General features: G+C 36.8%; 1 long non-coding RNA gene across 1 annotated transcript; it reads left to right on the forward strand.

Moving 5' to 3' along the window:
* Positions 1–16557: 16557 nt before the first annotated feature.
* LOC138990424 (uncharacterized) lies at positions 16558–52496 on the forward strand. The gene is made up of 3 exons (XR_011466528.1): positions 16558–17152; positions 18098–18210; positions 49432–52496. It is a non-coding gene; the product is annotated as an uncharacterized lncRNA (long non-coding RNA).
* Positions 52497–72089: the final 19593 nt, after the last annotated feature.

Consider the following 72089-nt stretch of genomic DNA (forward strand, 5'->3'; position numbering starts at 1 on the left):
CATCTGCATATCTGAGGTTATTGATATTTCTCCCGGCAATCTTGATTCCAGCCTGTGCTTCTTCCAGCCCAGCGTTTCTCATGATGTACTCTGCATATAAGTTAAATAAGCAGGGTGACAATATACAGCCTTGACATACTCCTTTTCCTATTTGGAACCAGTCTGTTATTCCATATCCAGTTCTAACTGTTGCTTCCTGACCTGCATATAGGTTTCTCAAGAGGCAGGTCAGGTGCTCTGGTATTTCCATCTTTTTCAGAATTTTCCACAGTTTATTGTGATCCACACAGTCAAAGGCTTTGGCATAGTCAATAAAGCAGAAAAAGATGTTTTTCTGGAACTCTCTTGCTTTTTCAATGATCCAGCGTATGTTGGCAATTTGATCTCTGGTTCCTCTGCCTTTCCTAAAATCAGCTTGAACATCTGGAATTTCATGGTTAATGTATAGCTAAAGTCTGGCTTGGAGAATTTTGAGCATTACTGTACTAGCGTGTGAGATGAGTGCAATTGTGTGGTAGTTTGAGCATTCTTTGGCATTGCCTTTCTTTGGGATTGGAATGAAAACTGACCTTTTCCAGTCCTGTGGCCACTGCTGAGTTTTCCAAATGTGCTGGCATATTGAGTGCAGCCCTTTCACAGCATCATCTTTCAGGATTTGAAATAGCTCCACTGGAATTCCATCACCTCCACTAGCTTTTTACTAGTGATGCTTTCTAAGGCCCACTTGACCTCACATTCTGAATATATGCACTGAAAAAAAGGGTAGAATTCATTTATTCATGTTAAAATTTACACCCATAAAAGGATATTTGCCTGTACTGAAGTCTGCTTTTTTCTATATACTATGTTTTACAGGTCAGTGAAAAATAACCTATTTTTCCCCTGTGGAAAGGTCAATGAAGCCATCTTAATTTGTTTTATTAATGCCACTGGTTTACTCTTATAGATTATATTATTTTACATTTTATACATGAAAATGTGAAATATACCTTTTAAAAATACATATAAGATAATTTTTAGGTTTATTTCAAGAGTTATGTTGTATAATTTGTAAGCTGAATCATCAGTGCCTGGCTAGTTCTTGTCTTTTAAATCTAAGATTATCTTAAATTAAGCATTTGACTCACAACTTTCTCTGCTCCAAGTTTTGCCATCTCCTTGGCTAACATTCGAGTCCATGTGGATGACCCATCTGGCTTTTGCTCAGGTCCTTGATTTCCACATCTTCAGTGACCTTTACTTCCACAGCACTGCAGCCAACCATTCCCTCAACCACATCCAGGACCTTTTCAATCACTCAATTACTTCCCCTTTAAAATGCTAAAATCAAACAACCAGGTCTCAACCTCATGTATTTATAGCTCACTCGTTCTCAGCCCAGACTATATATTAGAGAAACCTGAAAGATCCTGATGCCCAGGTGAGGCCATATCCCAGATTAATTCAATCAGAATTTCTGGACTTTCTGGAGGTGTAATAGAAAAAGCTGCTGCTGCTGCTAAGTCGCGTCAGTCGTGTCCGACTCTGTGAGACCCCATAGACAGTAGCCCACCAGGTTCTCCTGTCCCTGGGATTCTCCAGGCAAGAACACTGGAGTGGGTTGCCATTTCCTTCTCCAAATAGAAAAAGCAGTAGATCTTAAAGTTCCTCAGGTTACTAATATACCTCCAAGATTGAGAACCACAGTTTTAACACTTCCATTTTGTTGCTCACTATACCTGTTTGTGAAACATTGGTCCCGCAGCTGTTGCCAATCCACATTTCTCTTGTTTTTGCTCCTCTGCCTTTGTTTCATTCCCCAGCAGGCTGTCAATCCTGGACCAACCTGATAGTCTCCTGCCTGGACATGTAGGTGGACGGCTGAGCACTGGTGGAAAAGAATCAAGTCATGTCACAGGACAGGGTCTTTCTTTTCAGTTGCCCCTAGGATCTCAGTCTGAGAAGGCAATGGCACCCCACTCCAGTACTCTTGCCTGGAAAATCCCATGGGTGGAGGAGCATGGTAGGCTGCAGTCCATGAGGTCACTAGGAGTTGGACACGACTGAGCAACTTCACTTTCACTTTTTACTTTCATGCATTGGAGAAGGAAATGGCTGCCCACTCCAGTGTTCTTGCCTGGAGGATCCCAGGGATGGGGGAGCCTGGTGGGCTGCCGTCTATGGGGTCACACAGAGTCAGACACGACTGAAGTGACTTTGCAGCAGCAGCAGCAGCAGGATCTCAATGATGCCAGACGAGCCTCATTTTGCCAGTTATTTTATGCTCCCTTTCTCCACAATATGTAAAATATGTCTCACTTTTCTTAAACTACAAACTATATGGAATTATGAGTTCAAACTAACTTCATTTCTCCTGAAATATCAAGCATTCTCATTTTTTCCCCTTCATCTTTCTTGTTTATTGTTTTGTATCTCACAAATGGTATTTTCATTTAATTGGCAGAAATACAAACATCTCCGGGGAATCCTTCTTGTTTCTCTCCCTCCTTATATCAAAATCCCCCAATCATGTGGCTTACATATTTTAAAATTTGTTCTGTTTCTCAGTATTGCTACTGTTATAACCTTACACTGGGTAAGCATGTACGGTTTTCTTGGATGCTGAAACAGACTCAAATCTGGTCTCTTTCCAAGCAGTTGTCTAGTGTGAGATGCCTAAATGTCTAGCAGTTCATCGGTCTTACCGTTAGAATATATTCCACATTTCAGAACTTAAAGGCCTTCCCAAATCTGTCCTTCATCTTTCTCTGCTGCCTCATATCATACATTTTACAAAATCCTATTGCTTATAAAACTTAAACATTTATCCAGTTTTCAGTGCTGTTCCCTCTGCTTGGAACGTTTTTTCTTCTTCTCTTTCACTGGCTCAGCTTGACATTATTTACCCTGGGAAGTTTTCTCTCACTCTGTCTGGGACTAGTGGCCTCTCTACTTTGTTTCATTCTTCCTTAATCTTTTACCTCTATCATAGCTCTTATGCATTGCTTTGAAACTAGTTTTTCCCTTTATGTTCATTTCCCAAGAAACTGTAAGGACAGGGACCATAATAGATTTTAATATAATGTAACATAAAATAATATAATATAGGTTTTCATCATCATAATAAATAATTGGCCAAATTCAAGGGAATATTCAAATACTTTTAATGATATATAAAAAGCCTGGCTAGAACTCCACAGAATTTCATAGTATAATAAAACACTCAATAGAGGACTATAAATAATAATAATGAAAATCCTGGAACTCAAGTGAAAATTACTTTGGTGGTGGTTTAGCCACCAAGTCCTATCTGACTCTTGCAACCCCTTGGACTATAGCCTGCCAGGCTCCTCTGTCCATGGGAAGAATACTAGAGTGGGTTGCCATTTCCTTCTCCAGGGCATCTTTCCAACCCAGGAATTGAACTCGGGTCTCCTGCACTACAGGCAGATTCTTTACCAACTGAGCTACAAGGGAAGCCTGAAAATTAGTTTAGTGATCTCACATTCATGTTTAGTTTTGAGATCTTTTTCCATATTTAATCTACAGAGCATGATCTGCAACTCACCCAGATGATCACTAGACAGAGAGAGAGAAGACAGCAAAGTTTATTTGAGATCTGAAAATCACCTGAAAAAATCCTCTGGGTCAAACCACGTCCTTATTTGCTAAATGTAAGCAATAAAGAGTTTGGAGCTAGATAAACCTGTATGTGAAACTTGGATCCACTATCAACCAATTGGATGAATTACTTAAATCTTAGTTTTTTCATCTGTAAGATAATTAAGCTTGCATTACGGGGATGTCATGAAGGTTAAATTAAAAAAAAAAAATATATATATATATATAAATGCCCAATATAGTACCTGCTAAAGCAGATACTTGCTCCATGCTTTTATTTTTACAACGGTGCCTCAAATACTATATTATTTTGGATTAAAGGATTATATCTCTAGGAATTCCCAGTTAAATGTAAATATAGGATATGAGGTAAACATTTTAGCTTCAATTAATGTATGTGTGTGTGTGTACTTACATATTCACCTCTGAGGTGGTAGGATACTGAGAATTAAACACTAAAGAAATGGATAGAGTACTTTATGGGCTTCTGACATGTATGAGGGATGATGTGATAAGTATGAAATGTAGGACACTGATTCAGGGAAGGTTTAAACATATTTTAGTCTTGCTGCTGCCAAGTCCCTTCAGTCGTGTCCGACTCCATGCGACCTCATGGACTGCAGCCTACAAGGCTTCTCTGTCCATGGGATTATTCAGGCAAGAACACTGGAGTGGGTTGCCATTTCCTTCTCCAATTTTAGTCCTAGCCCCATAGAAAACTTTGGTTTCTTAGAAAGAAGCAAAATAAAGACTCAGTGCTGAGGCTTAGGAGCAATGCTGTTGGACAGGGAAGAGTATATCTAGATAATCCTCAACCTCCTTACATTAATTTTATTAATTTTTATTGAGGTATAGTTGATCCACAATGTGTTACTTCAAGTGTATAGCAAAGTGAATCTGTTACATACCTGTATCTATTTATCTGTGTATCTACCCAATCTTTTTTAGAGTCTTTTCCCATATAGGCTATTACACAGAACTGTATTGTATTGAGTAAAATTCTCTGTGCTATACAGTAGGTCTGTACTGGTTGTTGATTCTATATCCATTGTAGTTGTTCAGTTGCTACGTCGTGTCTGACTCTTTGCAACCCCATGGACTGTAGCACACCAGGCTCCTCTGGCCTCCATTATTTCCTGGAGTTTGCTCAAATTCATGTCCACTGAGTCGGTGATGCTATTTAACCATCTCAGGCACTGCTGCCCCTTCTCCTTTTGTCTTTGATCTTTCCCAGCATCAGAGTTTTTCCAGTGAGTCAGCTTTTCACATCAGGGGGCCAAAGTATTGGAGCTTCAGCATCAGTTCTTCCAATGAATATTCATGATTGATTTCCATTAGGATTGACTGGTTTGATCTTCTTGTAGTCAAAGAGACCCTCAAGAGTTTTCTCCAACACCATGATTTGAAAGCATCAATTCTTCAGCACTCAGCCTTCCTTAGGGTCCAACTTTCATATCCATACCTGACTACTGGAGAAACCATAGCTTTGACTATATGACGTTTGTCGGCAAAGTGATGTCTCTGTTTTTTAGCATGCTGTCTTGGTTTGTCATAGCTTTGCTTCCAAGGAGCAAGCATCTTTCAATTTTGTGACTCCTATCACTGTCACAAGCAGTGATCTGGAGCCCAAGAAAATAAAATCTGTCACTGCTTCCACTTTTTTCCCTTCTGTTTGCCATGAAGTGATGGGACTAGATGCCAGGACTTTTGTTTTTCTGATGTTGAGTTTTAAGCCAGCCTTTTCACTCTCTTCTTTCACTCTTGTCAAGAGTTTAGTTCCTCTTTACTTTCTGCCTTTAGAGTGGTATCCCTGGCAGTTTTGATTCCAGTTTATGATTCATCCAGCCTGGCATTTCACATGATGTGCATACACGTGTGTGTGTGCGCAAACGTGTGTGTGTGTTAGTAGCTTCGGTTGTGTCCAACTCTTTGCAATCCTATGGACTGTAGCCCAGCAGACTCCTCTGTCCATGGGATTCTCGAGGCAAGAATACTGGAGTGGGTTCCCATGTCCTCCTCCAGGGTATCTTCCTGACCCAGGGATCGAATCTGCATCTCTTAAGTCTCCTGCATTGGCAGATGGGTTCTTTCCACTAGTGCCATCTGGGAAGCCCATGATGTACTCTGCATAAAAGGTAAATATGCAAGGTGACAATATACAGCCTTGTCGTATTCCTTTCCCAATTTTGAACCAGGCCATTGTTCCATGTCCAGTTCTGACTGTTGCTTCTTGACCCACATACAGGTTTTCAGGAGACAGGTAAGGAGGTCTGGTACTCCCATCTCTTTAAGAATTTTCCAGTTTGTTGTGATCCACACAGTCAAAGGCTTTAGCATACTCAATGAAGCAGAAGCAGATGTTTTTCTGGAACTCCCTTGCTTTCTCCACAGTAGTGTGTATATGTTAACTTCCTTAAATTTTTTTTTTTTTTACACTTTACAAATTGTATTAGTTTTGCCAAATATCAAAATGAATCTGCCACAGGTATACATGTGTTCCCCATCCTGAACCCTCCTCCCTCCTCCCTCCCCATACCATCCCTCTGGGTCGTCCTAGTGCACCAGCCCCAAGCATCCAGTATTGTGTATCGAACCTGGACTGGCAACTCGTTTCATACATGATATTATACATGTTTCAATGCCATTCTCCCAAATCTTCCCACCCTCTCCCACTCCCACAGAGTCCATGAGACTGATCTATACATCAGTGTCTCTTTTGCTGTCTCGTACACAGGGTTATTGTTAGCATCTTTCTAAATTCCATATATATGCGTTAGTATACTGTATTGGTGTTTTTCTTTCTGGCTTACTTCACTCTGTATAATAGGCTCCAGTTTCATCCACCTCATTAGAACTGATTCAAATATATTCTTTTTAATGGCTGAGTAATACTCCATTGTGTATATGTACCACAGCTTTCTTATCCATTCATCTGCTGACGGGCATCTAGGTTGCTTCCATGTCCTGGCTATTATAAACAGTGCTGTGATGAACATTGGGGTACACGTGTCTCTTTCCCTTCTGGTTTCCTCAGTGTGTATGCCCAGCAGTGGGATTACTGGATCATAAGGCAGTTCTATTTCCAGTTTTTTAAGGAATCTCCACACTGTTCTCCATAGTGGCTGTACTAGTTTGCATTCCCACCAACAGTGTAAGAGGGTTCCCTTTTCTCCACACCCTCTCCAGCATTTATTGCTTGTAGACTTTTGGATCGCACCCACCTCCCAGAATACTGGAAATAAAAGCAAAAATAAAAAAATGGGACCTAATTAAACTTAAAAGCTTCTGCACATCAAAGGAAACTATTAGCAAGGTGAAAAGACAGCCTTCAGAATGGGAGAAAATAATAGCAAATGAAGCAACTGACAAGCAACTAATCTCAAAAATATATAAGCAACTCCTACAGCTCAACTCCAGAAAAATAAATGACCCAATCAAAAAATGGGCCAACGAACTAAATAGACATTTCTCCAAAGAAGACATACAGATGGCTAACAAACACATGAAAAGATGCTCAACATCACTCATTATCAGAGAAATGCAAATCAAAACCACTATGAGGTACCATTTCACACCAGTCAGAATGGCTGCGATCCAAAAGTCTACAAACTTCCTTAAATTTTAACTTAGATGGTTTTAGCTGGTTTGTCTCAGTTGGCCTTTGAGAACCTGAAAGGAAACAGATTGAAGCTGCAGGTCTCTGTATCGTGGAACACTTCTGTGAGTCTGGGCCCTTTGATAGTTTTGTGACAATGATCTTTTCTCCTGCCCCCTTTCTTTGGGGATATCAAAGTACATATATCTGTGGAAATGACTCACTAAAAATGTGGGCCTTGGCTACAGGTCATTTCTAGTTAAATCCATCTGAAGAATTGTGTTGCCTCCTTTTTATCTTGCACCCTTATATCAAGAAATTTAGATATTTAAAAATATGCATCTTGAAAGGAAAAAGAGGAAACACAAAAGTAAATTTTTGATATTTTTATTGCTACAATGAGTTTGTCTTTCAATGAATTCTTTTTAGATGTGTAGGTATTGATATTACATGAGTTCTAAGAAATAGTTATAATCTAGCTAGGTTTGGGAAATTTCATTAAAATCCTGTTGACAATAAGGACCTACTATATAGCACAGAGAACTACATTTGATATCTAAATAACCTATAATGGAAAATAATTTGAAAAGAGAATATGTGTATATATATATATATATATATATATATGTACACACACACACACATACACACACACACACACATGTATAGGGCTTCCTTGGTGGCTCAGCTGGTAAAGAACCTACCTGCCAATGCAGGAGACACAAGAGAAGCAGGTTTGATCCCTGGGTTGGGAAGATCCCTTGGAGGAGGGTATGGAAACCCACTCCAGTATTGTTGCCTAGGAAATCTCATGGATAGAGGAGCCTGGCAGGCTACAGTCCGTGGGATCACAGAGTTGGACACCACTGAACTCACATGCATGCATACATATACATGTATAACTGAATCACTTTGCTCTATATCTGAAATTAAAACAACACTGTAAATCAACTATAAGTTTTTTTTTTTTTTAATTCCTGTTGAAACTCCTATGTAACATTTACATTTCATTTATCTGTCACCAGAGGGAGTAAGAACTCTGCTAAATGTTACATATTTTCAAATTTTTCCAAGAACAGTTGTATGAAAAGTATCCCCTTGAGTTATGATAAAATGATTTCTCTTTTCCCTAATCCATCTAGGAACTCCTTTATTAGGTGTGATTTTGAACTGATATATCTGAATTATATAAGCTAATTCATAAAAATATTAGAATCTATAAAAGATAATTTTGTAAACAGTCTGAAAAGGTCTGAATGCAATTTTTATACTATTTGACTAATATGCCTAAGTTAGTCATCATGTTTGCAACATTTAAGAAATTGTAAACAAAGCTGTGACTTATTAATAGTGGTGCAATATAATAATGAAATATATTGCAAAAGTGAAAAATAATATTGAGGAAAATCTGAACTTTCTTTCCTAGAATGTCTGTAACCTATGACAATTTTCTGTTTTCTCATCTGTTTTCATTGCTTTTAAAAAAATGCTGTGTACTAAGACTCTTGAGAGTCCCTTGGACTGCAAGGAGATCCAACCAGTCCATTCCGAAGGAGATCAGCCCTGGGATTTCTTTGGAGGGAATGATACTGAAGCTGAAACTCCAGTACTTTGGCCACCTCATGAGAAGAGTTGACTCATTGGAAAAGACTCTGATGCTGGGAGGGATGGGGGGCAGGAGGAGAAGGGGACGACAGAAGATGAAATGGCTGGATGGCATCACTGACTCCATGGATGTGAGTCTGAGTGAACTTGGGAGTTGGTGATGGACAGGGAGGCCTGGCGTGCTGCGATTCATGGGGTCGCGAAGAGTTGGACACGACTGAGCGACTGAACTGAACTGAACTGAATGTACACTCAGTCATTTCATGTACCTTGATACTCCACAGATTATTAGGTAGTTTTTGGAGTAAAAGCTTAAAACGTCTCCCATGAATAGTGCAACATTGCTGAACTTGAAAAAGTTTTTAACAAAATAAAAGTTTGCACAGTCTCCTTTTCAGAGTTTAGGTTTTAAAAAAAGTCACATGGATGTTTGTCTTATGTTCTTTGATAGAATGAATATAATTTCCCTTGAAATTATTGCTTCTTCTTGCTTAGGTATAAAGTAAAAATACCTAAGTATCTAGTAGCTATTTAAGGAAAGATCTCCCAAACTTAATATTGAATGAGTCATATATATGCTCTGTTTTATGAGTATAGGATATAAATTATGAAAAAGTGATGCTACCTTTTTTTTAGGTTTATTATAAACTATAGATTTCCCCCCACTCAACTAGAAATTCTTAAGAGGCTAACACATGGAGAGTAAAATATAGTGTGTTAGTCTCTCAGTCATCTCTGACTCTGTGATCCCAAGGGGTAGAGCTCACCAGGCTCCTCTGTCCATGGGGTTTTCCCAGCAAGAATACAGGAGAGTGTTGCCACTGCTTTCCCTAGGGGATCTTCTCCACCCAGGGACCTAACATGGGTCTCCTGGACCATCTGAGTCAACGGGGCATCTAGGATAACACATAGAGAGCAAGATATTCACTAATATGAAATAAATTATGTGGCATAATATATTAATCCTTTCTTATTTTTTTGATTAAATATACAGACATTAAATGGCCTAGAAATTTTGTTTGTTGGAATATGTGTAAAAATTATTCAGTAAAAATGCAAGCCTTGGCTACAAGTCATTTCTTGTAAATCCATCTGAAAATTTTGCTGCTTATGTTTTATCTTTAAACTTTAGTTTTGCAGCAGGAACTATGATCTTCAAAAGAAGCACTTGTTATTGTTTGTAATGCCTTAGCTATGACACATGTCAGCGAACTCAGTGCAAACTTCTGGGAATCCTGAGAAACACAGTGCTTCCCCACTCCACCCACTACTCCTGGTTTCCCACAGTTTTTTTTTTTTTTTCTTTCTTTCCCCTCATGTGGCTTAAATTGATGAGAGTGTGAATACTAAGGATCATTTGTAATAAAAACTCAAAAGGAATGACTTTAAACATATAACCTCAGAGCAGTTAGATCACACTTATTTTACATGGAAAAATACAAGTATACTTTTATCTTAATAGCACAATTCTAAAGCCTCATGTTACTTAGTGAGTTACTGATGTACTAAAATCATCTTCTGGAGAGGATTTCATTACTTATACTATGTTATAAATGTAGGATAGAATACCTATATAGAGAGAGTAGCTATAGCACTTAGACTTTGTTATGTCTATAATTTTTGTTATTAAACTTGTAAATAACAAAGTTTGAGGTTAAAGAATATATGAGAATTTACCTCATGCAAGGCAAGAAAATTTTACAAAGAAAAGTATAAATGTAAATTCAATTTAATTTGAATTCAACAATTTATCCCATTTTTCAATTGTCAAAGAGGCATATTTGAACACCTACCTTTGCTTAATCATTTTAACCCAGTTTATTTAAGAGAAATTCAAGCTGATTTACATAAATATAAGTAATAGAAGAGAAAATCATTTGAAGTTAGTAGAAGAGAAGAAGCAAGGAAGCAAAAATAAGATGGAAAAATGAATTGAATATTTTATAGAAAATAAATGTCCTGGCATTTTATACAGTTGTTATTAGAGATTATAAATTGCTTTTTCATTTTCTAATAGCCAATGAGAAAGAAAGAAACAAAACAGAAAATTTTATTCCTTTAAGATAGAAATAACCCAATTTCTCTAGAAAAGCACAACTATTTATGATATTGAGAGCAAACAGTATTTCTCCTTTGGGTTCTCACCTTGTAAATTAATTAAATAAAACCCCCCAACAACATGTTTACAGTGAATTTCTACTCTCTTGCAGTCTCATACTAAGCACTAGGGATTCAAAGATGATTTGACTCAGTTCATGCTCTCAAGGGACTTGTGATCTAGCTAAGGGGATAGACACATAAATATATAATTAAAATACAACACGGTAAGTTTTATGATACAGGTAAAAGTATTGCCAGAGAAAATATCTTCAATGAAGAATGAAATTTTTTTGTTCTTATTCAATAATATACAATGAGAAAAAGCTTTTTCTTCCCATGTGTAATATTTAATTCTACAGCTACATGCCCTCATTGCTTTATTCTTGAACTAGTATCATAGTCTGCTGACCTTGCCACCTTCAAACTATTTCCTGTATTGCTTCTAGATATTCACTGGACTAAAGCTCATAAATGATTTGTGATTTAAAATTTGTTGCCAAATAAATTTCAAACTTTTACCTTGTTAATTCTTTATATGATCAGACCACAAATAATACCCCCATAAAGTATTAACTTTGTTGAGAGTATTCAGTTCAGTTCAGTTCAGTCGCTCAGTCGTATCCGACTCTGCGACCCCATGAATCGCAGCACGCCAGGCCTCCCTGTCCATCACCAACTCCTGGAGTTCACTCAGACTCACATCCATTGAGTCAGTGATGCTATCCAGCCATCTCATTCTCTGTTGTCCCCTTCTCCTCCTGCCCCCAATCCCTCCCAGCATCAGGGTCTTTTCCAATGAGCAACTCTTCGCATGACGTGGCCAAAGTATTGGAGTTTCAGATTCAGCATCAGTCCTTCCAATGAACACCCAGGGCTGATCTCCTTCAGAATGGACTGGTTGGATCTCCTTGCAGTCCAACGGACTCTCAAGAGTCTTCTCCAACACCACAGTTCAAAAGCATCAATTCTTCGGCGCTCAGCCTTCTTCACAGTCCAATTCTCACATCCATACATGACCACTGGAAAAACCATAGCTTTGACTAGATGGACCTTTTTTGGCAAAGTAATGTCTCTGCTTTTGAATATGCTATCTAGGTTGGTCATAACTCTCCTTCCAATGAGTAAGGAAAGTTAATTTTAATTTTAATTAAAAAATTTTAAATTCATAGCTTTTAATTTCATAGCTGCAATCACCATCTGCAGTGCTTGAGAGTATAAATAACTTCAAAAGATAGGTTTTGTATTTTTTCTGTTTCTTGTTGACTCCCACTGCATGGTATGTGATATGTGCTTGAATATATTTGTGAAAAGCAATGGATAAATGAATTCAGCTGGTTGAACAATGCAATGACTTTTTTAGTCTTTCTGTTATTAAGCATGTTAAAAATATCAAAATGCCCTTATGTTTTTAAATTTTCTATTACAAAAATGTCTATTAAGTTTATAGTGAAATTCCCTTACTAATATTATATTTTGTGACTACTTATGAAAGAAATTCATATTTAGATTTACTAGAAAAATTATATATTCTTTCACATATAAAAATACACTATAAGGTCCGTCATTTCTATGCCTATAACTATAGTGTGTTTGTAAGTACGTATGTATACAGACATTTTAAATATTATCAGCTTACTGTAAAATTAAGAGACTTCAGAATGATTTCAAACTCAGATCAATATTATTCTATGTATATCTTAATTTGTGTCTAAGTTAAACAATGGTTAGCAACTTGAAGATTTTTAGCACAGCAGCCAAGTAAAGATCACATCCATATATTTGATACATAAGACATTAAATATTGAATAACAGCAGTAATTTAATGCATTGTCTTTATTTTATAGCCCTTTTAAAACAATCATCTCCTTTTAAATGATATTAACCTCATAGATAGATTATTCAAGGAATACTGACCAAAACAGAAATAGTAAACCTTTACTTCACAGTTGGCTGTGATTAATTAAAGACTAGAGACCTATTTTCTGAAGCTGTTAAATCAGAATTCATGGATTTAACTGTGCTTTGTATTAGCAAGCTGTGATTTTGTGAAGAAACAAATTTTGTGAATTTTAGCTGATTTCTAACATTGATTAAGTGTTATATATGTGACATTTGGATTAGAATTACTCATTCATTACCTAACAACTATTGTGCACCTTCTGTGCACTTGGCATGAGACAAGTGCTGGGAATAGGTACACGATTTATGATTTCATGTCATCTTCAGGTCAAGTATAAGGATTTCTCACAGGGTGTTTTGGGAGCCCAGATGAAGGGAGGAGGACTGGGGAACGATTCTAGGAAAAGCCAGTGTTCCAGCTGCTTAGGAAGTATAGGAGGTCACCAAAGAAGAGAGGGAAAGAACCATGGGGTAGAACAGCTTGGATTGGGTAGGGGAATTAGATGCCCTTTGACCTTGCTAGAGAACACACTGCTAAATGAGTGTCAGTAATGAGACAATGGTCATTTATGTGTATTTATTTACTCAACAAAGTATTTAACTGAAATTTATTATTTAGTTTGTTATTGAGTGATGTTGATTATTCATCAGGAACTGCTGGGGATACCACGGAGAGCAAGATATACACAGTTTCTGCCATCATGGAGAGTCCTATCATGACTCTGGGATTAGATCATGGACGACTCTAGTGGGAAATTAGAGAGGCTGTAATTTATCTTGTCAGCAATGGGAAGCTGTTCACGTAAGTTTAGTCAGGAGTGTGAGTGGGTCAGACTTGTGTTTTAGATGAATTACTGTGGTACTGTGTAAAGTGGGCCTATTCAGAGGAAAAAATATTTACTTATGGGGCCACTGCTGTAATACAGTTAAGATGTGATAAAGACATTAACTTGGGCTTCCCTCATATCGCAGTCGGTAAAGAATCTGTCTGCAACACAGGAGACCTGGCTTCAATTCCTGGGTTGGAAAGATCTCCTGGGGAAGGAAATGGCAACCCACTCCAGTATTCTTGCCTGGAGAATCCCATGGACAGAGCAGCCTGGCAGGCTACAACCCATGGGGTCGCAAGAGTCGGACACGACTTAGCAACTAAACCACCACCAAAGACATTACCCAAGACAGTGGAAATCATGAGAGTTAGAGAGTAACCTATTTGGGAATTAGGATATAAAATGATAAACTGATGACTGCTTGGTGGGAGGTATGACGGAGAGGGAGGAGTTGATGACTCCTTTGTGTTTCTACCTTTTTTGATTAAATGGATTGATGATATCATCACCAACCAAGAATAGGAGAATTCAGTTTAGAAAATAAACAAAAAATTTTTTCCTGATAGTAAACCTCTGAAATTCAAAAGAATAGTCTGAAATCTATATAATATTTGTGATTTTCAAACTGAATATTTTTGACATTTTTACTTTTCTTCTCTAACCAATGTGGAATAAAATGGTGAACATTGTATAAGAATAAACATAAGAGATTATTGGAGTGCTTAGACCTTCTATCACCACCCATAAACATCCATGAAATTATTTAACTGGGCCTTCAAAACAAATATCTGCTATCACATTGTAATTTGTTTATTGTATGTGAATTTTGCATTAAAATCATAAGACAATAATATTTAGTTCCTTTTAAATGGCAAAAAAATGGAGAGAAAAAAATGTATTTTTAGCTTAAGAAAGTGACACAGTTGGAATAAGAATCCAAGTGGTTTCTGCTTCACTGCTTTTTCCAAACAAAATTTCCTGCGTTACTACCTCATAAACTGCATATCTCCATTTCACATAATTTTTAATTAAGCTTTATAGCCAAGTTGGCACTTGTAATCCTTATATTCTGATAAGTGACATGGAATTGTCTAAAGTCCAATCCTGTTTTTTAATGACGTTAGTCTAAAACTTGAAACCTTATGCAGCTCTTCTAGTAGTTATTCTTTTAATCTATAATTAACCTGTTTCCATAGGAGAATTTATTTATATATTGTTCATACAATAACTTATTACTCTGGGTATCTTCTATTACATAAAATACTTTGAAATGTTTTTAATCCTTGAAAGAGTCCTAATAGTCTGGTTGCAGTTACTTAATAGAGTCAGGAGTTTAAATTTGAGATTGTAGTTACACATCCATCTTCCATATCTTGCTTCCTATCACAGAAATTTTTTTGAACGGGTTCCTGGTGCTATTTCTGCCATTTGCTTACATATATTCTGTTCCAAGAGGGCACACCCTGTGAGTGTGGGAATAAAACTTGTCTGGGCAGAGACTCCAGTGCTGCAATTATCTTACATGAAGCTATTGGCTTGCTTGATTTCTCCAGAGAGTTTGGTAATGTAGCTGAAGAATACTCCTTCTTCTGCTCTGCTCTCAGCCATGGTTGTTTTTTCAATGCTCCATTTTCCATCTTAGTGAAATTAGCTCACCTCTAACCTTGAATAACATGAGCCTTCTAATTCCGACCCATGGCTGAAATCAACTTCGGAAAGACTTTATAATAAGAATTTTAGAAGGGAAGTTGTGCTTTTCAAAACTGCCTTGTCAATTGGAGTGCTTCTGAAACTTCAAAATTCAAATTGTTACTACCAGAGAATACTTTTTTACCTTGTTACATTATAGAAAAGGGAAAACATTTGCTAACACAGAACTAATCTATATTTTTATTTATGTTTTTCATTTAAATTATTAAGGTTTAATTGAATGGAACTAACTGGACATGATTTTAATGCTGCGCATGCATGACTACTAAGCTTTTAGGGCTAGGTGAGTGTATCATAAGCGATTCCCAAATTGTCCATTTTTGGCATTCAATAAAATGCAAAATTATCAGTGCCTAGTATTGGAGCTTGGAGAAGGAAATGGCAACCCACTCCAGTGTTCTTGCCTGGAGAATCCCAGGGACGGGGGAGCCTGATGGGCTGCCGTCTATGGGGTCGCACAGAGTCGGACACGACTGAAACGACAGCAGCAGTATTGGAGCTAAAAAGCAAGACTGAATTATTACTATGACAGTAAGCACAGATGCTGGCTGCAGGTTCACTGTGTCCAAGTACCTGTACTATCTCCTTTAATCCTCAAATATGGCAATATTATGGTAGAGAGGCGGTATAAATTCATATTTAATTGATGAGCTCTGGAGGCAGGTTGTTTGAATTCTGACTCTGCAATTTTTAAGCCATGTGACCTTGGTCAAGTTACCTAACCTTTCTGTGCTTTAGTTTCCTCACCTGTAAAGAAAGGTGATGACACCTCACATATTTTGGGGAGGATTAAATGAGTTATTTATTGAATGAACGAGACCTGGAACATAGTAAATGTTCAATAACTGTCAGCTATTATTATTGTCCTATTAGGTACCTTACTTGAGATTTTATAACTTATAAATACTGGCATTATAATAGGAAATCTGAGCTCTTGAACATCACAGCCAGTGTGCTTGAACACTAGCCTTTGTTATCTCAGTAATAAAGAATACTGGCATAATTTTGAGAGCACCTTCAGGTACAAAATGATGCAGCAAAGTAATACAACGGATACACAAGACTGATCTTTTCCCAGTAAGAGCTGCCTGGCCTTTTCTGATCTCAAGGGCAATGGATATTTTTGTGAGCCAATGATGGGCAAACGTTCATTTAGGTCATGGGAACACAAAAGCAAATTCCCTATCCTCCAGGAGCTTATGGTGTAGTGGGAGAGACAGAGAGGCAAAAAAAAAAAAAAAAAATTATTGTAATTCAGTAAAATAATGATACAATTACTGTTGTATCACTGACTCAATGGACATGAGTTTGAGCAAACTCCAGGAGATGGTGAAGGACAGGGAAGCCTGGCGTGCTGCAGTCCATGGTGCTGCAAAGAGTTGGATACGACTGAGCAGCTGAACAATGATGACACGATAGGAACTGCACAGTATCCAGAAGGAGCGGCCTCTGCTGCTTAGTGAGCCATGGGATAAGTCACAGCATTGGAGCGGAATCTGAAGGATGAGCAGTGGCTTGTCAGGTGGAGCAGATAACGAAGGAATCTAGCAGATGCAGAACATGTGAAGCTGAGGAATGCGGAGAGAGCCTGGCATTGGGAACAATCCTTAGAACTGTTTAGAACTGTTGTAGAGTAGAATGTTTTCTGGTGTGGAATGTGGGGCATGGCAGGAGTCAGATAGGCAGGCTGGTAGAAAGCTTCTATATGTCTCTAGCTGTGTTGGGTTTTTACTGATAAAGGAGTTATCAAGTTCCAGGACCAAATCCTGCTGAAAGTAACTGCAGATACAAACCGAAGCTGGCAAATTCCCAGGTAAATTTTTTTGTTTGTTCAATTAATAGATTTTATTTTATGTCATGTCACCTAAAAAGTTATTCACAACCTAAAAACTGAGAGTTGTTTTATTTGGCAGGAACTTTTAGGACTTTAAGTTAGAGAGGCAGCACCTTAAGTAACCCTGAGGGAACTACTCTGAGGAGGTGAGGGGGGAGCTAGGATTTATAGGAGATTTGCAACAAAGGGCAATAGCCAGAACATCAAAAGATTACTGTTAATGAAAGAAAACCAGATATGTCAAGTTAAGGAATTTAGCGCTTTTCTATGTATGGGAAGATGTGAGAGTCTGGACTCACTGAAATTATTCCTGTAATATGCTCCTCAGCTATTTGGGGCCAGCATGCTACGTTTTCATAGCCTGAGTTTCCTCAGGTCTTACCATATTGCAGAATTTCCACTGTATTAGATATCATATTTTCTTTATCCATTAATTCGTGGATTTACATTGTTTCCACATCTTGGTTAGTGTGAAAAGGGCTGCAATGAACATGGGAGTGTTAAAAGGCAATGTATGGAATGGAATAAAACACTTGCAAACAATATATCTGATAAGGGATTCATCTCCAAAATAGAGATGAGTCAACAGCAAAAAGACCCAAAAGTCAAAAGATAAAAAACCTTAACAAGGTGATTAAAAAATGGGTTAAGGATTGCATAGTCATTTCTAAAGATTTTTTGATGTGGACCATTTTTCACTTTCACTTTCACTTTCATGCATTGGAGAAGGAAATGGCAACCCACTCCAGTGTTCTTGCCTGGAGAATCCCAGGGACAGGGGAGCCTGGTGGGCTGCCATCTATGGGGTCACACAGAGTCGGACACGACTGAAGCGACTTAGCAGGAGCAGCAGCATTTTTCTAAAAGTCTTTATTAAATTAGTTACAGTATTGTTTCTGTTTTATGTTTTGGTTTCTTGGCAAGAGGCATGTGGGATCTTAGCTCCCCGACCAGGATGAAACCTGCACCCCTTGCACTGGAAGGTGAAGTCTTGACCACTGGACCATCAAAGAAGACAACAAATGGCATATGAACAGGTATATGAAAAGATGTTCAAAGTCATCAGTAAAATGCAAACTCAAACCATAACAAGATATCACCTCACACTGTTCACAATGGCTATTGTGAAAGAAAACAAAAAACAAAAAACATTAACTTATTCTAAGTGTCTCTTAGAATATAAGATTGTAAGCTCATTATGTGTGTTAATTTTCTTTTAGAAATTCTATCTCCCTCTACCCTCTTATTTTTCCCCTCTCCCCTTTCCCCACCCCTTACTAACTGGTATGATTATTTCCACTCATCTCTCAGGCTTTCAGTTCAGATTGGGATTATATCAAGGCATTCTGGGCTTTTGCTCTTGAGTGATGTTGAAGACATGATTGATCTACATGCAGAACAACTGGCTGACTTCAGTTCCATTTCTGTTGGCATTAAGTCTTTTCCCTCATCAGCCCCAAGCAGCAGAACAATAATTTACCTTTCCTCACCGCCGGTGCCCGCCCTGCCCTGCCCCGCCCTCTTTCATTAATGGGCAGGGAAGCCACACTCAAGCCCCTACCTTCAGTGAGTTTGTTGATATTTTTCAGAGGTCACATTTTGTACTTCCTTCCTAGGAGACCTTAGCTCTGAGCTGCCACTTCCTGATTTTGATCAGTAGAATTATTGGGTTGGCCAAAAGTTTGTTTGGGTTTTCCATAACATCTTCTTGAAAAACCTGAACAAATGTTTTGGCCAATCCAGTATCTGTGTTACTTTAGTCCTAGAGATGTCTTCTTATTTCCTCTTTTGCACTTTGTTTTATTTTACATATTTCTGATTACTTTTTAACAGAATTTATAATCAGTAATTATCTATTTATTTGTCTTGAAGATAAGCATAAAATTTTCATCATGATATCTTATTTACTATAGAAATATTAATGCTTGAAAACCATGTCGCCCTTTAACAAGTTTTCTTGAGACATAATTTGATAGATTATATAATGATATATTAGTTTTAGGTATATAACATAATGGTTCCATATTTGTGCATATTGTAAAATGATCACCACAATAAGTAAGTCACCACACATATTCACAAATTATTTCCTTTGATGAGAATTTTTAAGATTTACTCTCTGAGCAAATTTCAATATTATTTCAATAATGTGCTATACAATATTATTAACTATAGTCATCATGCTGCACACTGTACTAGTTATTTCTTTTATAACTGGAACTTTGTACCTTTTGATACCCTTCAGCCATTTCACTCACCATCCACACCTAAGCTCTGGCAACCACCATATTTGTTCTCTGTATCATGAGCTCACTTTTTTTTTTTTTTTTAATCCACTTATAAGTAAGATAATAAGGCACTGCTATTTGTCTTACTAATTAATTTCATTTAGCATAATGCCCTCAAGTTACATCCATGTTGTCACAGATGGCAAGATTTTCTTTCTTTAGTGGAAGAATAATAATCCATTATATGTGTATATTTATATGTATATGTATGAATTCAGTTCAGTTCAGTTGCTCAGTTGTGTCCGACTCTCTGCAACACCATGGACGGCAGCATGCCAGGCCTCCCTGTCTATCATCAACTTCTGGAGTCTACCCAAACTCATGTCCACTGAGTCAGTGATGCCATCCAACCATCTGATCCTCTGTTGTCCCCTTCTCCTCCTGCCCTCAATCTTTCCCAGCATCAAGGTCTTTTCCAATGAGTGAGCCCTTCTCATCAGGTGGCCAAAGTATTGGAGTTTCAGCTTCATCATCAGTCCTTACAATGGATATTCAGGACTGATTTCCTTTAGGATGGCTGCTTGGGTCTTCTTGCAGTCCAAGGGACTCTCAAGAGTCTTCTCCAACACCCAGTTCAAAAGCATCAATTCTTCAGTGCTCAGCTTTCTTTAGAGTCCAACTTTCACATCCATACATGACTAATGGAAAAACCATAGGCTTGACTAGACGGACCTTTGTTGGCAAAGTAATGTCTCTGCTTTTTAATATGCTGTCTAGGTTGGTCATAACTTTTCTTGCAAGGAGTGAGTGAAGTCGATCAGTCATGTCCGACTCTTTGCAACCCCATGGACTGTAGCCTACCAGGCTCCTCAGTTAATGGAATTTTCTAGGCAAGAGTATTGGAGTGGGTTGCCATTTCCTTCTCCAAGTAAGTGTCTTTTAATTTCATGGTTGCAGTCACCATCCACAGTGGTTTTGGAACCACCCCCACACACAAAAAATTCTGTCACTGTTTTCACTGTTTCCCTATCTATTTGCCATGAAGTGATGGGACCAGATGCCATGATCTTAGCTTTCTGAATGTTGAGTGTTAAGCCAAATTTTTCACTTTCATCAAGAGGCTCTTTAGTTCTTCTTCGGTTTCTGCCATAAGGGTGGTGCCATCTGCATATCTGAGGTTATTGGTATTTCTCCCGGCAATCTTGATTCCAGCTTGTGCTTCTTCCAGCCCAGCATTTCTCATGATGTACTCTGCATATAAGTTAAATAAGCAGGGTGACAATATATAGCCTTGACATAATGCCTTTTCCTATTTGGAACCAGTCTGTTGTTCCATGTCCCGTTCTAATTGTTGCTTTCTGACCTGCATGCAGATTTCTCAAGAGGCAGGTCAGGTGTCTGGTATTCCCATCTCTTGAAGAATTTCCCCCAGTTTGTGGTGATCCACACAGTCAAAGACTTTGGCATAGTCAATAAAGCAGAAATAGATGTTTTTCTGGAACTCTCTTGCTTTTTTGATAATCCAGCAGATATTGGCAATTTGATCTCTTTTTCCTCTGCTTTTTCTAAATCCAGCTTGAACATCTGGAAGTTCATGGTATGTATTTGATTAATATATATACATATATATTAAAGATTTATATATATATATTGAAGATTTTAATGAATTTGCTAATGAGCATGAAAAGATTTATATATATATATATATATATATATATATACACACACATACACACACACATTTTCTTTATCCATTTATCCATCAATGGATGGTTAGGTTGTTTTCACATATTGGCTACTGAAAATAATGCTTCAATAAACATGGGATGCATATGTCCTTTCAAGTTGGTGTTTGTGTTTTCTTCAGACCAATACCCAGAAGTGGAATTGCTGAATCATTTGTAGTAGTTCTATTTTTAATTTGTTGAGGAATCTCCATACTGTTTTCCATAGTGACTCCACCACTTTACTGAATGTAAGCTTCTTGATACAAGAACTTATTCATTTATATCTCACTGCTTTCTAGAATAGTTCCTTGGATATAATTGGATTCTGCAAACAAAATCCAATCCAATACCAGTTTCTTTATAAACTGAGTAAATAAATAAAAGTTTAATATACAAAAGGAATTTCTATATTTCAAAAGTTTTTAGGAGCTAATTTGAGTAGTTTCCTCTTACTTCCTGTTATTCATTCTTATATCGTCAACCTCACCCTTCCTTCTGAATTGCCTCCTCATATTAGGAACATGATCAAGTAATTCCCATGTTAAAAAGAAAATCTCTGAGGATGCTTTAAAATGAATGGATTTTAAGTTGATGATAAAGCAAACTATAATACCACATATGTACATGTAGAGGTTTTAAGATAATTGAATTGATAATAAAAGTGCTAAAATTACTTAACATGTAAACTTAATAACAATCCATTTTTCTTGCCTGTTGATTCATTTTTTTGAGCCTATTAGTTTATGAATAGATCCATAAATTGGTAAAAAAAATCACATTGCATATTTAACCCACATGGAAAATATCCATTTACTTTATACTAAAGGATAAAAATTTATAGCCATGAGTTAAACCTCTTTATAGAAGTTGGGTACTGATATTTTTGTGAGTGGTTACTTTTTTCATGCTCACTCACAAATTAATTAAAATCTTTAATTCACATTTTAATTGAATTTCAGAATGACAGTTTGACTTTTGATTTATATATGTTTTGACTAAGAAATTTATTTTTGTTCATAAAATCTTTTCAGAATCACTGTAACTTAGGTGTCATATGAGGAAAATTAATTTAATTTAATAAAGCATCTCAGAAATAAGTATATATAAATTACTTTGTTGCTTTATAATCTTTAGAAACTTGTTCCTTTCACTTGAAAACAATTTTCTCCCAGAGAGTGTTATATCTTGGCAAGGATTAAATAAATTGAATCATCTGAGATTAGATTTTGTTGAAAGGTCAGGATGATTTTAGATTTTAAAAGTTATGAAGTTTCAGTCCTGATTCTATTATGAATTTATTAAAATTCTATTAGAAATTTATTAAGGTAAATCATGTTTGTCCTTTACCTGATGATAGAAGAGGTTACTTTTACATTAAATATTGTTTGTGTACAAGTAGGATATATTTTTAAAACATGCACACCAGACACACACCCCATTTTACAACTTTAAAGATTTGCTGTTTGGGTGAGTGTTAATCATTTCTAGGAAGAAACTGGCAGCTAAATAGACAATAGCAGCTACTTAGACAATATGTCTAAGTAGACAATAGATTTCCATTTTTCCATCCAGAAACATTTTTCCTACATAAATGTTTTTTGTTTTACTTTTTACGAATGCAATTTTTTGGTTAAAACACTATTTGAATGGGTTTTCCATTTCATATCCATATTCTTATCTGATTTGATTTTAATAATGACAGAATCTGAAAGATGTTTTTGTAGTTCATTATAATATTTTTTAAATGCTAAAAATACTTTTTATTCAGTTTTCAAAGTTAATATACTTTACTTATTATAGTGAAGTAATAAGGTGATTTTAAAGGAATATGTTAAATTTGGGGACAAAGTATTGCCTTATTTTAATAGAAAATAGAATTGAGAATTCACAAGGTTTATTGCTATGCTACTACCTTCTTTTCAAGGACACATATACAGAAGTCACTCATTTATGTTGTATCCTTTAACATCCCTTGGTAATTCCTAGTTGTCCTTAAATCTCTCTCCATAGAACATCACTATTTTCCTACTGTTATCACATCCCATATGCTTATCTAAATAAAAGTAGAGAGTTTCTGGAAGTAGTAAAACCAATCATAAATTTTTGTCTAATAATCCAGTGCTGTTAGATAACAGCTTACCAATGATTAGAATAATTTTGTATAGAGGGCCATAGGGAGGATGATTGAAGGCAGGAAAAGAGGTTAAAGTTTGAATAAGGTTTAACTTTTTCTGGGTCTAAAATGAAAATAGAAGTGAACCAAAACAAAATTTCCTGCCTTAACTTGCCTGTGCAACATGTGACTATATTTACTTAATCTTTCATATGAGATTTTGTGGTCTTACTCTGTAGTTCTCAGTATGTTCTTAGAATTAGAGATATTATGATAACTGGTTATCAGAGTGATCAACTAATCATTCTTAGGCTTTTGTGTATTTGCCTGACATTTGCTAGCTGATGGTTTCATGTTTAATTGGATAAAAATGTGTTTTCCTGATAGACAGCTTTAGTTTGTATAAGCAGATTTCAAGATTTTTTTCTGGGTATTCAGTCAGACATCATTTCTTTCATCTTGGAGTCATATTCTTGAAAAGGTGGATGGAGCTGTAAAAGTTTTAGCCAGAAGAACAGATTTGAATGAAAAGGCAATTAAAGAACCCAGTGTTGCTCTGCCCTGAGTGGGAGGGGAACCTTCTATCCTAAATAATGAAGAACTGCTCCTGATCACTATTTTTTCTTAAACAGAGAAGAGGACGGAGGCTGATAATATATTTCTGCCTGTAATATATTTCTGTAATATATGTCTTCTACACTTTTTAATATATGACTCAGAGTTAACAATACATGTTGTTGGTGTCAGAGCTGACATAGTAGAGGTGCAACGGTTTTTGTTCAATAATGCATTATAGTCTGCATGTATGTAGACAAAATTACCACATCATAATATGATGAGCATGGAGGAATCTCTTCTTTCTACAGAGCATAAAATTGCATATTCATTCCAGATATTCTTTCATATAGCTTGTTTGATGAAGAGCAAAGTACACTGATGCATGATGCTGAATGCAACACAGCAGTGGCTTTATGGGTTAGGACTGTGAGGAAAAGAATGGCTATGTTTGGCTGTTCTGAACACATTTATCTTCTAAAAAAGCTACAAGAATAGTACTGTTCTTCTAAAAGCACTTCTTTTGTTTTTCACTTTTAAGGATTTAAAAAAAAATTTTTTTCTTCATTGTTTTACAATGAAGTTTTCATCTTAAATGAACACCAAATATTCCCTCATTGCTTGTTTATGAATGACTTGCCAGTGTCTCTGTCCAGTCAAGTTGCTTTATCCCAAAACAATGAAACATTTCTGCATTAGACTGTGTCTTCCTTAATAAAGAATCCAGCCTTAATACTGAAAAGATTCAGCATTAAAATGCATGCCAAATATACTGCAAGGCATCTGGCTTTATTATTATTAGTATTCTAAGTGCTATTTTATTGACCTTTAGGAGGCTTTTCTCTCCTTAGATTGCAAAGGAGGTTTTCTACATTTTGATCTAATTTCATTGGTTTTCTGACAATGTAGTGCCAGATTTTATAAGGTAATTCAGTTTTTCATGATGTAGTGATAAAGGAGTAATATACTCCCAGAACCACCTGAGAGGAAGCTAGATTTTAGAAGGATTGTACTGTAGTGTGGGGATGCCAGCAGACAAGATAAAAGGACAAATAGTATCAATTTCAATCTTTATCATCCTGATAGATAAAGAATGTTTTTGCTGTTCATTCACTCAGTTGTGTCTGAGTCTTTGTGGCCCCATGGACCGCAGTACACCAGGCTTCCCTGTCCTTCACATTTCCTGGAGTTTGCTCAAATTCATATCCATTGAGTCAATGGGTTACATCTAACCATCTCCACCATCCCCTTCTCCTGCCCTCAATCTTTCCCAGCATCAGGGTCTTTTCCAGTGAGTCAGTTCTTTGCATCAGGTGGCCAAAGTATTGGAGCTTCAGCTTCAGCATCAGTCCTGCCAATTCCTGGTTGATATTCTTTAGGATTGGCTGGTTAGATCTCCTTGCAGTCCAAGGGACTCTCAAGAGTCTTCTCCAAGGTCAATGGTAGTAGCTAATTAGCATTTCTCTTATCATGAACTGAGATGGATATCTTTTCCTACTTTTTATATTTAATTTTATGGGCAAACTGTATGTTCACAGCCTTTGCTTGTTTTTACATTGAAAAAATATATCAGTTTTTTTTCTTATTGAATATTAGGAGCTATTTTTATTTTAATAACATGCAAATTGCAAATTCTTTCCCCAGTCCCTTGTTTTTTGACTATCTCCATGGTACTTTTTGATATATATAATTTTTGAAGTCAGATCTTCTTGATTTTGACAGAGAATCAAAATGTGTCATAATTTTGTGTCATAGTTTAAAAGGGCTTTCTGAGTTTAAAATAATCAATAATCAAGTGGATTCTTCTTGTAATTTTATAGTTTCACTTCCCTATTTAAATCATGTATTCATTTTGAATTTATCAATTTGAATATATACAATAGAATATTACTTAACTCATCAGTGGCCACATGATTGGAAAAGGTCAGTTTTCATTCCAGTCCCAAAGAAAAGCAATGCCAAAGTGCGGTGAGTGAGCTCCGCCCGTGGCAAAGGTCATGAGGAAGGAGGCTTGGCATACGCAAAGGCGGGATCAAGCCTCAGGAGTCTCCCTGGAAATTCTCGAGCATCTACCCCCAAAACCAGAGTCTGCCTACTTTCTGCTTTGTGCTTTCACCTACACCTCAGACTTTACGGGGGGGCTGTCCCCCACTACCTCCCTCTGAAACAAGAGTTAGCTTACAGCTCCAGTTAATAATTCCTGGGTGTGACAGTGTTTCAACCTACAAACTCCTTTGGAGATCCTCTAGCCTGCCTGAATAGGTTTTTCCGGCCACATGTGATTGCTCAGAGCCTCCCAACTGTGAGAGGCATGAGATGTTCTAAACTGTCTAAATACAGATTCCTTTGAGCAGTTAAAAGATTGATTAGAAATTGTATTGGTGAAGGGTTTTTCACTTGTTGGGCCAATGTTTGCTGCTAAGTCTCCATATCCCTTACCTGCTGTGTCCCTGGCAGTGTATTGATTAATATAATTGGTGTAAATAGTAGCTTTAATGTTTATAACCTGGGACCCTTGAGTTAATTCTTTTTCTTGTTATAGCCCACCACACCTTTGCTCTGTAGGAATGCAACTTTATCTAATGCTTTTGGAGGGTGGTGCTTGACTTATCACCTTTAGAGAAAAATAAGTTTTCTGAAGAAAGGGTCTTAAAATGTTAACAGGCCTCCGGGCCAGAAGATGATGCAAATCACCTAAACTTTTGCATATCATATGTTTGCAGGAAGAAAGCCTAGCTTACTGCATGACTCTACCCCTTCCCCCATTATCCTCTATGCATAACTTAAGGTATAAAAACTACTTTGGAAAATAAAGTGCAGGCCTTGTTCACTGAAACTTGGTCTCCCCATGTCGTTCTTTCTCTCACCCTCTGGCTGAATTATTCAGCCTCTTTTCTTCACTGAATTTTCCTACTGAGCTATCCTTATTCTATTACTCTTTATATCCTTAATTAACGTTTAATTAAGCAGTTGTTTCCTGATCCTCCCCGACGCCGTCCCCACTTCGAATTCCCTGGATCCACCGGGGATGGACCCCGGCACCAAAGAATGTTCAAACTATGGAACACTTGTGCTCATTTCACATGTTAGCAAGATTATACTCAAAATCCTTCAAGCTAGGCTTCAGCAGTATGTGAACCAAGAACTTCCAGATGTACATACTTGGTTTCAAAGAAGCAGAGGAATCAGAGATCAAATTGACAACATCTGTGGATCATGGAGAAAGCAAGGAAGTTCCAGAAAAGCATCTGCTTCTACTTCATTGACTACACTAAAGCCTTTGACTGTGTGGATCACAACAAACTCTGCAAAATTCTTAAAGAGATGGGAGTACTAGATTACCTTACCTGTCTCCTGAGAAACCTGTATGTGGTTCAAGAAGTAACACTTAGAATTGGACATGAAACAACTGACTGGTTCAAAATTGGGGAAAGAATATGACAAGGCTGTGTATTGTCACCCTGCTTATTTAACTTTTATGCAGAGTACATTCTGTGAAATGTTGAGCTGGATGAATTACAAGTTGGAATCAAGATTGCTGGGAGAAATATCAATAACCGCAGATATGCAGATGACACCGCCCTTATGGCAGAAAACAAAGAGGAGCTAAAGAGCCTTTTGATGAAAGTGAAAAATGAGAGTAAAAGAGATGGCTTGAAATTCAACATTCAAAAATACTAAAATCATGGCATCCAGTCCCATCACTTCATGGAAAATAGATGGGGAAAAAGTGGAAGCAGTGACAGATTTTCTTGGGCTCCAAAATCACTGTGGATGGTGACTGCAGTCATGAAATTAAAAGATGCTTACTCCTTGGAAGGAAAGCTTTGACAAACCTAAACAGTGTATTAAAAAGCAGAGACATCAGTTTGCCAACAAAAAAGGTCCATATAGTCAAAGCTATAGTTTTTCCAATAGTCATGTGAAAGTTGGACTCTAAAGAAGGTTGAGTGCCAGAGAATTGATGCTTTTGAATTGTGGTGTTGGAGAAGACTCTTGAGAGTCCCTTGGACAGCAAGATCAAACCAGTCAGTCCTAAAGGAAATCAACCCTGAATATTCATTGGAAGTATTGATGCTGAAGCTGAAGCTCCAAATACTTTGGCCACCTGATACAAAGCACTGACTCATTGCAAAAGACCTTGATGCTGGTAAAGATTGAAGGCAAAAGGAGAAGGCGGCGGCAGCAGATGATGGTTAGATAGCATCACTGACTCAATGGACATGAGTTTGAATAAACTCTTAGAGAAAGTGGATAAAAAGGAGCCTGGTGTGCTGCAGTCTGTGGGGTCACAAAGAGTCAGACATGACTTAGTGACTGAACAGCAACAACAACAACATAAAAAGAATGAATTATTGCCCTTTGCAGCAATATGGACAGATCTAGAGATGATCCTACTAAGTGAGGTAAAGCAGAGAAAGAAATATAATATGATATCACTTATAAGTAGAATCTAAAAAGTTGATATAAATAATCTTGTCTACAAAATACAAATAAACTCACAGACATGTGGTTACAAAGGAGAAAAGGATAGGTGGAGAGATAAATTAGGAGTTTGGGATTAACATATACACAGTACTATATATAAAATGGACTTCCCTGGTGGCTCAGATGGTAAAGCATCTGCCTACAGTGTGGGAGACCTGGGTTCAATCTCTGGGTTGGGAAGATCTCCTGGAGAAGGAAACGGCAACTCACTCCAGTATTCTCTCCTGGAAAATCTCATGGACAGAGGAACCCAGTAGGCTACAATCCATGGGGTTGCAAAGAGTCGGACACGACTGAGTGACTTCAGTCACTCATGTATAAAATAGACAAACAACAAGGTCCTGCTGTTTAGCACAGGAAACTGTATTCAATATCTTATAATAACCTAAAAAAGCTTCCCAGGTGGTTCAGTGGTAAAGCATCTGCCAATGCAGGAGATTAGGGTTCAATCCCTGGGTCAGGATAATCTGCTGGGGGAGGAAATGGCAACCCACTGCACTATTCTTGCCTGGAAAATCCCGTGGACAGAGGAGCCTGATGGGCTACTGTCCATAGGGTCACAAGAGTTGGACATGTCTTAGCAACTAAACAACAACAAAAATAACCTAAAATGTACAAAATGTGAAAAAGAATACATACATAAATATATATAATGGAATATCTTTTCTGTATACCTGAAAGTATCACAACATTGTGAATCAACTATAATTAAAAAGTAAAAATTTTACGATAAATTTAAAAAATTAAAAAATCATATCTATTTTGAATTTATCAAGGTATAGGATATGAGGCATGAATCCAGCTTAATTATTTTTTTCTAGATAGCTACTTAGTTGTCCTAAACCTGCTGTTGTATAAATCATATAGGTTCCCCAACTTGTTTGAGATATCCCTTTTATACACTAAATTTCCACATGCATCTAGGTATATTTCTTGACTTTCCATTCTATTATTTTTATTATCCTGTCTCCCACACTTAAAAAATGTGATGCTCTAAGATTTGCTTTAGTATAGGATAGTCAGTTGCCCACTGGAGTTTTCCTGAATAGAGATCAAACTGAGTAGTGGATTTGCTGAGTTGTAGATTCTGCTCACCTTCTGATATACTAGATAATTTCCAAAGAATTTGTACCAAATCAGCTGAACAGTAGTCTGTGAGATTTTGTAGTTTCACATATGGAGATTTATGACTTTAATGACAATCTAGTGGGAGTAAAATGATTTCTTATTGTGATTTTAACATATTTTAAAAATTGCTAATGAGATTATCTTTTTATAGGTTTTTAAAAAATGTTTCAGTTTCCTTTTTAATGAAATGTCTGTTTTGTTTCTTGCTCATTTTTCGCTTGAGTTTATTTTCTCTTCCTTATTGATTTTTAGGAGTTTTTTGGTATGATGTCATTTTAAGTAATGTTTTTTCTAGGAAATGGTCAGTTTCAGTTTCCAATATTGTCAAAAGCTTTTAATAGTATTCTTTTATTAGTCTTAAAAATTCTGCCACACTGTAGATTTATGCCTTTTATCTTAATCAGTTATGTTGGTGTATTGTCAATTTCATTAACTTTTCAAAGAATAAGGTTTTATTTTTGTTTACTATTACATTGAACTTTGTTTTCTGTATTATTAATTTCTGCTCTTTCCTTATATTGAATCATCTTCATAGTTTTTTATATTTTTTCTTTTTCTACTTTTAAAGTTCTATCTAAATTAGTTTTCAGTCTTTCTTCTGTTCTAATATCAAAATTTAAGACTGTGTTTACCCAATCCAAGTACTAACCATTCCTGACCCTGCTTAGCTTCCGAGATCAGACAAGATCACACATATTCAGGATAGTATGGTCGTAAAGTTGCTTTCTTATATAATTATTTTCAATACTTAAGTTATTCAGGTGATACTTTTTTTTTTAATGGAAGCAATTTCATTTCTTTTCTGAGGGTCTAAATCACATCTTCACAGTAGTATTTTGCATATCTTTGCTACATGACCACGTTTTGGGGGAATACTTATCTTTCCTTGGCTTTGATCTCAGTTGGTTAGTAGATTCTGATTTATAGGTGCATATGTTTACTTTTAAAAAATAATTTATTTATTTTTTTATGGCTGTGCTGGGTCTTCATTGCTGTGCAATCTTCTCTCTAGTTGTAGCGAGTGGGGGCTACTCTCTAGCTGTGTTGCACAGGCTTCTCATTGCGGCAGCATCTCTTGTTGCAGAGCAGGGGCTGTAGGGCAGGTGGGCTTCAGTAGTTGCAGCACGGTGCTCAGTAGTTGTGGCTCCTGGGCTTCAGAGCACAGGCTCAATTGTGGTGGTGCATGGGCTTAGTTGCTGCATGGAATGTGGGATCTTCCTGGATCAGGGATTAAATCCGTGTCTCCTGCACTGGCAGGCAGATTCTTCACCACGGAACCACCAGGGAAGCCCTCATGTGTTTACTTCTAATTTTGCTTAGGCTGACTGCTTTGTCTGATTCTATTTACTGTTTCCACTTACTGGAATGAAGTGGGCAGAACAACCCACCCTGAGGGATCTATTAGGAGATTCCCCTCTTTTCTTGTATGTTTCAGTCATGAAGCAACTGTCCTACCTCTCTGTCCTAAGATGCAGGGAATCTGTTGCTTCTCTTTGGGTAAGATGTAGGCATCGTGGAAAGGCTGATCATTATCCATGCTCCTTTGTTTGCCTCCTGGTCACTTCCGCATCTGAAATATTGGGTCTTTTTGTGTGCAAGTGTTTGAAGCTTCTCCCACCTTAAAACAAACAAACAAAAAACAAACTTTCTTCTACAATTTTTTTTGGAATATAAGTGCTCAGTCATTTCAGTCAGTCTGACTCTGCAACTCATTGGACTGTAGCCCGCCAGGCTCCTCTGTCCACAGGATTCTCCGGGTAAGAATACTGGAGTGGGTTGCCATGCCCTTCTCCAGGGGAACTTCCCAACCCAGGGACTGAATCCACGTACCCTGTACCTCCTGCATCGCAGGCAGATTCTTTACTGCTGAGCCTCTGGGGAAGCCCATTTTGGAATCTAGTTTAATATATCTTAGTATTGTTTGTGTTCTACAGTGTTGTCCCTACAGACTATTTTATTCCCTTTACCCTAACAGGCAATATTCCTAAGGCCTCTTTACAGACTCCTTGAATGCACTGATTTTTAAGGAGACAATATAATAGTTGAGAATATAATGTTGCTACTTACTATGTGATTATGGAAAGTTGTTAATGTCAATTTCCTATTTGTCAATATTGGTATAATTACAAAATATAACTCATGAGTGTTAAATGGAATGTATCAGAGCCTGATACATAGGAGGCAGTCAGTACAATGTTTGTTATTAACAGTATCTTACACTTCTTCCTCAGGCTAGAAGTAATTTGAATTGGAGTTGATAAAATTTGGTTAGAAAATAACTTGCTAGATTTAAGTAACTCTGATATGCAGGATTTTGAATAATGATTGGATTTACAGATTTTCTGGATTGTCTTTTCAGTACACTGTCTTTTCATTTTGTTGGCCATAAAATCATGGGTGATATATATATATATATACACACACACACATAGTATATGTATAATGTATATGTCTATTAATACATAATAACTATTTGAGTTTTTTTGGTTCTAAGTAGTAGAAACAGTCTTTGAAAAAGGACTTTTTTAAAGGATAAAACATCACTCACAGAACCAAAGGAAGAGATCAGTATTTTGCACCCTGTTCCATAAATATCAAATTTGGCCACTGTCAATATTCTATTCAATACTATAAAAGGAAAATGAAATGAGTGTTAACTTACACAATGCACATATGTACATATGATAACACATATTCAGAAAGTGGGAGAATAAACATATAGGCTAGAGTTCTCATTTTTGCAGATAGACAAGGTAAATTTCATTTTGCTTTTCCTCTACCTATTCCATGTTTCTCTTCCATTTGGACAGGATCCTGGTTTTCTTGGTAGATTTTTCTTAGTGATATGATCCAATCCTTCATTTTTAATAGGACTCAGTGGTCCTTTCTGTGTATGCTTGAAGCACATTCACTGATTATCATTACTGTACAACAATCCCCCTGAGTTCTATCCTAATTCTTCCCAATCCCGACTATAGAGCAGAAATCCTGTTTATTCTTGATAGTCAATATCAAACAATAGCATAGCTGTAATTTTAAACTCTTTGCCTAGAGACAGGATAAAATCAAAATAATCAGGATACAGCCTCTGTTTCTCACTCAGAGAAACCATTATTGTGTTCATTAGTATACACATATCTTCCTTGGGTACTAAAACTTATAGAAAAGCAAATCTCTGGGCTCAAAAGCAAACAGTTGTCATGAAGAATACTAGATACAATTATAGGAGCCTTGCCTGCCCTGTTTCCCCTTCAAACTAAGACTTGCACATTTTTGAGAAACAGAACCATGTGTATCAGTCATTGATTTAGAGAAAATAACACATCCTGTAAGTCAGCATACCAAACTTACAAAAGTCTTGTCTGCAAATTGATAATGCAGCTAAGTTTCCAATAAGGCATTTGGCTATTCTATAGGATTATTTCCTGTGGACATCAGCTTGCTAATTTAAAAATGTGAAGCTGGTACTTTAGTTGAAGGCAGTATTTTATGGGTTGCTTCCTTGGCAATGAAAAAGTCACAGTTTAATTGAACAATTACCAGATAGCTGCTTGTTTCCTTAAGACATCATGTTTGGCCACTACTGCTGGTAAATTGGACATTAATAACAATGACTCACATTCACACTCAGCTTATACATCTGGGTTATTAAGGCTCCATTTATGGGGACTGATGTTAGAATGAGGTACAAATATTTTCATGATCTGGGCATTTTCCAAGTATTCTACTCACACACTTTTCTCCAAGCCTCCTTTCCTTCAATTTTTTAATCATCTTACCAATTCTTTACCATCTAGCCAGATATTGGCCTCTAACTGCCCAAGAATCGGAGTAAATTCTTGCCTTTATGGTAGAGTACCAGAAAGTATTCTGCCAAATGCTTTGTCCAGTGGGAGTATTTAAAGTGTTATTTGTAATAATTCAAAGGTTTCAGTAATCTCTCTTAATACTGAGACTATGTGAACATACGGGTATGTCTCTGTATATGTCTGTGTATAAACATGCACCATTAGGATCTAAACAGAACATTATATAATTTAAGAAGAAAATCATAAAAAGGAATAGATTTGGGGCTATGGAATCAGAGAATCTAGTAGATTGTGTTTCTATTAGTAGAACCAGATGATTTACATATATAAGTAGATGATAGGAAGGCTACTGTTATATTAAAAAGTGAAGAGTAACCTTCTTTCACAGATAGCAAAGAGGCACATTTTGTATTAGCTCACCAGTCTGCCACTCAGTGCATTTTTGACAACTTAGGGTTAACACACCCGAAGGCAGTTTAAGTCCTTAAGAACTACGGAATAAATTCTTTGAATTAATTTTATCCTCTATTCTGGTTCTTATTTTTGAGTTCACAATTTCTTTTAATTTTATTATATTTTTTCTTAAGCTCTAGACCCATTGGCAACTCTTACATGACATAAATGCTTCAAAAGGTTTTAACCTAGGGAAATTTTTTTTTTCTTTTCATGTGAACATATTCTACCATTTTAAGATATTTTGTTTAGAGTAGATGCATTTCAGCTGCACATGTTCAGAAAACCTCTTGTGCCTATCGAAGGAAGAATTCCAGGGCAGAACGATAATACCTATGGTCTCGCTGAGGCTTAGAGTTTTCTTTCCCTTTGAGCTGCGCTTTGTTAAGAAATACTTTCCATATTACAGAAGAACAGGGAAAATGAGATCCCTAGTGAACAGTTTTTTTCTGGTAGCAACTTTATTGAGATAAATGATTTATATTCCATATAATTCATCCTTTCAAGTGTACAATTTAATGATTTTTTCATATATTCCATACCAAACGTATTTCTATTATGATAGTTTTAAAAAATGAAAAAAAATAAAAAATAAAAAAATAAAAAAATGAACCCAAGAAAATGGTGGAGTAGGAAGATGTTGAGCTCACCTCCTCTCCAGAGACACTAAAATTATAACTATTTACAGAGCAACTCTCATCTATGAGAATGAATTGAAAACTAGCAGAAAAGATTTTACACAAGTGAAGAGATAAAGAAGGAATCACAATGAGACGGGTTGGGGGGTGGAGGTGTGGTATAGTCAAGACCCCAAAGCCATATGTGATCCACAAAAGGAAGAATAATCACTACTGCAGAGTTTCTCTGTAAGGAGCAAGGAGTCCAAACCCAATATTAAGTTCCCAACCTGAAGGTCCTGCGCTGGGAAGATAGCCCCAGGACATTTGACTCTGAAGGTTAGCCAGAGGGCTATAGGAAACAGATTCAACCCCGAAAGGGCATGCACCCAGAGGCAGTAGTAGAAAAGGACCCTAGTCAGACCCACTTGCTGAACTTGAAGAGGTAGGAGGCAGCTGGGGATGTAGATGCATTTTGGGGAGATACTGTGAGGGCACTGCACTAGGAAGCACATTTTGGAGTTCTCCCTGCAGCCTTTTAGTGCTGGGGGATTACCCACAAACCAGCGGGCCAGCCTCAGCCCTGGGTTCCCCTGGGGCTTGTATCCAGCTGCACAGGGATCCAGCTCTACTCATTAGCAGGTCAGGAAACTGTGAGTAAAAATATTTAAACATTTGTTGGTGTCAAATGTCTGTAGACAGGAAAGTCTATCATTTCTATATTTCTATTATGTATGTAGTTTTTGAAAACAAAGCAAAAATACATTGTAGCACCCTGTCTACTCTAATTTTCACTTGATTCTACTGTTAAACTTTTAAGGACTTCCATGGGGGCCCAGTGGTTGAGACTCCATGCTCCCAATGCAGGGGCCCTGGTTCAATCCATGGTCAGGGAACAACTAGATCCCACAGGCGGCAACTAAGAGTTCTCATGAGGCAACTAAAAACTAACACAGCCAACTAAATAAGTAAATATTTAAAAACTTTTATTTTTTTATTTTTTCCCCATCCTGAACCCTCCTCCCTCCTCCCTCCCCATACCATCCCTCTGGGTCGTCCCAGTGCACCAGCCCCAAGCATCCAGTATTGTGCTTCGAACCTAGACTGGTGACTCGTTTCATACATGATAGTATACATGTTTCAATGCCATTCTCCCAAATCTTCCCACCCTCTCCCTCTCCCACAGAGTCCATAAGACTGTTCTATACATCAGTGTCTCTTTTGCTGTCTCGTATACAGGGTTATCGTTACCATCATTCTAAATTCCATATATATGCGTTAGTATACTGTATTGGTGTTTTTCTTTCTGGCTTACTTCACTCTGTATAATAGGCTCCAGTTTCATCCACCTCATTAGAACTGATTCAAATGTATTCTTTTTAATGGCTGAGTAATACTCCATTGTGTATATGTACCATAGCTTTCTTATCCATTCATCTGCTGATGGACATCTAGGTTGCTTCCATGTCCTGGCTATTATAAACAGTGCTGCGATGAACATTGGGGTACATGTGTCTCTTTCCCTTCTGGTTTCCTCAGTGTGTATGCCCAGCAGTGGGATTGCTGGATCATAAGGCAGTTCTATTTCCAGTTTTTTAAGGAATCTCCACACTGTTCTCCATAGTGGCTGTACTAGTTTGCATTCCCACCAACAGTGTAAGAGGGTTCCCTTTTCTCCACACCCTCTCCAGCATTTATTATTTGTAGACTTTTGGATCACAGCCATTCTGACTGGTGTGAAATGGTACCTCATAGTGGTTTTGATTTGCATTTCTCTGATAATGAGTGATGTTGAGCATCTTTTCACGTGTTTGTTAGCCATCTGTATGTCTTCTTTGGAGAAACTTTTAAACTAAATACTTTTGATTAGAGTGGTTAATATTAAAAGGTATTTTCATGTTAATGAATTAATAACTTAATTTCTAAGTCGATGTTTTAAGATTTCTAAAATGGAACATGATTTTATACCATTTTTTATTTAGAGAAACTGCTTTAATATTTAAGTTAAGCCAGAAAAATTAAATCAAATTCTAGAAAGTCAAGTACCTTAAGTTTGTAAGGCAATTTTCTCTTAAAGGTTAATATAATTTAAAAGTTATTTTTTTTGTCCCTTAATTTTTTTTATTGTATTGTATTTTTTAACTTTACAATATTGTATTGATTTTGCCGTATATCAACATGAATCTGCCACAGGTATACACGTGTTCCCCATCCTGAACCCTCCTCCCACTTCCCTCCCCGTACCATCCCTCTGGGTCGTTCCAGTGCACCAGCCCCAAGCATCCAATATTGTATTTTAAATTATATTTTTAAGGTTATAATTTAACAATTTAGATCTATCTACCAATATTTGCTGACATATTTTACATTTATTTTGCTCATTAAGGCAGTAAAGGTACATAAATCTGGTGTTCATAAAAGTGTTGATATTTATAAAGCTCAAAGAAGTAATCAAAATGTGAAAGCAATGCAAGCAAATAAATTACAATGAAAAGAAAAAAAATTGTACAATTTGCTTATATAATAAAGTAAAATAGAAAATTCCACAGGTTATCTAGTTTAACTAATTTTTACAAGTGTGAATTATTTATGGTCTATGTAAGTAGACAAGCATACAGGGAACAGTAAAATCCTGACTTTATTTTGGACTGTTGCCTTAAGTAATAAATATGAAAGAAAACTGCTGTAGCTTTAAACAATTTACAGAGGCTCTCTGAGTAACTGTATCTCACTGCCTTCTTCCTCACTTGCTTGTTATCAATGAAGAGGGAAGTGTGGTCAGAATTCAGAGCTACATCAAGGTTGACAGGGAATGCCTCAGAGATCCAGCACTATGAGGCAGACATTTTAAAAAAATTCCTCTTTATAAAACAATCACAGTGCATAGATAGTAGTCATCCAATAAATATTTCTAGTGATTAATGAATAGGTTGGGAGTGAACTCCAAGGACCCTTGACAATTAGATTATGAGTTGCCTCTAGCTCCCATCAAAGAGAAAGAGGCTTTGGAGCACATACTTGGCATTATCCCTGGTGAGAAGTTTATTTTAAAAATGCTTCCTTTTAATAAAAGAAAGTTTCAAATGAATTTTTTTATAGTTTGTCCCACACATGAATTTTTCTTTCAATGATTAAGTAGTAATATCAAGAGCAGTAAGGTTTATAACTTTTCTGACTTCAGAACAATTTTAAAAAGAAGCATATTTACTCATCCTCCTATTAAAATTTAGATCACTGCTGTAAAAAAGATGTATGCTCTGCATTTAAGAATTACAGCCCTCTCCTTAGACAAATAGTGCAACTGTACTTTATCATAATTTTACGAAGTTGAGTAATGAATAGACTTTTGTGTTTCTTTCCACTTCCTAAGGGTCTGTCCTTTCTTTTACAGTTTCTTATCAAGGCCAGCAGACATCCTACATCTGCCTTCAAACCCTTAACAGGGGTTTGAAGTTAAGAGGTGCTTCATATGGGGTTATCTCGCTCTGCTTCTTGCAGCCTAAGTCAAATAGTTCGACTGTAAAAAACACTAAAAATAAATAATATATTGTCTCGTGCCTTCGCTTTCTCTTCCTTTTCTAAATAAGAGCTGCATTGTATGGCATGTCTGTGGAATTTATAGTTTCCTACCGTGAAAGAAGTGCTAAGCAGATCTTTACTATTCTTCAGATATCCTGGATAGTTCAAACAAATGTGGCATTTGTATTTGGAAGCAGCTACAACTTTAAGTGAGTGAAGTGATTTGGTAGAATATTTTGTAAAATTTCAAAAGTATTTTTTCATTCTTTGACATAAGTCATTCTGTCCACTCCTGAATTAAGACAGAAAACTGGGAAAACAGCATAGCTAAAAGCTCTTGTGTAGGACTACTCAGTGTTGGGAATTATCCCGAGAAGTTTTAAATCAGTCTACCTAGTTGAGTTCAATCCTGGAAATCATTCAGAAAAAAGATCAAAGAAATTATTGATTTTCCTAGCAAATGTTTTTTTCCTCTTTTACTTTTTTTTTTTTTTTTAGTGGTATTCTATTAATGCAAGCAGCATCTGTTTCTCTTAGTACAGGCATCTGTGACTAGCCTTAGGAGAGGTAGTCTGCATCAGGAGGGGTTTATATATGCTCTAGTTCTGGTTCCTTCCTGGCTAGCCATCATCCCCCAACCCCAGGGCACATTAGTGTCTCTTGCAGTCTGCTCTTCAGTGAGGTGAGAAGACAAATCTCTCTTCTGTCTGTATGAAACAGTTGTCGCCATGTATCTGTACATATTTTGAAGTGTAATTTTCTATATGAATATTAGTAAGTAAAGGTAATGGCAACCCTGAACAGTATGGTCATTGTTTTTGTCCATATGGATCTGCTGGTAAGGCACCAATATTTGGCAGGTCCTTTGAGGAAGGGTGTGATAAATGCAGCCCTAAGAAGAGTGCTGTCATATGTCATCCTGAAAAAAAAACAAAAAAACAAACAAAAAAAAACCCTCTCCTCAGCAATCCAGGGCTGAAACTCATCCCTGACTTCAGGCACCTCAGAAGGAAAAGGTGCAATGGTGAATTAATGGGAAAAAAAAATCACAAGAAAGACTATGTGATAAGCGGCCTGATGTATACTTTTCTTCTTCCCCTTTTCTCGAAAGGCAGGTTGTATATAGACTCAAGCTTTCATAGCTTGTTCAAGTAGGAATTACCCCATTTGTAGCATATTTTGGTGCTGCATCTACATAGTATGCATTTAACTAGGTCAAGTGATTTCTCAGTGAACTCTTTATTCAAGAGTTAGATCCAAAGGGAGCCAAACAGATGGTATGTGTGCATCTGGCCTTCTCTTACAGGGTGGTAAACAATTACCAATCCTACCAAGTCTATCGTTGATTCTATCACTATTTTTAAAGCAAATGTCCTCAACCCATTTGTTATACATACTTACATAATTTAAGTAAAAAAATTTTTTTATAACTAAGATTTTAAAAAAGCTTCAGTGATAAGCAATTTTTTTTTTTTTTAAAGGCAGGATCCAAGAGATTTAAAGTCTAGTTTAATGATCGTCATTTCCCTTAAGGTCTTCCTATGTGAGACAAAGGGATTGGATTAACTGATTTCTCCTTGAGACGTTTCTCCTATTAATTTTGCCTGAGTCTTTTAATTAGTTTCATGGTCTCTACTTTAAAACCTATATAGCTTGTAGGAGAAATTTTTATCCAATTAGGTAGTGGAAACTCTTACTAGGTGGGGAGGAGGGCAGGTGGGAAGAGCTCAGAGAAGGCAAGGGATATGGCAATGAATTTAGGGCAGTTCTATGGTTATTAAAAGGTCAATCTTATGGCTCTGGTAGAAAAAGTGATTTAAAAAATACAGAAATTTCTAAACAGAAAAGCTAAGTCAGAAAAATTTCTGTGCTAATGCTACTCCTGGTTTGTTCCTTTCCTAGGTTTATGACCTGTGTTAGTGATTTCTGATTTGTTGCTCAGCTTCTGTTTCCTCTCTGTTAGGGAAAGTAGAGCAGGATTTTTCAGAGACTCACATGGAATGTTCTCTGGCAGTATAGTGGAGGAAGCAAAGCAAAACTGATGTAACAGTAACTAAGTAGCCAGACAAAGGTGGTCCCTTTCTCCTGCGTCATCTCTCTTTATTTCCAGCCTATCTCAAAAGCTCTGTCCTGGATCACTCTCTCTGTGAACCTCACTGATTTCCTTTGATGCCTAGGCTATTTCCTTTTCACTGACTTGGGAAGTTTTCTTCCTGTGAATCCCATTAGGATTACTAACCAATAGGATAGCAGGCGTGGCCTCTGCTTAGCTGCTCTTCAGGGCCTTTGCTCTTAGGGACTGTGGTTGGACCCTCTGGCCCTCAGAGAGTGAGTGTGCCTGCCTTACTGTTACTAGGACCCTAGTTTTCCCACCCTAGGCTTCAGAGCCCTCACTCCCACATGTGAACAAAGGAACAATTCAAGAATATCAAACAGTACTGCCACCAATGATGAAAATCAATAGCTATTATGTAGAGGAGGAAGAGATATACTTGAAAAAATTCTTTGAGACCTAACAGCTGGAGTAGAGAGCTGGAGGATTTTTGAGATGGTGGTAAAAGGGAAGGGCTGCTACCAGGGTTCCAGGCAAGATTGTGTGTTGGAAAAATTTGACTTTGGTATGACCCCATTTATCTATTGGACTGGTCTTTATCAATTTTATATTTTTATTCCAAATCTTTCCTCCTCTCCCAATGACCAAGTCCTTTAGTTCTTTAAAATTTACTAATTTAATCATCAAAAAAATCTCTTATCACCTGTTTTCAGTTATAACTGTTTTCTTCCCTGTTTCATCAGTACTCCTATCTACAAGATTTGCTTATCTCAGTCATTCATTGAAGTTAAGATGGCAATAACTGGTAGAATTATTCTGCCAGGAGAATATTTCATTATAGAAGAGAACACTACCAATGTGAATAAGACTCTAATTTACAGATTTGTGTCCATAGGAGATTCTGGGTATGTGAAAGCTTTCTGTGCCTCTTTCCCTATCTCAGGGGGTTGGCCTATCCCTCTGGGTTGTATCCTCCTCAGGTAGTTTCCAAAGAAAGAAAATACATGAAATGGACATTGCTATGAAACATAACAGTTCACATGCATGCCTGACTCCTCTTCACATTTCCAGGTAGTTCCACACCCTTTCATCATTAACCTTGCCAGTCTTGGCAGTTCTATTGGTAAGATAAAAGGAAATCATTCCAGACTTATTGCTCCTATTCTAAGATGTGGGTTAAATTGACATAAACTTTCCAATATTTATTTTGTGAATGAAGATTACTCGGTTAAGGTTTTATTCATAACTATTAATATTTACTTAGAATGGCCTGGAATCTGTACATTACTTTGTTTACAGTTTGAAAATTTGAGCATTTAACATTTCCTTTTATTTCCAAGTAGAGTCTTAGAGGGATTCTGACAATTTTTATTATAAAAATTTGGGCTATGATATTTCTGGTAAAAATAATCCCACAATCTGCTATATACTTCACATGCTGCTGCTGCTGCTAAGTCGCTTCAGTTGTGTCCGACTCTGTGCAACCCCATAGATGGCAGCCCACCAGGCTCCCCCATCCCTGGGATTCTCCAGGCAAGAACACTGGAATGGGATGCCATTTCCTTCTCCAATGCATGAAAGTGAAAAGTGAAAAGTGAAAGTGAAGTCACTCAGTCATGTCCGACTCCTAGCGACCCCATGGACTGCAGCCCACTAGGCCCCTCCATCCATGGGATTTTCCAGGCAAGAGTACTGGAGTGGGTTGCCATTGCCTTCTCCATAAACTTCACATAGGACCTTTTTATTTTTCAGTTATCCAAACTGAGCAAATTATAAAACTCACCTGTGATTCAGTTTCTTTAGATGAGGTTAGGAAGATTAAATGTCAGGATGAAGGCAAATCATTTGGTATAAGAGAATATCTAGCTATTATTATTAAGAACTGGTTAATATTATAATTTTCCATTAAGAAAACTGTATTAAATAAAACTATACCATGCTTGTGAGTATATTTAATTACTGGATGTAAAGTACTTTAGGGAAAGCATTCAACTGCATTTGAGAAATGCATTATAATGATTAAAAGTATATGCTAATTTGAATATTTAAAGAGGAAATAAAAATGTTATTAAATATTATTACATTTCCATATACCATAGGGATGCATAAGCATTTATTATCTTCACTTTGCTAGTATAAAATTTGCACAACTTCAGGCTTCTCTGTACACCATAACTTAGAGATTCATTAAGGACTTAATAATATCATGGTACAAATGTGGGACAGAGACAAAACAGACAAAACTTGGGGAAAGAGAAAGAAGACAAAGAAGGGGGAGAAAAATGAGGTATGTTTTATAGGATATTATTTCAAGAACTTGCCTCAATAAGGAATTAGTATTGAAACAAAAAATTATTTGCATAAGTTTATCTTTTAATATGCAGATTTTCCCTTGTGGCTAAGATAGTAAATAATCTGCTGGCAATGCTGGTGACCCAGGTGTGATCCTTGGGTCAGGAAGATCCTCTGAAGAAGAGAATGGCAACCCACTCCAGTATTCCTGCCTGGAAAATCCCATGCACAGACCTGGTGGGTTACATTCAATGGGGTTGCAAAGAGTTGGACACGACTGAGCGACTAAAACTTTCACTTTTCACACTTGTAACTACTAATCTTAATATGAATATATGTTATACAAAACTCTTAATTAATAAGTGGTAAAATATTTTAGTTATGTTAGAATAATAAAATACTAGAAAGGAAAAGAACATAGATATATAATCCAATATAAGGATATTTGCTTTCCAAAGCACTGATTTTGCATTTTTTTGATTTTTTTCCCAATGTGAACTTTATTTTGTCTTTGAAGATATCAAATATTAAGAAAAGCATAAATAAAACAACTGTTCAACTCTAAATTAAGGTATAATTGTCATTTGTATCCTGATTTTCATTATTTCTAAATATTTCTACTAAATTTGTGTACTCTTATTTACAAGCCTTTTGAAAAAGGAAACTGAGAGGATACAGTTTACCTATATCTATGTAAATTTTCCCTGCAATCTTGATTCCAGCTTGTGCTTCTTCCAGCCCGTGTTTCTCATGATGTACTCTGCATAGAAGTTAAATAAGCAGGGTGACAGTATACAGCTTTCACTACTCCTTTCCCAATTTGGAACCAGTCCATTGTTCAATGTCCATTTCTAACTGCTGCTTCTTGACCTGCATACAGGTTTCTCAGGAGGCAGGTAAGGTGGTCTGGTATTCCCATCTCTTTAAGAATTTTCCGCAGTTTGTTGTGATCCACACAGTCAAAGGCTTCAGAGTAGTCAATGAAGCAGAAGTAGATGTTTTCCTGGAATTCCTTGCTTTTTCTATGATCCAACAAATGTTGGCAATTTGATCTCTGATTCCTCTACTTTTTCTAAATCCAACTTGAACATTTGGACGTTCTCAGTTCACTTACCATTGAAGCCTAGCTTGGGGAATTTTGAGCATTACTTTGCTAGCATGTGAGATGAGTGTAACTGTGTGGTAGTTTGAACATTCTTTGGCATTGCTCTTCTTTGGGATTGGATTGAAAGCTTTTCCAGTCCTGTGGCCACTGCTGAGTTTTCCAAATTTGCTGGCATACTGAGTGCAGCACTTTCACAGCATCATCTTTTAGGATTTGAAATAGCTCAGCTGGAAATTCCATCACCTCCAAATAGCTTTGTTTGTAGTGATGCTTCCTAAGACCCACTTGACTTTGCACTCCAAGATGTTTAGCTCTAGGTGAGTGATCACACCATTTTGCTTATATATGTCATTAAGATCTTTTTTGTATAGTTCTTCTGTGTATTCTTGCCACCTCTTCTTAATATCTTCTGCTTCTCTCAGGTCCATACCATTTCTGTCCTTTATTGTTCCCATCTTTGCATGAAATGTTTCCTTGCTATCTCTAATTTTCTTGAAGAGCTCTCTAGTCTTTTCTGTTCTATTGTTTTCCTCTATTTCTTTGCATTGATCACTGAAAAAGGCTTTCTTATCTCTCCTTGCTATTCTGTGGAGCTCTGCATTCAGATGGGTATATCTTTCCTCTTCTCCTTTGCTTACCACTTCTCTTCCTTTCTCAGCTGTTTGTAAGGCCTCTTCAGACAACCATTTTGTCTTCTTGCATTTCTTTTTCTTGGGGATGGTTTTAATCACCACCTCTTGTACAATGTTATGAATATCCGTCCATAGTTCTTCAACCACTCTATCAGATCTAATCCCTTGAATCTATTTGTCACTTCCACTGTATAATCGTAAGGGATTTGATTTAGGTCATACATAAATGGTTTACTGGTTTTCCCTACTTTCTTCAATTTAAGTCTGAATTTTGCAATAAGGAGTTCATGATTTAGCCACAGTCAGCTCCTGGTCTTGTTTTTGCTGACTGTATAGAGCTTCTTCATCTTTGGCTGCAAAGAATATAATCAATCTGATTTTGGTATTGACTGAAATCAGTGATGTTCATGTGTAGAATCTTCTCTTGTGTTGTTGGAAGAGGGCTTTTGCTATGACCAGTCCATTCTCTTGGCCATACTGTTAGCCTTTGCCCTGCTTCATTTTATACTCTAAGGCCAAATTTGTCTGTTATTCCAGCTATCTCTGGACTTTCTACTTTTACATTCCAGTCTCCTATGATGAAAAGGACATTTTTTTAAAATTGATGTTAGTTCTAGAAGGTCTTGTAAGTCTCCATATAACTGTTCAACTTCAGCTTCTTTGGCTTAGTGGCTGCGGCATAGACTTGGATTACTGTGAATGGTTTGCCTTGGAAATTAACAGAGATTATTCTGTCGTTTTTGAGATTGTACCCAAGCACTGCATTTCAGACTCTTTTGTTGACTGTAAGGACTACAACTTTTCTTCTAAGGATTCTGCCCACAGCAGTAGATATAAAGGACATCTGAATTAAATTCACCCATTCCAGTCCATTTTAGTTCACTGATTCCTAAAATGTTGATGTTTACTCTTGTTATCTCCTGTTTGACCACTTCCGATTTACCTTGATTCATGGACCTAACATTCCAAGTTCCTATGCAATACTGTTCCTTATAGCGTCAGACTTTACTTTCACTATCAGAGACATCTACAACTGGGCATTGTTTCTGCTTTAGCTCAGCCTCTTCATTCCTTATGGAGCTATTTTTCTGCTCTTCTCCAGTAGTAGATAGGGCACCTATCAACCTGAGGAGTTCATCTTTCAATGTCATATCTTGCTGCCTTTTCTTTTTTTTATTTATTATTTTATTTTTAAACTTTACAATATTGTATTGGTTTTGCTATATATCAACATGAATCCGCCACAGATATACATGTGTTCCCCATTCCGAACCCTCCTCCTTCCTCCCTCCCCATACCATCCCTCTGGGTCGTCCCAGTGAACCAGCCCCAAGAATCCAGTATCGTGCATCGAACCTGGACTGGCGACTCGTTTCATATATGATATTATGCATGTTTCAGTGTCATTCTCCCAAATCATCCCACCCTCTCCCTCTCCCACAGAGTCCAAAAGACTGTTCTATACATCGGTGTCTCTTTTGTTGTCTTGTATACAGGGTTATTGTTACCATCTTTCTAAATTCCATATATATGCGTTAGTATTGGAGAAGGAAATGGCAACCCACTCCAGTGTCCTTGCCTGGAGAATCCCAGGGACGGTGGAGCCTGATGGGCTGCCGTCATGGGGTTGCACAGAGTTGGACACGACTGAAGTGACTTAGCAGCAGCAGCAGCATACTGTATTGGTATTTTTCTTTCCTGGCTTACTTCACTCTGTATAATAGGCTCCAGTTTCATCCACCTCATTAGAACTGATTCAAATGTATTCTTTTTAATGGCTGAGTAATACTCCATTGTGTATATGTACCACAGCTTTCTTATCCATTCATCTGCTGATGGGCATCTAGGTTGTTTCCATGACCTGGCTATTATAAACAGTGCTGCGATGAACATTGGGGTACACGTATCTCTTTCAATTCTGGTTTCCTCAGTGTGTATGCCCAGCAGTGGGATTGCTGGGTCATAAGCAAGTTCTATTTCCAGTTTTTTAAGGAATCTCCACACTGTTCTCCATAGTGGCTGTACTAGTTTGCATTCCGACCAACAGTGTAAGAGGGTTCCCTTTTCTCCACACCCTCTCCAGCATTTATTGCTTGTAGACTTTTGGATTGCAGCCATTCTGACTGGTGTGAAATGGTACCTCATAGTGGTCTTGATTTGCACTTCTCTGATAATGAGTGATGTTGAGCATCTTTTCATGTGTTTGTTAGCCATCTGTATGTCTTCTTTGGAGAAATGTCCATTTAGTTCTTTGGCCCATTTTTTGATTGGGTCATTTATTTTTCTGGAATTGAGCTGCAGGAGTTGCTTGTATATTTTTGAGATCAGTTGTTTGTCAGTTGCTTCATTTGCTATTATTTTCTCCCATTCTGAAGGCTGTCTTTTCACCTTGTTTATAGTTTCCTTTGTTGTCGAGAAGTTTTTAAGTTTAATTAGTTCCCATTTGTTTAGTTTTGCTTTTATTTCCAATATTCTGGGAGGTGGGTCATAGAGGATCCTGCTGTGATGTATGTCGAAGAGTGTTTTGTCTATGTTCTCCTCTAGGAGTTTTATAGTTTCTGGTCTTACATTTAGATCTTTAATCCATTTTGAGTTTATTTTTGTGTATGGTGTTAGAAAGTGTTCTAGTTTCATTCTTTTACAACTGGTTGACCAGTTTTCCCAGCACCACTTGTTAAAGAGATTGTCTTTAATCCATTGTATATTCTTGCCTCCTTTGTCAAAGATAAGGTGTCCATAGGTGCGTGGGTTTATCTCTAGGCTTTCTATTTTGTTCCATTGATCTATATTTCTGTCTTTGTGCCAGTACCATACTGTCTTGATGACTGTGGCTTTGTAGTAGAGCCTGAAGTCAGGCAGGTTGATTCCTCCAGTTCCATTCTTCTTTCTCAAGATTGCTTTGACTATTCGAGGTTTTTTGTATTTCCATACAAATTGTAAAATTATTTGTTCTAGCTCTGTGAAGAATACCATTGGTAGCTTGATAGGGATTGCATGGAATCTATAGATTGCTTTGCATAGTATACTGATTTTCACTATACTGATTCTTCCGATCCATGAACATAGTATATTTCTCCATCTATTAGTGTCCTCTTTGATTTCTTTCACCAGTGTTTTATAGTTTTCTATATATAGGTCTTTAGTTTCTTTAGGTAGATATATTCCTAAGTATTTTATTCTTTTCATTGCAATGGTGAATGGAATTGTTTCCTTAATTTCTCTTTCTATTTTCTCATTATTAGTGTATAGGAATGCAAGGGATTTCTGTGTGTTGATTTTATATCCTGCAACTTTACTATATTCATCGATTAGCTCTAGTAATTTTCTGGTGGAGTCTTTAGGGTTTTCTATGTAGAGGATCATGTAATCTGCAAACAGTGAGAGTTTTACTTCTTCTTTTCCAATCTGGATTCCTTTTATTTCTTTTTCTGCTCTGATTGCTGTGGCGAAAACTTCCAAAACTGTGTTGAATAGTAGTGGTGAAAGTGGGCACCCTTGTCTTGTTCCTGACTTTAGGGGAAATGCTTTCAATTTTTCACCATTGAGGATAATGTTTGCTGTGGGTTTGTCATATATAGCTTTTCTTATGTTGAGGTATGTTCCTTCTATTCCTGCTTTCTGGAGAGTTTTTATCATAAATGGATGTTGAATTTTGTCAAAGGCTTTCTCTGCATCTATTGAGATAATCATATGGTTTTTATTTTTCAATTGTTAATGTGGTGTATTACATTGATTGATTTACGGATATTGAAGAATCCTTGCATCCCTGGGATAAAGCCCACTTGGTCATGGTGTATGATCTTTTTAATGTGTTGTTGGATTCTAATTGCTAGAATTTTGTTAAGGATTTTTGCATCATATTCATCAGTGATATTGGCCTCTTGCTGCCTTTTCATACTGTTCATGGCATTCTCTAGGCAAGAATGCTGAAGTGGTTTGTCATTCCCTTCTCCAGTGGACCACATTTCATCCAAACCCTCCACCAGAACCCATCTGTCCTGAGTGACCCTACACGGCATGGCCCATAATTTCATTGAGGTAGACAAGGCTGTGATCCATGTAATCAGTTTGGTTAGTTTTCTGTGATTGTGGTTTTCATTCTGTCTACCCTCTGATGGATGAGGACAGGGGGCTTCTGGAAGCTTCCTGATGGGAGGGACTGGCTGTGGGGAAAACTGGGTCTTCCCCTGGTGGGCAAAGCCATGTTTAGTAAATCTTTAATAACATTTTCTCTTGGTGAGCAGGGACTATGTTCCCTCCCTGGCCTGAGGCCAAACTATGGTAGGGGTAATGGAGACCTCCTTTAAAAGGATTTATGCCAACAGCTCCCAGGACTGTTGTAGTCAGTACCCCAAAACCCGTGGCAGGCCACTCTCAACCACTCCTCCACCAGAAACTCCCTTGCACACACAGGCAATTCTGGCTCAGTCTCTTGTGGGGTTAAATATCAATAACCTCAGATATGCAGATGACACCACTCATTGCATAAAGTAAAAGGGACTAAAGTGCCTCTTGATGAAGGTGAAAGAGGTAAGTGAAAAGGCTGACTTAAGACTCAACATTCAAAAAAGGAAGATCATGGCATCCAGTCCCATCATGTTATGCCAAATAGATGGGGAAACAATGGAAACAGTGACAGACTTTATATTCTTGGGCTCCAATATCACTGCAGATGGTGACTGCAGCCATGAAAATAAAAGAGGCTTGCTTCTTGGGAGAAAAGCTATGATGAACCTAGAGAGCATATTAAAAAGCAGAGACATTATTTTGCCAACAAAGGTCAGTATAGTCAAAGCTATGGTTTTTCCAGTAGTCAAGTACAGATGTGAGAGTTGGACCATAAAGAAGGGTGGGTGCCAAAGAACTGATGCTTTGAACTGTGGTGTTGGAGAAGACTCTTGAATGTACCTTTAATTGCAAGGAGATCATATTATTCAATCCTAAATGGAATCAATCCTGAATATTCACTGGAAAGACTGATGCTGAAGCTCCAATACTTTGATCACCTGATGCGAAGAGCTGACTCATTGGAAAAAACCCTGTTGCTGGGAAAGATTGTGGGCAGGAGGGGAAGGGAACAACAGAGGATGAGGTGGTTTGATAGCACCATCAACTCAATGGGCATGAGTTTGGGCAGGCTCTGGTAGATAGTGAAGGACAGGGGGGCCTGGTGTGTTGTAGTCCATGGGGTCACAAAGAGTCAGACATGGCCAAGAGACTGAATAACAACAATGTAAATTTTACGATTAAATAAATCATATAATACAGATGCTGCAATACATCAACATTTTTAATACTTGTGCTATTGTTCAATGTGAATACATTTTAAGTATTTATCTAACTTATCCTCCCTTTTTGGATATTCGGGTTAATTTAATTTTCCTGGTATAAAGAAAAATCCATAAATTTTGCATTACTACTCTTATGTCCTTAAGATAAATTCCTGGAAATGGAATTTTGGGTCACATAGTAAGCCTATTTTTACATCTATACCTATATCATTATTATTAATATCTATTTCTGAATCTGTGCTTCCCAGGTGGTGCAGTGATAAAGAATGCACTTGCCAATGCAGGAGACTCGGGAAACAAGGGAAAATGCAAGGAAATTCCAGAGAAATATCTACTCCTGCATCATTGACTATGCTAAAGCCTTTGTGTGTGACTGTGTGTGTCACAATAAACTGTGGAAAATTCTTAAAAAGATGGGAATATTAGACAACCTTACCTGCCCCCTGAGAAACCTGCATGCAGATCAAGAAGCAACAGAACCAGACATGGAACAATAGGCTGGTTCCAAATGTCAAGGCTGTATATTGTCACCCTGCTTATTTAACTGCTATGCAAAGTACATCATGCAAAATGCTGGGCAGGATGAATCGCAAGCTGGAATCAAGATTGCCCGGAGAAATACCACAACCCCAGATATGCAGATACAACTCTAATGGGAAAGTGAAGAACAATTAATGAGCCTCTTGATAAAGATGAAAGAGGAGAGTGAAAAAGCTGGCTTAAAACTCACCATTCAAAGACTGAAGATCACGACATCTAGTCCCATCACTTCGTGGCCAAAAGATGGGGAAACAGTGGAAGCAATGACAGACTTTATATTCTTGAGCTCCAACATCACTGCAGACATTGACTGCAACCATGAAATTAAAAGAAACTTGCTCCTTGGAAGAGAAGCTATGAAAAACCTAGACAGCATATTGAAAAGCATAGACATTACTTTGCCAACAAAGGGCAGTATAGTCAAAGCTATGGTTTGACTAGTAGTCATGTATGGATGTGAGAACTGGACCATAAAGAAGGGTGGGTGCCAAAGAATTGATGCTTTGAACTGTGGTGTTGGGGAAGACTCTTGAGAGTCCAGTGGACTGCAAGGAGATGAAAACAGTCAATCCTAAATGAAGTCAACCCTGAATATTCATTGGAGAGACTGATGATAAAGCTGAAGCTCCAATATTTTGGCTACCTGATGCAAAGGACTGATTCACTGGAAGACTGATGTTGGGAAGGAGTAAGAGCAAGAGGAAGAGGGACTGACAGAGGATGAGATGGTTGGATGACAGCACCAATTCAATGAACATGAGTATGAGCAAATCTGGGAGATAGTGAAGAACAAGAAGCTGCAGTCCATGGGGTTGCAAAGAGTCAGACACAACTTAGAGACTAAACAACAACAACATGAGACATGGGTTCGATCCCTGGGTCAGGAAGATCCCATGGAGGAAATGATAACCCATCCCAATATTCCTCCCTGGAGAATTTCATGGACAAAGGGTCCTGGCAAAAATTTGGACATGACTGAGCACGTGTGTGTGAACATTTCTGAATCTATACCTAAATCTATAACTACATAAACATAAACAAACAATACTTCAAAAAAAATTACAGCATTTCTATACCCATCAATATAATATGACAAAGCAGTGGATACTTCCTTTTGGACCTAATTAATTAATTTTTTCTGTTCTGAAGTTTTAAATGTTTGTAACATTTCACCTATTTTTGTTTATCTTTATGGTTTCTGCCTTGGTATCATGCCTAGGAAAACTTCCCCTTACTTGACTGAACAATAATTCTATTTTCTTTACATGCAGAAAAACACTTTTCATGGCTTCCCCAGCATAACAAATTTAATTTGTATCACAGAAACAGCTAGGCATAGATGGAAATAGTACTCTTACTTTTTGGTAGATTAACTGGGGAATCTCCAGTTAGGAAATTTTAGTTCAATTGATGTAACATTTATCCATATATTTAAAAAAATACTAGGTGGATCAGAATACTTTAATTGGATGAGATAGTTAAGTGGGCGTAAATTATCTTACATGGTTTCCCCTACCCTAGACTCTACTCTTAATGGACAGTTTGGGTTTTGTGAGGTGGAGAAAAGGGAAGTTAATGTTAGGGACAGAGTAAAAGAATAGAAGAGTAGCATTCCGTACTGGGAGTAAAAACATATATAAGGGAAAGGAAATGTTTAAGAAACATTTGATTTCATTAAAAAGGTATCAAATCTTGCATCATGACCTCAATCATTGAATTTTACCAGTTAATTTTTCATACTGTGTGACTGTTCAGATAACACATAGTCCTTCAATACTTGGACTTAGGAGTCCAGATACTCTGTCTCTCCCATTCCCTACTACTTTAAAGTTGAATGTGTGAATTTTTAAAAAATTGTGACTAAATACTCTCATTTTCTTAATTTGGAAAATTTAGAGTAGGTTAGGATTTAAAGTTCTCTTTCGAAGAAGAACAACTTTAAAATTTAAGAAAAATATCAATGTTCATGCTCATTATCCTGAGCAAGTAGAAAAAAAAATCATGAGGAAAATACCCATTCTAACAAGAGATAAAAATTACCAAAAATATCTTATTTACAAAATCCCAAGTTGAAAGGTTACTGGTAAGTCAGAATTAATGACACTAATTCTTCAGAACAGAATAATGTTAACATCAAAGTTCTTAAGAAAACTCAGATACTAGTAATTGTAAACAAAAATAATCTAATAGCTACAAGACCTGGTTCTAAAAGATCTTTTTTTGGCAATGGTATTTAAAGAGAGTAATAAACAGGCTCCTCAAAAGATGGAAGCAAAGCTTAAACTATCCAAACAGAATTTTAACTAGTGGATGATTAACATAAAAATATGGTATTTTAATGATTTATTTGTTCATTCAATAAATATTTACAGGTTTTATATACTATGCCAAACCCATTCTAGGGATTTGGCCCCTATATCAGAGAAAAACATACTGACCATATTAAAACATCCATAACCTTTCCAGATAAGTTTTAATGGCCTTAAAATAATTGTTTTTCTCTTCAGATATCATTATTATATCTTGTTTTTAACCCCAAATTTAATATAAATATTTATATTTATCATAACCCCCCTTCCCTTGTTATGAATATGTGTTTTTCAAATGAACTGAGATATTATCATAAATTATATTTTAAAGTAGATTTTCTTTATTGACTCCCACCTCTCTTTAATAACATCTTGGCAATGTTGTTAATCTAAGGATGGAATTCTGTTGTTGGTGTTATGTAAAATTACAGGACATCATAACAGTCCCACATTATACTTAAGAGTTATTCCATTCTCCCAAATGATTAGGAGAATGGCATTAAAACATGTATTATATATATATATATATATATATATATATATATATATATAAAGAGTTATTCCATTCATTGATTGCAGTTAAGAGGAGATACAAAAGAGAAGCCAGTTAGGCAACATATGTCTTTAAATGGAATCCGCCTGCCACGCGAGAGACCTGGGTTCAATCCCTGGGTTGGAAAGATCCCCTGGAAGAGGGTATGGTAACCCACTCCAGTATTCTAGTGTGGAGAATCCCCATGGACAGAGGAGCCTTGCAGGCTACAGTCCATGGGGTCGCAAAGAGTCAGATAGAATGAGTGACTAAGCATAGCATAGCATAGCATAGCATAGCATAGCATAGCATAAGAATAAGATGGAGTCCAAAGTACCATAAATAAGAAAGTATATACTTTAATTGAAATCTACTTTTTTTGTTGTTGTTCAGCCACCAAGTCGTGTCCAAATCTTCACGACCCCGTGGACTGCAGCACACCAGGCTTCCCTGTGCCATTTTTGGCACATAAGTGTAAAAGTATTTTGAATTCTTATATATTCAGATCAGATCAGATCAGATCAGTCACTCAGTCATGTCCGACTCTTTGCGACCCCATGAATCGCAGCACGCCAGGCCTCCCTGTCCATCACCAACTCCCAGAGTTCACTCAGACTCATGTCCATCGAGTCAGTGATGCCATCCAGCCATCTCATCCTCTGTCGTCCCCTTCTCCTCCTGCCCCCAATCCCTCCCAGCATCAGAGTCTTTTCCAATGAGTCAACTCTTCGCATGAGGTGGCCAAAGTACTGGAGTTTCAGATTCAGCATCATTCCTTCCAAAGAAATCCCAGGGCTGATCTCCTTCAGAATGGACTGGTTGGATCTCCTTGCAGTCCAAGGGACTCTCAAGAGTCTTCTCCAACACCACAGTTCAAAACCATCAATTCTTCGGCGCTCAGCCTTCTTTACAGTAACTAATTATTTTTGATGATCACATATAAAATAGAAATAATTGATGGCAAGTTTCATAGTCACTGCAAAATTGTAGAAAAATAAAAACTTGTTAAAAGCACTGTACTCAAAAGTGTAGGAGTTACAAGAAATTTGAAAAATTGGACTTTTATTAATAGTCTCACATACCTGAGATAAAAGATTATGAACTGAAAATAAATGTTTAACACTGTCAAACTCTATACTGTGAGTCCTTGTTTTCTGCTTTCTCTCAATTAGTTTTTTGAGCAAACTGTTCCTTTACCATTGTACCCTCTGAATCAGCCCAAAACCTGGTTCATAGCAGGTGTGCAGTAAATATTTGCTAAATTAATGAAAGTGTGGAAAAATAAATGGAAATAAAAAAAAACATAAGAATTGGCAATAGCTTTTTATTCTAAGTTGTAAAATGTGGATTAAAACACCCTTTTTGGTACAGCCATTTTCTAAGTAGCATATTATGTTCTTGATTTACTTATTAAATTTATTGTTGATTAATTAAAATTAATTATCTGAAAAAAGATATTAGATTTTCCCTTCATGGAAGGGCATGGATTTCTCTAAAGTTTTTTGCATGTATTTCTTTAATTTATTATCAAATAGCTTATTTAACTTATATGGTGAGCACATCATGAGAAATGCTGGGCTGGAAGAAGCACAAGCTGGAATCAAGATTGCTGGGAGAAGTGTCAATAACCTCAGATACACAGATGACACCACCCTTATGGCAGAAAATGAAGAAGAACTAAGGAGCCTCTTGATGAAAGTGAAAGAGGAGAGTGAAAAAGTTGGCTTAAAGCTCAACATTCAGAAAACAAAGATCGTGGCACCATCACTTCATGGCAAATAGATGGAGAAACAGTGGAAACAGTGACAGACTTTACTTTTTTGGGCTCCAAAATCACTGTGGATGGTGGCTGCAGCCATGAAATTAAAAGATGCTTACTCCTTGGAAGGAAAGTTATGACCAATCTAGACAGCATATTAAAAAGCAGAGACATTACTTTGCCAACAAACGTTCATCTAGGCAAGGCTATGGTTTTTCCAGTGGTCATGTATGGATGTGAGAGTTGGACTATAAAGAAAGCAGAGCACCGAAGAATTGATGCTTTTGAACTGTGGTGTTGGAGAAGACTCTTGAGAGTCCCTTGGACTGCAAGGAGATCCAACCAGTCCATCCTAAAGGAGATCAGTCCTGGATGTTCATTGGAAGGACTGATGTTGAAGCTGAAACTCCAACACTTTGGCCACCTGATGCTAAGAGCTAACTCATTTGAAAAGACCCTGATGCTGGGAAAGATTGAGAGTGGGAGGAGAAGGGCATGACAGAGGATGAGGTGGTTAGATGGCATCACTGGCTCAATAGCCATGAGTTTGAGTAAACTCCGGGAGTTGGTGATGGACAGGGAGGCCTGGTGTGATGCAGTCTATGGGGTCACAAAGAGTCGGACATGACTGAGCTAATGAACTGAACTGAGATATTAATAAAACTTGTTACTTATTAAAGTGTGTCTTAGTCACTCAGTAGTGCCTATTACTTATTGAAACAACACAGTAAAAAGTTATATTTTAAGAGGCTAGTTGTATAACTGTTTTATTAACTACCTTCAAATTAAATTTCAATGAAATCAAGTCTCAAAAGTGGTTTTCGACTAATACATTGTGGTTTAATCCCACAATTTCCTAGCATCTATTCATTGTGGTTAAGTCGTTCTTAAATCTTTGAGAAGATGGCATAAAATAATGATGACTTATTTTTACATTAAAATACATGAATAAATATATGGATATATTTATATGCGTAATATAAATTTAATATCATCAATTTGGATGATAATTCATTATAGCAGTCAGCACAAAAAATACCTTTTAATTCACCTAGGATCTAGATGATGTGTCTAGAAAAGGAAAATCTAAGAAACACTTTCTGCAAATAATGACCAAATAACAAAACATCTTATTTAAATATCTGATCAAATTTATAAAAGTACATTTCTCCCAGTAACCTTTTAATTTTTTTGTGTGTGTTAGTGAAAGTCAATGAGCATTTTATTACCTACATGTGCCTTCATAAAATCAGCTTGGATATTTATAGAACGAACCAAACATTGACTGGCTCAATCTCCTCATGACACATCTGCAGAAATAAAGAAAACACAAGGCCAACTGACAAGTGTAGTAAATATAACATGCATGTCCACCTATGACCCACCTGTTTTCTCATGCTGTGCAAAGTAGATGCCAATCTTGGGTCATAAGAAGCTGTTGCAGTATATATTCCACAAAAGCCTGAAGCACAGGCCTCCTTCTGGAGGCATAAACGTGTGTGACGATGTCATCATCTAATTGCTTTCCTCTGCGAAAAATAGATGATAACCTCAAATAATGTGACTAATTTTCTATTACTAACCTCAGATCATTTGGTTTAATTTCTTTATTCATGAAATGAAACTTGACATTCAAAATCTTTAGTTTCGTTATTTGCTCAGGTGTTTCCAATCAGGAGAGAAAAGATATTTTGTCAAATTCAAAAGAACTTGATTTATGAGATATAAAAACCCAAAACAGAAAGCAACTCAGTCACTCTGGCATTGTTTGTCATTCAGCTTTAATGCTTCTTATCATTGATTGCATTAGCATAAAAGTATCTTTAAGCTAGGATAAAATTGCATAGAAATACACACACACGGAAATGAATGCATCTAAAAAGTGGTGAAATTGGATAGCATTTATAGTCTACTGCTCCTGCTAAGTCGCTTCAGTCGTGTCCGACTCTGTGCGACTCCATAGACGGCAGCCCACCAGGCTCCCCCGTCCCTAGGATTCTCCAGGCAAGAACACTGGAGTGGGTTGCCATTTCCTTCTCCAATGCATGAGAGTGAAAATTGAAAGTGAAGTCGCTCAGTCTCTTTGCGACCCCATGGACTGCAGCCTACCAGGCTCCTCCACCCATGGGATTTTCCAGGCAAGAGTACTGGAGTGGGTTGCCATTGCCTTCTCTGATTTATAGTCTAGCTAACAGTATTAAATCAATGTCAGTTTCCTGATTTTGATATTGTTCTATAGTTTTATATGATGAACTATTAGGCAAAGCTGGTTGAAGGGTATAAAAGACTCTGCGCATTATTATTTTTCTAATTCCTGTAACTGTGTAATTATTTCAAAGTGAAAAGCTTTAAGAAAAAGACATCTTCTTGGGAGGGAGCTTATTTGATGAAAATGTCCCTGGATCAAGAATTAGAAACACATAAGCCTTGAGCAAGTCACATAACCTCAGGCCTATGTTTCATTCTTTGTAAAAATGTAGTGAATGGATTAAAGTATTAGTGGGGATGCTTTAAATTTATAATTAAGATTCTAATTTGAACAGCAGAATTGATGAAAAACTTGTGGTCCAGAAAACCTTTTTCAGCTGATCAAAATTTTTCATAAAATAATTTTCTAAAGGTAAGAATATTTGAAACAAAACTGCTCTAAAAATATAGCCATTCAAGTGAATAATATTTCAGGAACTTTTACTATAGTGGCTGTCTATGTAAGTGAGAATATCCTCTGGAGAAGGAAAGGACAACCCACTTCAGTACTCTTGCCTGGAAAATCCCATGGATGGAGCAGCCTGGCGAGCTACAGTCCATGGGCTCGCAAAGAGTTGGACACGACTTCACTTTCATTTTCATGTCCAAACACACTCATTAAGCTATACTTGTCCTTACAGTCTGCTAATGTAGGTAATCTGTTAATGTTGTAGCCATGTTATTAAAATTACATGTGATAATAAAAATTTCACTAAATTTTAGCCCATATGAACACGAGAGATTAAAAAAAGGATGTCCTAAAAATGCACATTTTACAAAGTTCAAAATTTTCAACGTTTAATTTTTAGAATAAAAATTTTCCCATCATTTATTTTTGAAAGTCATTTTTAGAAATGACGCTCATAGCACTTTCTGAAAGTCAGTAACTGAATGTACATTGTGCCGTTTAATCCTCAACACAAAATAGGAAATAGGTTTTATTATTCCCCAAAGGATGCAAGCAGAGTTTACAACAGTGACGAAGATCTTACAGCTGCTAAGTGGTGGAGCTGAGAGAAGACTTGTCTGACTCTCAGTGTGATGCTCTTTCCGCTGAGCCACTTTGTCCCTGAAGTATGAGGATATAAACTTGCCTTTGCTGCACAACTTTGTTCAATCTTTCAGGCATCTATTGTCTACTGTAAATATGTGCTCCTGAATCCCATGAATTCTTAACCTAGCCACACATCTTTCCAGTTTGTACTGTAACTTGTTTTCCAATTTTTGTTACTTCTTGTAGACATAGGATCAAGGTTAAATTTTCATGTATCAATTTTCAGATATTCAGTTTTAAATCCTCAAGTTGAGTTCATTTCCAGACACCGGTAAAGCATAGCATTTAATGGTGTAGGCTTTGGAGACGATAGACTTAGAATGAATTCCAACCAATGTTATTTATTGAAAACTTGTTAAAATGCTCAAAGTCCTAATTTCCTCATCTGTTATAGAAGGAATTGTATCTACCTCAAAGGGTTATTACGAGTTAAATGAGTTCACTTAAAAGGCTTTACATCCTGACCGGTTCATGCTACTCACTGATGGCTGTGATTATTGTTCTTAAATAATACATGAATAGTTAGACGGAAATGTGTGCCCTGTGAATCTATTATGTAATTGAAAAAATGTTATGTTGTATTAGTTTCAGGTGTACAGCAAAGAGATTCATTTATACATATACATGTATTTATTCCTTTTCAAATTCTTTTCCCATGTAGAATATTAGTGAATATTGAGCAGAGTTTCCTGTGTGATACAGTAGGACATCACTGATTATCTATTTTAAACATATCAGATATACATGTCAATCCCAAACTCCCAATCTATTATGTAATTTTATCACAGACTTGAAAGCAGAAAATGTATTAATAAAATAATTTCAGTTTTTGGAATCTCCCAACTTGGCCAAATCTGAAAATTTCCAACTATGTAGTGAATTATGGATAATAAATCTATTATTAGTGTTTTTTAATGTGAAAAATATATGTCTTCAGGTGAAATTTCACCTCTAGATGATCCATAGCTTTCTGATCATTTAAGGGTTCGTTGCATAGGGCTTCCCTAGTAGCTCAGATGGTAAAGAATCTGCCTGCAATGCAGCAGACCCCGGTTCAATCTTGGGTCAGGAAGATCTGCTGGAGAAGGGATAGGCTACCCACTCCTGTTTTCTTGGGCTTTCTGGTGGCTCAGCTGGTAAAGAATTTGCCTGCAATGTGGGAGACCTGGGTTCTATCCCTGGATTAAGAAGATCCCCTGGAGAAGGGAAAGATTACCCACTCCAGTATTCTGGCCTGGAGAATTCCATGGACTGTATAACCCATAGGGTTGCAAAAAGTCAGACACAGCTGAATGACTTTTATAGGCTGAGAGACTTTCATAGGCCTAAGGTCAAATTATACTGCAAAAGGAGGGGCACGTTTGTATTACCAGCCTCCATGATTGTGGGGAGATGCTTTCTGTTCTTTAGTTTGCCTTAAGGAAGTCTCTATACCATTCTGTGGGATTCCCAATACATAGGACAAGCCAGAGAAAAATTCATATAAAGATTTGGATAGACTCTGTTTTGAAGACAGGGATGGTTCTAAAGCATCTGACACCCTGTTGGATTCAGTTCTGCAATGTTGTATTTCAAGACCATTACCTTTATAAAAGTCCACATTGCGATGTTATAGTTGGATATTATGTGGATGACACATAAGAACTGAATCATTTTCTATAACATCTTGGAGTCTTACAGAGCCAACTGAGTAAAATCATAACAAAGTGTCTCATAATAATAATATCTTAGAAAGATCAATATTTCAGTGATACTCACATTTTAAACAGGATATGAATTTCTATAGTGACATTCCAACTCAGTAGGAATTAAGATAAAGTGACGTTTGAGGTCAACCTCATCTTTTAGAATAAGTAGTGAAAATAAATAATCTGAATAAAAAAGACTTTCATATAATCTTTCTGTTCTAACAATTTCTGTTCTGTGTATGTGATGTATTTGCTAAAGAATTTGAAATTATAAGAAAGTTTCTCTGGTGATTGAAAATATTTTGAAATATTTGATGATAATGACACTAATGACAAAATGAAAAGTAAGTGAGGAGTTGATCCTTTCATCACACAGTTAGGTACTTCTCACTGTGATTTTGGATCTTAAATATAATCATTATATGATCAGAAACCAGAGGGAAGCAAGCAATACAAAACTGTATGCTAAGATTTTTGAATCAAGAAATATGACTTCAGTAATAATAGAAAATAAGAATATGTTGTTATATGAACTTCTGTGCATATCAAAGTTTTTTTGGGGGGGTTACATAGAGAATATGCACACAAATATCTTGGGAAGAAAACTCTCTAATGTCTGCTAGAGTTATACTAGTAAGTTTTATCATAATCAAAGAAAACAATAACACTTTTGACAGATTTTAGTCATAAAAAGTTTTTGGTATATAAAATTTAACTATTGGAATTTAAACCTGGAAATTACCGTAGAATTGTGATAGTACAAGTTTAGTGCAAAATTTAAAAAAGCACATCAAATTACATAGCAAAACATGGATGGTTGCTAGGGTTTTTAGAGTTAAGAGAGCTATTAAAGAGTAATATATACATTTATATATATAAATGTATATAATATATACATTTACAAAAAGATGATGTAGGATAAATATCAACACAAAGAAGGAAAATCTCTTTAATAATGGGAACAAAGTAAACAAAAAAGAGAGATTATGTCACTATTTAGAAAAATTTCAGAGAGAAATCTCCAGCATAAAAATCCTAAAAAATATTTGTCTATTTTTATACATATAATAATGATGTATATATGTTCCTTAAAGATATCATCTCATCCATTCAGTAGTTGGATGCTAATATCAGTAACATATTTTCCAAAACCACTAATTTGGAAAGAAGGGTGCACCCCAATGTTCACAGCAGCATTATTTACAATTGCCAAAGTATGGAAGCAACCTGTGTCCATCAAAAGATGAACAGAAGATGTAGTTCATCAAAAGATGAATGTATATTTGTTGTATATATACACTATACACACACATGTGCACACACACACAGTGGAATAATAGCCATAAAAAAGAATGGAATTTGCAACAACATGGGGAGACTTGGAGGGTCTTAAGCTAAGTGAGGTGTCAGGCAGAGAAAGATAAATACTGTATGAGAGCACTTTTATGTGGAATCTAAAAAATAAAACAATTTAGTAAATATAACAAAAAAGAAGCAGACTCACAGATCTAGAGAACAAACCAGTGGATACCGATGGGGTGAAGAGAGGGTGGAATGGGCAGAATAGGGGTAGTGGTTTAGAGGCATAAATGACTGTGTATAAAATAAATAAGCTATAGGGACGTAGTACACAACCCAGGGCAAATAGCCCATAGTTTATAATAACAATACATGGAACATAAGCTTAAAAGTGTGAATCACTGTGTTGTACACTTGAAACATGTATTTTACATCTACTACACCTTCTGTTTTATTGACTATCCCAAAGCCTTTGACTATGTGGATCACAATGAACTGTGGAAAATTATTGAAGAGATAGGAATATCAGACCACCTGACATGCCTCTGAGAAATCTGTATGCAGGTCAAGAGCAACAGTTAGAACTGGATATGGAACAACAGACTGGTTCCAAATCGGGAAAGGAGTACATCAAGGCTGTATATTGTCACCCTGCTTATTTAATTTATATGCAGAGAACATCATGCGAAATGCCAGGCTGGATGAAGGATAAGCTGGAATCAAGATTGCAGGGAGAAATGTCAATAACCTGACATGCAGATGACATCACCCTTATGGCAGAAAGTGAAGAAGAACTAAAGAGCATCTTGATGAAAGTGAAAGAGGAGAGGGAAAAAGTTGGCTTAACACTCAACATTCAGAAAACTAAGATCATGGCATCGGGTCCCATCACTTCTTGCAAATAGATGGGGAAACAATGGCAACACTGAGAGACTTTATTCTTTTGGGCTCCAAAATCACTGCAGATGGTGACTACAACCATGAAATTAAAAGGTGCTTACAGCTATGACCAACCTAGACAGAATACTAAAAAGCAGAGACATTAGTTTGCCAACAAAGGTCCGTCTAGTCAAAGCTATGGTTTTTCCAGTAATGTATGGATGTGAGAGTTGGACTATAAAGAAAGCTGAGCGCCAAAGAATTGATGCTTTTGAACTATGGTGTTGTAGAAGACTCTTGAGAGTCCCTTGGACTGCAAACAGATCCAACCAGTGCATCCTAAAGGAAACCAATCTTGAATATTCATTGGAAGGACTGATGCTGAAGCTGAAACTCCCAACACTTTGGTCACCTGATGAGAAGAACTGACTCACTTGAAAAGATCCTGATGCTGGGAAAGATTGAAGGTGGGAGGAGGAGGGGACGACAGAGGATGAGATGGTTGGATGGCATCACTGACTCAATGCACATGAGTTTGAGTAGGCTCTGGGAGTTGGTGATGGACAGGGAAGCCTGGCTTGCTATGGTCCATGGGGTCACAGAGTTGGACACAACTGAGCGACTGAACTGAACTGATACCTCAATAAATATACACCTGGGTTTCCTTGGAGACTCAGATGGTAAAAAAAAAAAAATGTGTCTGCAATGCAGGAGACCCGGGTTTGATCCCTGTGTTGGGAAGATACCCTGGAGGAGGGAATGGCTACCCACTCCAGTATTCTTGCCTGGAGAATTCCATGGACAGAGGAGCCTGGAAGGGATACAGTCCATGGAGTTGCAAAGAGCTGGACATCACTGAATGACTAACACTTTCACATATCTCAATAAAAACAATAAAAGGAAGAATGATGTGTTTTCAATTAATGTTTCTAAACATCAAAACTGATATGCATTCCATTTTTACCAATTTCCTTAAAAAATTCTCCTCAGTGTTGGGGACTACTTCTGCCTGAGTTTAGTGATTCTCAGGATTTAGGGGAAAAAAAGCTAATTAATATTATATTTTATTCATATATTTAGGGATATATATCTATAGATTCTAAATATGTAAATAAAAGAATTTTTGCATTGTGTTATTATAATCATCTAAAATCATTTATGGAATTGGCAGGGAACATTGATAAATATATAAATTGAAACAATAGCAATCAGAGGAATGTTAGAAGAATGTTACATGAGACATTTAAGACATGGAAACTATAAGAAATTACACATAAATGTGATTGTTTTGACTTCTTAACTTATTCTAAACAACAATTTGAGTTAGCTAACATGGAACTGTGACTGACAAATTTTATTTTCAGCAGGAGGAGCAACACCGAACATTTGCCTTAAAGATGGCCCAGGTTGCTGCTGCTGCTGCTAAGTCGCTTCAGTCGTGTCTGACTCTATGCGACCCCATAGACAGCAGCCCACCAGGCTCCCCCATCCCTGAGATTCTCCAGGCAAGAACCAATACAATATTGTAAAGTAATTAGCCTCTAATTAAAATAAATAAATTTAATTAAAAAAAAATACTGGAGTGGGTTGCCATTTCCTTCTCCAGTGCATGAAAGTGAAAAGTGAAGGAGAAGTCGGTCAGTCGTGTCTGACTCTTCGCAACCCCATGGCCTGCAGCCCACTAGGCTTCTCCGTCCATGGGATTCTCCAGGCAAGAGTACTGAAGTGGGTTGCTATGCCCTTCTCCTCATTTTTTCTTTGTGGTGGGAGAGATTAGCTATATTGTTATTTTAGAAAAATTGCATTCCTTTTCTCTTTTGTCACACATACACACCCTATGTCTTCCTGTTCTCCCCCCCATATTTTTATATTATTTTTTGAATTCTTTTTAATATGCCATATATTTGGTTTATTTGTTTTATTACTATCTTTCTTATCTAGAATGTAAACTCCAGGTCCAAGGATCTTTATCTGTTTTGTTAATTGATGCATTCCAAATATCTAGATGATTTCTGTCTCATCATAATCATTTAATAAATGATTATGTTAATAAAATCTATTAACTATTTGAAGTGCAACAATGCTTTTGTTAATGTCTAGTTATTAAAATCTGTAAACTGAATTACTCTTGATGCATTACAATACATGTGGGAGTAATCAAATACTAATCAACAAATTGCATTTTTAACAGGGTGCGTTACTACTCATAAAGGCTTCTCCGGTGGCTCAGCAGTTAAGAATCTGCCTGCAAAGCAGGAGACCCAGGTTCACTCCCCAGGTTGGGAAGATCCCTTGGAGAAGGGAATGGCTACCCACTCCAGTGTTCTAGCCTGGAGAATTCCAGGGACAGAGGAGCCTGATAGGCTATAGTCCATGGCGTTGCAAAGAGTCAGATTGGACTCAGCAGCTGAGCACCACCAGCAACATTTCTATTAATAATGCAGAATCTTCTTTTCTGGTGTTCTGCCACAGCCTCTTTCCACCTTCTCCACAGAAGTAGCACATAACTGTTTTTCCTTCACTGATTTCTGTGTAACAAATCTCCCTCTGCTTTTCATTTATCCTTTTTTAAAGACCTGTATGCTCCTTTTTTTGCACCAAAGTCTACTCTATGAGAGGGTAACGGTCTTAAAAAGGGAATTCCTAGTTACATTCCCTGACTCCCAGTTTTCCTTAAAAATGTCTGTGTATGAACTGAAAAATTCAAATAAAATTTTTTTACACTTCTGGAGGATTTGAAATGATATAGAAACATTGTCAAAATGTTGATTTAATTTTTGTATGGTTTTATTCGGACACAGAGTATCTTTCTCTTTAACAAAATTTTTTCCACCTCCAAATCTACTCTTCTGTTAATTCAAACACTAGATGTCTCTCTAGTGCCAGTCTCGTTTTGCTACCCACAGGGGCTAGCTTAGCCTAGAGTTACTTATGCAGGATTTCAGAGCAAGGAGACATTTATTACGAGAAGTCAGGGGCACTCGTGTCCTGTAATGTGTATCTTCTTAGATTCCATGTGTCCTTGTGGTTAAATTTTAGCTATGGACCTCTCTGACTTACAGATATGACTGATAATGCTATTTTCCATTTGCATTGAGGTAGAAAATACATGGAAGCCTCTCACAAGTATTATTTAATTTCATTCTGTTCTCACAGTAATCTTGAAAGCTAGATATTCTGATTATCTCAACTTTTACAACTAAAGAAACAGGACCACAAATGTTACAGAATATTTATAAGTTGTCATAGCAACCACTGACTGATCCCATGTATGTGTTAGTCGCTCAGTCTTGTCTGACTCTTTGCGACCACATGGACTCTACAGTGGGCTCCTCTGTCCATGGAATTCTCCAGGCAAGAATATTGGAGTGGATAGCCCTTTCCTTCTCTAGGGGATCTTCCCAACCTAGCGGTCGAACCTGGGTCTCCTGTATTGTAGGCAGGCTCTTTACCAGATATCTAAGCCACCAGGGAAGCCCTGAGAACTGACCCCATACTCACTCACTGATTCTGATTCTACATTTTTTGATCATTCCTCTGAATAAAACTGTGTTTGCCTAGATGAGCACTTTTAGAGGATTCTTTATTACATATATTTTGATGGACTGTGGGTCAAATATATCCCTCCATATACCATAGCTTTGAATATACAAAATATAATCTGGATCATCTTTCAAGGCAGATGCTAGTTTTTCCCTTTCCTTTAGTCATATGAAGGTGTTACAATTTATTGCATTTAATTCTTTCATAAAACCCTACTAGAAGAACAAATGTTTTCACTAATACTTCTAAATTGGTTTAAATGCTCAAATAATATCTAGGGGTAAAAATGTCCCCCCTCCCTTTAGTCTGAACCTTGAGTAACCCTGGTTTCTGATTAACTTTGAAGAGGTATACGTGTGAGGCTACATTCCTCTGTGTACTTTATTTGCTGCCAGGAGAAACATTTAATTTCCTGGTGGGAGAAAATTATCTTTAAAGGAAGAGTCCCATTCTTTCTATTGTTACTCTGAGGTTCCCTGGATGCTTTCAATCTCAGTAAAATACAAATAAGAACTCCATTAGGTTCTGGTTAAATAAATATATATAGGAAATGTTCCTTCTCACTAGTTTGTGTATTTTACATGATAATGAATCAGTCCTCTTTAGATATGTTAGTAACACCCGCCCATTTTGCAACTATATTTTAGGAAAGTTTTGGCTTTATTACTTTTCTTAAAAAGCACATTAAAATATAGAATGGTATAAAATTAACTGTAACCTTTGATCAGCAGTTCTATGTACTTTACAATTAAAGATTTAACAGTTACATATAAAACTCTTAATTAATTTTAAAATCTTGTGCAAGGAATGAACAGGAGCCTGCTACTTACAAGAGTTTAAAGTCCTGAACACTCAGTAAATCTTCCAAATTTTCTTCTTTAATATGAGAGTAAATGTTGCTTTTAAATTAGAAAAGGAGAAATATGATCATTTTTTTGTCCTGAAAACATAAATAAAAGCTGTCCATTTCCATGAACAATTCTAATTTTTATTCATGTTTTACTTTTATGTACAAATTATTTTAGCCATTGGCCAAGAATTTAATGATATTATTTTTACAACATTCTTGGGAGTTTTGACTTATTTTTCAAGTATTCCATGATGTAGATTCCTATATCTTCTTTTTCCTTCTCCTTTTATATAATGGATTTAGGTCCCCAGAGTTGATAGGCAGTTTGCCTGGTAGTCAAGACAATGACTGGTATTTGGAGATAGACCAAACTGTTTGAATTGTTTGGAGACAGACAGTCATTGTTTGAATCCTCATTTATTGCTAATATGATCATGGAAAAATTACCTAGCTGATCTATGGCTGTGTTTCCTCATCTACTAAATTTTATTAAAAACACTCAGAATTACAAGACTGGTTGGAATGATGAAGTGCAGTAATGTGTGTGATGCATTTAGCTGAGAGCATCAAATATGGTGAGTATTTAATAAATGGCCTAATTGTCATTGGTGGCACTTCTCTAGAAAATCATGTCAATTCCCATACCTGGTTGATCTCTTATCTAAACATTACATATTGTTACTTATTAGTCCATCAATAAAAAACATTTAAAATGTCTTTTCAGAGAATATCATAGTGAAGCTAAGATAAATGTGTTATTAATACACACCTATGATCTTCTCAGGGGAATACATTACAAAATTGTTAAATAGTTTGATCACTCTCGAAAGACCTTATTTTTAGGAATCTATAAAATTTAGTTTCATTAAAAAGTAATGCACATAACATTGTAAGTGAGCAATAATTTATTCAGCTTCACCCCAATCATAGCTGGAGTGGCATTTGCATATCCTCTATCAGTCACTTAATGGAAGTGCTTTTCTTTAAAAGAAGAGGAGTCTGTTAGAAAGACATTGTTGTGCAACACCATGATGCATCGGTCTTTAGCCTTCAAAATACTTGATTGAATAGGAAGAGATATAGAGGATAAAAAGAAAGGAAATGAAATACTCATCATATATATATAAGAGGCAACAGGGTTAAAAGATGAGAAAAGGAAGCATGAGGAAAAGAGCTTAAGTAAAGACTAGAATGGACAAACAGAATTGATTGTCCTACTAATGTTTTTAGTGGCAGCAAATTCAATAACTAAAGCTTATCTCTCCTCCTGAACACTAGTGGTTTTGTGTGCAGCAAACATAGAGAACATTCTCTGTTCCTCTATGAGTTGTCTTCTATGCTCCCAAGTAACTCATATGAAGCAAAGAACTGATATCAACAGTCTCCTGAATCTGAAGTGGAAATATTTGATAGTACCTGTTAACCATATTTTTTGAAATATATGATGTTAACAGACAAGTTATATCAGAGATTAATTAAATATTTTACTTTTCACAATAGTATTTTTGATAATATGCTACTGCTACTGCTAAGTCACTTCAGTCGTGTCTGACTCTGTGCGACTCCATGGACGGCAGCCCACCAGGCTCCCCCGTCCCTGGGATTCTCCAGGCAAGAACACTGGAGTGGGTTGCCATTTCCCTCTCCAATGCATGAAAGTAAAAAGTGAAAGTGAAGTCACTCAGTCGTATCCGATATCTAAAACCTATTTTCCAATAACACAATTGTCTACAACTTAAGAACATGAGGTTTTATCTAGAGAAAGAAGGATAGATAAATTTGAGTCTTTAAAACTTTAGTTTTAGACTGCTGGAGTCATGAAGTGTTTTGAAGTCAGACATGGAATATCAAAAAGATTTTAATAAATAAAATATTGCTTTTTATTTTAGAAATATGATTTAAAATATTTTTAAAAGACGGCTGAGTAAGGCTGATGAATCATATGATCCTCTACTTTGAAATTATTTTTTTTTAAAATTATTTTGTATTGAGTATAGCTGATTAAAAATGTGATAGTTTCAGGTAAACAGTAAAGGCACTCGGCCGTACATATACATCTATCCATTCTCTCCTAAATTCTCCTACCATACAGGCTGCCACATAGCAGTGAGTAAAGTTCCGTGTTAGGGAGTTTGAGATGGACATGTACACTCTGCTATATTTAAAATGGATCACCAACAAGGACCTACTGTAATAGGTCCACATGAAATTATCTCCAAACGTATGATATAAAACAATTATTTTCAGCAACTTGGAAATATTCTGTTTAAAAATACTCATTTTTCTTTCTCTTCTTTCTCTACTTTGTCTCCCTTCTGATTCAAATCTTAAAAGAAACTGAAGCAAGTAACATTAGTTGATTTGCAGTACTTTATAACTAAATTTCCCCTCTAGAGATGTAGTTTCGAATGCACTTTAAGTCACAAGTGGAATGAGTCAGATGACCTCAATTTGTTCTTCTGTGACTTTCTGTGTTGATTTCAGAATGACCTTTGCCAAACTCAGTTTGGGATGAGTCCAGAGATGAAATAACAGGAGTTGAAACCTTTTTATTCAGATCATGGCTTTAGCTACTATTGATATTTTCAGACAGTCAGTCAAAGCAAGAGAACAGGAATCCAATCATGGAGAAAACCAAGGTGTACCTGCAATCATAGTTTTGTGTGTGTGTGTGTGTGTGTGTGTGTGTGTGTGTGTGCGTGCATGTGCATGCATGCATGTGTGTGTTTACAAGATTACAAGTGATATTGAAAAAAATTTTTAACAAATTCATTTAACACCAAAATGGGATTTTGCATCCTAGACATTTAATAAGATTGGCTACAGAGGCTGTCTTGGTTAGTTTGGGCTGCTATAACAAAATGCCATACACTGGAGGCTTATAAACAATAGAAATTTATATCTTACAGTTCTGAAGGCTGAAATACAAGATCAGGGTACCGGCATGGTCAGGTGAGGGCCTCTTCAGGGTCACAGACTTCTCATTGTGTCCCCCATGGTGGAAGGTGGCAAGAGAGCTCTTTAATAAGAGATGGGGTTTCTTTAATAAGAGCACGAATTCCATTAACAAGGGCTCTATCCTCAGCACCTAAGTATCTCTCCTAAACCCACCTCTTACTATCATCACATTGGGTATCAGAATTTTAGCATATGAATTCTGGAGGGACACAAATATTCAGACCATAGCAGAACCTGACATTTGAATACATGTTTAAAATGTCATTTCAGATCATCAATAAAAAGTTAAATATGTGGATATTAAGTCATTTAAGTATATTGGTTTTACACTATATAAGGAGAATACAGGGAATTAACTGATAAAAGTCATACTTGGATATTTAGCATTTTGATCTGACACTACTAAAAAAACAAACTTTTATCAATGTATAACTAATTCATAGAAAGAGATTACTCAAGAATGTGTAGAAATGAGGAGAAAATTTAAATCTGTGCCATATGAAGGAAGTAAAGTCATGGGAATATATATAGTAGTAAGTTTGAAATAGTATGTGGGCCTAAAAGACTGAAGACTGGAATTTTAGTGTCTAAGTGGGAATGTGGGGATAGAGCTTCAACAAAGACAGAATCTGTTAAGGTGTGCTTTATGTGAAAAGGATCTCTCTAAGCTTTGTTACCAGTCTAAGGAAATAGTAAGGAATATCCCTTTTTTTTAAGTTTTGAATTATGGGTAAGAAGAAAAACCAAGTTACCCTAGAGAAACTGAAAACCCAACCCAAGGCCAGACTTTGACATTGACTTCTTATATGAGACATATATTTCTACTGGAACTCTAGTAGAAACAAAAATAGAATTTGTAATTCTATACCTTCCCAAACTATGATTTAGGTTTATTGGTTTATAGAGAAGCAACAGCTCATTGGGATATTATGATTTAATTTTTAATAATTGCCCTCATTGGATTCTGGAGATCCTCATTTGTATATCTTGGCTGAGACTGATGGCCTTCTAGTTTCTGTAGTTGCAACCATATAAATGAACCATTAATTGGCTCTCCCAAGAGTCCTGTGAGTGTCTTTCCCTTTTGTTATCTATGATGTGGGAATCTGTCTTTGGTTCTCTTTTATCCCACTCTTTAGCTCTTGCTTATAGTTCATAAGGTTCACATATAGTTCATATATACTGATAAGGCAGCTAAGGGCTTAAGAAAATTCTGAGACTCTCACTCACTCCCTATGAAGCCAAATAGTAGAAGTGTTATCTGCTTGATTGACATCTCTTAGTATTTTTCCTGTCCCTGTTTCCATATATAAGCAACTCCAGGCTCTCTCGCCAAGTGAATGATTTGGATAAAATTATATAGAGATACTTATGATTACCTGACAGAGGAAAATTAGTGGTTTGAATGACCCCAGATTGTCTTAGTAATTTTCTTTGTTTCTCCCATTCTTGGTTTCAGAAAGAGAGAATACCACATTTCTTCCACATAAGGAGAAATAAAAACATTCTTCATGAATTGGGCATCCCACAAATTTCACCTTCCATTTTCCTAGATTTCCTTTTATAGTGAATGAGGAGTGGGTGTGGTAGTATTGGTTTTGCAGGAAAATTGACTTTTGGCAATCTTTCATGGGGGGGGGGGTTATAAATAGCTAGAAAATTTGTGCACTTAGATTCGAGCTGCATAAGTGTTTTTTCCTTAACTGTGAGGCTTAGAGTCAATTTCTAGTACCCAGGACCAAAAAAACTTGTTGAAGAGTAGGAACAAAATAAAATCACTCAGAAAAATAAAGACTAAGAAGATTCTTACTCAGAACCACTAAAGGAAATATCAAACTATGCATTTAAAAAAGGTAGGATAGGGAACACAGAAGAACAGGATGCAAAAATTTTTTAAAAAATGAAAAAGAAACAAGAGGAAATTCTTTGCAGATATGAAAACTAATCATAAAATTATAAGTATTACTCTATTTTTCTATTAAATGCTTTTTAATTTTTAATTGTGATCAGGACAAGATGGCAGAGTATTTTTAATTGGAAGACAATTTTTAATTGGAGGATAATTGCTTTACAATGTTGTGTTGGTTTTATTTCACTATTCATGGGGCTAGACAAAACAATCAATGGAAAGGAATAAAGATCCTGAAAAAGGCTTATGCATATTGTTGTTGTTCAGTTGCTCAGCTGTGTCTGACTCCTTGTGACCCCATGGACTGTAACATGTCAGGTTTCCCTGTCCTTCACCATCTCCAGGAGTTTGCACAAATTCATGTCCATTAAGTCCATGATGCCATCCAACCATCTCATCCTCTATCGTCTCCTTCTCCTCCTGCCTTCTGTCTTTCCCAGCATCAGGGTCTTTTCTAATGAGTCAGCTCTTCGCATCAGGTGGCCAAAGTATTGGAGCTTCATCATTAGTCCTTCCAATGAATATTCAGGACTGATTTCCTTTAGGATTGACTGGTTTGATCTCCTTACAGGCCAAGGGACTCTGAAGAATCTTCTCCAACACTGCAGTTCAAAAGCATCAATTCTTCAACCCTCAGCCTTCTTTATGGTTGAACTCTCACATCCATACATGACTACTGGAAAAATCATAGCTTTGACTAGATGAACTTTTGTTGGCACAGAAATGTCTCTGCTTTTTAATATGCTGTCTAGGTTTGTCACATATTTTCTTTGAAAGAGGAATCAGCGACTCTTTGTGACCCCATGGACTGTAGCTCGCCAGTGTCCTCTGTCCATGGAATTCTCCAGGCAGGAATATTGAAGTGGGTAGTCATTCCCCTTCTCCAGCGGATCTTCCGGACCCAGGGATCAAACCTAGGTTTCTCACATTGCAGGTAGACTCTATCAACTGAGCCACCAGGGAAGCCCTATTCATATAAAAACCTCAAGAGTGGTATCTTTTAATAGAATAGTATCCTAGCAGTTAAAATATGGCTCAATTTGGATACATTTTGGAAGCATATGGTTAAATTATAAACCTAACTGCAAATATACATTATGCAAAATTGCAAATACAGTAAAATAATACCTATAATTTTAATGGCTCTATTCATATGTGGGAAAAGTAAAAAAAGCCATGATAGGAAGGCTGCCCAATCTATTCATATGTTGATTATTTCTGAAAAGGGAGGAAAGCAAATAGAAGGCAAAGAATACTTCAGGTTAAAAAACTCAGGAAGGGGTGAAAGAAGCTTTCTCTGTAGTTGCCAGTTTTCATTTCTTTGCAAAAGTTTCTGAAA

This window comes from Bos mutus, chromosome 2, assembly GCF_027580195.1.
Source record: "Bos mutus isolate GX-2022 chromosome 2, NWIPB_WYAK_1.1, whole genome shotgun sequence".
Lineage (NCBI taxonomy): Eukaryota > Metazoa > Chordata > Mammalia > Artiodactyla > Bovidae > Bos > Bos mutus.